Source organism: Pyrus communis, chromosome 17 (genome assembly GCF_041283825.1).
Source record: "Pyrus communis isolate YQ-2024b chromosome 17, ASM4128382v1, whole genome shotgun sequence".
Classification (NCBI taxonomy): Eukaryota; Viridiplantae; Streptophyta; class Magnoliopsida; order Rosales; family Rosaceae; genus Pyrus; species Pyrus communis.
In genome coordinates, this window is record NC_142581.1 from 6,529,381 (window position 1) to 6,584,005 (window position 54,625).

At 36.0% G+C, this 54,625-nt stretch overlaps 9 protein-coding genes and 2 pseudogenes across 19 annotated transcripts in view; 3 read left to right on the forward strand and 8 right to left on the reverse strand.

The window, feature by feature from the left end:
* Positions 1-2,699, forward strand: part of LOC137749512 (homeobox-leucine zipper protein HDG2) — a 5,919-nt gene extending 3,220 nt beyond the window's left edge. The window contains exons 7-13 of one of the 5 annotated variants that reach the window (XM_068489611.2): positions 1-57; positions 175-378; positions 491-665; positions 917-1,188; positions 1,687-1,782; positions 1,881-2,265; positions 2,375-2,699. The exon at positions 1-57 is cut by the window's left edge and continues 45 nt beyond it. In XM_068489611.2, coding sequence (XP_068345712.1) covers positions 1-57; positions 175-378; positions 491-665; positions 917-1,188; positions 1,687-1,782; positions 1,881-2,234 — 1,158 coding nt within the window. In that variant the 3' untranslated portion in view covers positions 2,235-2,265; positions 2,375-2,699. Of the gene's footprint in view, positions 58-174; positions 379-490; positions 666-916; positions 1,189-1,686; positions 1,783-1,880 lie in introns of all 5 variants that reach the window. The other 4 variants (XM_088689472.1, XM_088689473.1, XM_088689474.1 and 1 more) reach the window with 4 other exon arrangements.
* A 9,670-nt stretch (positions 2,700-12,369) lies between these two features.
* On the forward strand, positions 12,370-15,760 carry LOC137749510 (homeobox-leucine zipper protein PROTODERMAL FACTOR 2-like; annotated as a pseudogene). The gene is made up of 9 exons (XR_015958689.1): positions 12,370-12,420; positions 12,604-13,032; positions 13,167-13,268; positions 13,383-13,586; positions 13,707-13,884; positions 14,116-14,387; positions 14,894-14,989; positions 15,088-15,473; positions 15,556-15,760. The product of XR_015958689.1 is annotated as a homeobox-leucine zipper protein PROTODERMAL FACTOR 2-like (transcript).
* A 698-nt stretch (positions 15,761-16,458) lies between these two features.
* LOC137749509 (uncharacterized) lies at positions 16,459-17,947 on the reverse strand. Its single transcript, XM_068489608.2, has 2 exons — positions 17,484-17,947; positions 16,459-16,954 (listed from the first exon to the last, which is right to left on the reverse strand). The coding sequence occupies exons 1-2, from the start codon at positions 17,808-17,810 to the stop codon at positions 16,775-16,777; spliced, it is 507 nt and encodes a 168-aa protein (XP_068345709.2). The 5' UTR covers positions 17,811-17,947; the 3' UTR covers positions 16,459-16,774.
* Positions 17,948-18,513: 566 nt separating this feature from the next.
* LOC137708708 (uncharacterized) lies at positions 18,514-19,954 on the reverse strand. Its single transcript, XM_068447841.2, has 2 exons — positions 19,531-19,954; positions 18,514-18,846 (listed from the first exon to the last, which is right to left on the reverse strand). The coding sequence occupies exons 1-2, from the start codon at positions 19,852-19,854 to the stop codon at positions 18,667-18,669; spliced, it is 504 nt and encodes a 167-aa protein (XP_068303942.2). The 5' UTR covers positions 19,855-19,954; the 3' UTR covers positions 18,514-18,666.
* Positions 19,955-23,076: 3,122 nt separating this feature from the next.
* LOC137749332 (uncharacterized) lies at positions 23,077-24,839 on the reverse strand. The gene is made up of 2 exons (XM_068489429.2): positions 24,398-24,839; positions 23,077-23,369 (listed from the first exon to the last, which is right to left on the reverse strand). The coding sequence occupies exons 1-2, from the start codon at positions 24,719-24,721 to the stop codon at positions 23,190-23,192; spliced, it is 504 nt and encodes a 167-aa protein (XP_068345530.2). The 5' UTR covers positions 24,722-24,839; the 3' UTR covers positions 23,077-23,189.
* Positions 24,840-26,192: 1,353 nt separating this feature from the next.
* LOC137709176 (uncharacterized) lies at positions 26,193-27,694 on the reverse strand. Its single transcript, XM_068448287.2, has 2 exons — positions 27,281-27,694; positions 26,193-26,530 (listed from the first exon to the last, which is right to left on the reverse strand). Exons 1-2 carry the CDS (start codon positions 27,602-27,604, stop codon positions 26,336-26,338), a joined length of 519 nt encoding a protein of 172 aa, XP_068304388.2. The 5' UTR covers positions 27,605-27,694; the 3' UTR covers positions 26,193-26,335.
* An 884-nt stretch (positions 27,695-28,578) lies between these two features.
* LOC148689331 (uncharacterized) lies at positions 28,579-29,987 on the reverse strand (annotated as a pseudogene).
* A 114-nt stretch (positions 29,988-30,101) lies between these two features.
* LOC137749371 (uncharacterized) lies at positions 30,102-31,249 on the reverse strand. The gene is made up of 2 exons (XM_068489466.2): positions 30,824-31,249; positions 30,102-30,497 (listed from the first exon to the last, which is right to left on the reverse strand). The coding sequence occupies exons 1-2, from the start codon at positions 31,145-31,147 to the stop codon at positions 30,315-30,317; spliced, it is 507 nt and encodes a 168-aa protein (XP_068345567.2). The 5' UTR covers positions 31,148-31,249; the 3' UTR covers positions 30,102-30,314.
* Positions 31,250-33,693: 2,444 nt separating this feature from the next.
* LOC137707645 (uncharacterized) lies at positions 33,694-35,520 on the forward strand. Its single transcript, XM_068446559.2, has 3 exons — positions 33,694-33,901; positions 34,941-35,020; positions 35,226-35,520. Exons 1-3 carry the CDS (start codon positions 33,788-33,790, stop codon positions 35,293-35,295), a joined length of 264 nt encoding a protein of 87 aa, XP_068302660.1. The 5' UTR covers positions 33,694-33,787; the 3' UTR covers positions 35,296-35,520.
* Positions 35,521-35,686: 166 nt separating this feature from the next.
* On the reverse strand, positions 35,687-38,769 carry LOC137707644 (septum-promoting GTP-binding protein 1). The gene is made up of 6 exons (XM_068446558.2): positions 38,212-38,769; positions 37,713-37,839; positions 37,528-37,624; positions 37,389-37,428; positions 37,035-37,118; positions 35,687-36,142 (listed from the first exon to the last, which is right to left on the reverse strand). The coding sequence occupies exons 1-6, from the start codon at positions 38,524-38,526 to the stop codon at positions 35,978-35,980; spliced, it is 828 nt and encodes a 275-aa protein (XP_068302659.2). The 5' UTR covers positions 38,527-38,769; the 3' UTR covers positions 35,687-35,977.
* A 5,292-nt stretch (positions 38,770-44,061) lies between these two features.
* LOC137707523 (glutamate receptor 3.4) lies at positions 44,062-49,357 on the reverse strand. 6 transcript variants are annotated; one of them, XM_088689394.1, is made up of 8 exons: positions 49,053-49,193; positions 48,566-48,676; positions 48,085-48,486; positions 45,987-47,323; positions 45,594-45,871; positions 45,487-45,518; positions 44,985-45,394; positions 44,062-44,787 (listed from the first exon to the last, which is right to left on the reverse strand). In XM_088689394.1, the coding sequence occupies exons 3-8, from the start codon at positions 48,398-48,400 to the stop codon at positions 44,326-44,328; spliced, it is 2,835 nt and encodes a 944-aa protein (XP_088545520.1). In that variant the 5' UTR covers positions 48,401-48,486; positions 48,566-48,676; positions 49,053-49,193; the 3' UTR covers positions 44,062-44,325. The 6 variants fall into 6 exon arrangements, with proteins under 6 accessions (XP_088545520.1, XP_088545522.1, XP_068302507.1 ...); XM_088689396.1 differs by having other exon boundaries at positions 48,085-48,414; positions 49,053-49,167; XM_068446406.2 differs by lacking the exon at positions 48,566-48,676 and having other exon boundaries at positions 49,053-49,357.
* Between the last annotated feature and the right edge of the window lie 5,268 nt (positions 49,358-54,625).

The following is a 54,625-nucleotide window of genomic DNA, read 5'->3' on the forward strand; positions in this document are numbered from 1 at the left end:
ACCCTTGAAGTTCTATCATCTGGCGTGGCTGGAAATTACAATGGAGCCTTGCAAGTGGTATGTAAATTTTCCCCTCAAAATTCAATTTTAGCTCTCCTTGTTTTATCATGAATTGTTTAGATTTCGTGCCACATATATTCTTGCATTAAAATACTGTTTGTGATTAATTGGTAGATGACGGCAGAATTCCAAGTTCCTTCACCACTTGTTCCAACTCGTGAGAGTTATTATGTGAGGTACTGCAAACAGCATGCCGATGGCACCTGGGCTGTGGTTGATGTTTCATTGGACGACTTGCGCCCCAATCCTGCGCCTAGATCTTGTCAAAGAAGGCCCTCGGGATGCCTAATTCAAGAAATGCCAAATGGATATTCAAAGGTATACAATTAAACACTATATAATGCGTGTTTCACTTTCATGTGACATTTAATTATGGCCGAATTTTTAAAGTAAATATATTTCATCAATTGATAAAATTTTGGTGCATTAGGTTACATGGGTTGAGCATGCTGAAGTGGATGAAAGAGGTGTTCACAACCTCTATAAGCAGCTGGTTAGCTCCGGCCATGCATTTGGCGCGAAACGATGGGTTGCCACATTGGACCGCCAATGCGAACGTCTAGCTAGTGCAATGGCATCAAACATCCCTACTGGTGATATTGGAGGTAATAACAATTTAGTTTGCTATTTCATTTTTCTTTTGTAATATTTTCGGGGAATGGTATAAGGCACTAATTTTGCATGGGGCTATTCTGCTACGTTTTAGTATTCACTAACAAAATAGTCCGTTAAAAGATTACGCGTCTCGAAAATGGCATAATCTGTTAATGCCCACATGTTAATTTAAGCCTAATTATTTTCGATATAAATTCATTAACCCTAATTGTTTCTATTTGTTACGTTCATGGTTAATTAGTGATTACAAATCAAGAAGGGAGAAGAAGCATGCTAAAATTGGCTGAAAGAATGGTGATTAGCTTCTGTTCTGGAGTGAGTGCATCAACCACTCACACATGGACCACACTGTCTGGAACCGGTGCCGATGATGTCCGGGTGATGACCCGAAAAAGTGTGGATGATCCCGGAAGGCCTCCAGGTATTGTGCTCAGTGCCGCCACATCTTTTTGGCTTCCAGTTCCTCCCAAAAGAGTCTTTGAGTTTCTCCGCGATGAGAACTCTCGCAGCGAGGTACAGACACTTCAACTAGTCTTCAAACTTAATTAGTTGTGCTCTGATTCTTGGAATAAATTTACCAAATCTAATACAGGACCCAAATTAATGCGTACCTACATTTTGCAGAAGCCTGAGAATTATATTCCAAATTATAGATAAATATTACCATGCATGTGTCTCAGAAAAATGTAACAGAACTAGTACATGAACCATTACTAAAACATACCATATACGGACTAGCATACACAGACACCATTTGCACACTAAGTAATTTCAATGGAAGATCAAAAGCATATTTGTCACATCCCACCTAATATAGAAACAAATACCACAGAAAACCTAGGCTTATTTTGTGTCAACGTCAGCCGAAAATAAAGGAAAGGAAAAAAAAAAAAAAAAACCAAGATGGAAGTTTGGTTTTTACAAACAATCAGCTAATTAAACTGAAAGCACACATTTATCCGCCCTAAATTGTTCTAATTGAGTAATTGTGATGGTCACTTATGCTTGCAGTGGGATATTCTTTCCAATGGGGGAATTGTTCAAGAGATGGCACACATTGCGAATGGTCGCGACACTGGGAATTGCGTGTCTTTACTACGAGTAAATGTAGCTTTATGTTTTATAATAATTTTGTTTTCCCTAATTAAGTATATTTCTTGCTCTTCACATAACAATTGACATAGTAACATAAAATTAATTTGTAGAGTGCCAATTCAAGCCAGAGCAACATGCTGATACTGCAAGAGAGCTGCACTGACCCAACAGCTTCCTTTGTGATTTATGCACCAGTTGACATTGTTGCCATGAATGTGGTGCTGAATGGGAGTGACCCTGACTATGTTGCCCTTCTTCCTTCTGGGTTTGCTATACTCCCGGATGGAGCCGGCATTGGAGACTCTGGCTCTGGTGGTGGTTCCCTTCTCACTGTTGCTTTTCAGATCTTGGTTGATTCAGTCCCAACTGCTAAGCTGTCTCTCGGGTCGGTTGCAACAGTTAACAATCTTATTGCTTGCACTGTTGAGAGGATCAAAGCTGCTTTGTCATGCGACAATGCGTGAACTTCATGACTCAATTAGTTAATTTATATAGGTAATCTAATTATACATGGCACATGTTACAAGTTAATTGCATGTCACATATTTGGTGTGTAATATTAGTCAAATAATCGTTTGCCCTTATTTTGTTGCAATATTTTGAGGACGAGGAAGGGAGGTGAAATGAGAGACACAGCTGGTGGTAAGGAATTTCGGCAGCTTATACCCGGGAGGGGAGAAGTCAAGAGCGCACCCTACATGATCTTTTTGTATAATCTATAGAGATTAGGGGTTCGGGTATTGACTTCGTTGAACTACGTTAAAGGCAAATTAAGCGCTTGAGACCTTATTAATTTTTTGTTTTTGCTTGTATTGAACCTTCTCCTTTTCCACCTCTAACCCTGTACACAAGATTAGGGTTTTGGCCATATATTGCTTTTCTTTATGGTCAAACGTTCAGGGTTTCTTTTTTCAAAAAGGTTTTTAAAAGTATGGTTTTATTTTAAGAATTTTTTTTTTTTAAAAGTAATTTGTGTTGAATGATTGTGGATTGTTTGCCTTTGTTGGTATTCGCGGCTTTTGATTTAGGCTGTTTATTACAGAAAAAGTTATACAATGCATCAGTGTTCGAGATGTAACATTGCGTTCAAAAATTGGATTTTGATAGTTACAATCCGACTGCTCAAACGCTAATACATCTTATATGCTGGTGCATTTCAATGCAATGCACCAACGTAGAAAAAAAAAAAAGCAGTTTTATAATCCCAAATGTATAGAGTTATGTGATACCTTAAATACAAGTTGTTGATAAAAACGTAGCCCTTCATTAGCTCAATTGGTTGGGGGAGGTAGTCTAAGGATATAGACATTGGCTAGGATTGTGCCATTTGTCCCAAGATTGTAAGCCTTAGTTAGTTTGTTAGAGAGTGTGTTCTATATATAAATACATCATTGTAATAGCTTGAAGGTTAAGAAAACCAATATAACAATTCCGCAGTTTCTCTTTCTAAAACCTTTCTCTCTCTAGTTCTTGAAATTCTTATCTTTTCTCTCGATCTCTCCTTCTCTACATTAACATGGTATCAATCGCCATTCTTGCTCATGCTATTTTTTCCGATCCTTCGGCTGCTTCTGCTCAACTTCTCGATCTTTGATTCTTTCTGTTTCTTGACGACAGTACATTGTTGTGTTCTTGGACGAATTCTGGTATTTTCTTCCTCTGTGATTTCTAGGGTTTCTGAATTTCTTGATCTTCTTCTTTCTGCAATTACAAGATTGTGCACACTAGGTGTTTGTGAAATCTCTTCTATCAATTTTCCATCTCAATTCTGCAAATATAGTTATTTCATCTCAATTACAAATTCTACAATCGCCTATTACTGGTCTTATATCTACAATTTCTACGTCTATGAATGTTAAGCTTGATGATTCTAATTACTTGAATTGGCAATTCCAAATGCACTTGTTACTTGAGGGACAATGTATCATGGGATTTGTTGATGGCTCCACTCCTTGTCCATCTTGCTATATTACTTGTTCTGCTACTTCCAATGCTTCTGGTGCTGATGCTGAGAATTCTTCTACTCAATCTAAGAATGAAGATTACATTGTTTGGAAGATGCATGATCGTGCCTTTATGCAGTTGATTACTGCAACTTTGTCACCTGTTGCAATTTCATGTCCTATTAGAAGCACAAGTGTCTGTGATATTTGGACTCGGTTAAAGGAACAATTTTCTGTTGTCTCTTGGACTAGTATTTTTCAGCTCAAGTCGAATCTTCAAACTATTCAGAAATGGGCTAATTTTGTGTCTCAATATCTACAAAGAATTAAGGAAGCTCGTGATTACCTCTCTGCTGCTAGAGTTACTTTTGCAGATAAGGATATTGTTATCTTAGCACTAAATGTTCAACCTCCTAAGTTCAGTACTTTTCGCATTGTTATAAGGGGTTGTGAGAGTGTTATTTCTCTCAAAGAATTCAGGGTGCAACTTCTTGCTGAAGAATTGATTGTTGACAGTAATGTGAATTCTCAATTTATGTCTGCCATGATGGCTAATAACTCTGGTGGTTCTAAATTTTCAACATCAATTTGGTGGTGCTAATCCTGGTTTTTCAGGTCATAATTATGGGGTGGGTATCAATCTTTCAACAAGAACAATAAGGGTAAAGGAAAATATAATCAGGGATATAGGTATCCTAATCCTAATCCTAGACAACAGTTTCCCAATCATGGTTCACATTCAGCACCTATATTCTCTGGGGTTTTTGGACCTTCTCCATCACAGCAAGTTCCTTATCAATTATGTAATCAGCTTGGCCACACTGCTCCATTTTGTCATTCAAAATAGTTGGAAAGACAGGGATGCCAAATTTGTGGTAAGACAAATCATACTACCTGATATTGTTTTTTCAATGATAAATGTCCCAACTTTGGTTGTCCACATTATCCTCAAATGTCCAGCAATGCTTATGCTCATTCCGCACCAACTTTTTCTCCTCAATCCAATATCCAAGCTATGCATACAGTATCTTCTCAGTCATCTTCAGCTACCACACCTCATCGCCAACCACAAATTTGGCTCATTGACTCGGGGGCTACAAATCATATGATTACAGTTCTCAGTAACTTGCCTTTGGCATCTCTTTATCTTTCTAATGAGAGAGTGCAAACTGGCAATGGTAAAGGTTTGAAAATATCACATATTGGTAGCTCCATTATTCAAACACTTGTGCAACCATTAAAATTGAATTCAATTCTCTATGTGCCTAGACTATCTCACAACTTGTTATCAGTTCATCACATTTGCCTTGATAACAATTGTTGGTTAATGTTTAAAGCTTATTGTTTCTGGATTCAGGACAAAACCACATGCAGGATATTGTACAAAGGACAATGTAGTAATGGACTTTACCCTATTCCATCACTTGTCAATCATCATTCACTTTATTCTCAAGGCAATTCTACAGCTTCTGCATTGCTTGGACAACTTGTTACCTCTAATCTCTGGCACAGTAGGTTAGGGCACCCCTCAAATAATAATGCCTCTATAATGCTAAATAAGTCTCATATATCTTGTACAAAGTATACTGTTCATATGCTTTGTCATAGTTTTTTAGAGGGCAAGTTCACTAAATTGCCCTTTCAGTCTAGTGAACACAAATATATAATTCCATTTGAAATTGTACACGGTGACCTTTGGGGTCCTCCATATAATTCCATTGATGGTTACAAGTACTATGTGACTCTTATTGATGAGTGTACTAGGTATTGTTGGTTGTTTTCTCTTGTTAATAAATTAGATTTCTTTGAAACTTTTGTTGTCTTCCATTCGTTTGTGCAAACTCAATTCTCTGCTTGTATTAAGACTTTGCAAATTGATGGTGATGGGGAATATATTAACAATAAACTTCAAACCTTTCTTCACAGTAAAAGGATTATTCACCATAAGTCTTGTTCACATACCCTAGAACAAAATGGCTTGGTTGAGAGAAAACATAGACACATTGTTGAAACCACTGTCACACTGTTACAATCTACAAAATTACCTTCTTCTTTATGGACCTTTGCTTGCCAAGTTGCTGTCTATCTTATAAATAAAATGCCTACACCAGTTTTGAAAAATTGCTCACCATTTGAAATACTTTTTGGGACTCCTCTTGTTTTGACACATCTTAAGGTGTTTAGGTGTTCTTGTTTTCCTCTACTGAGACCTTACATTCAGACAAAGTTACAAGCTAAAACCATAGAGTGTGTTTTTCTTGGGTATGCATCCAAATACAAAGGATTTATTTGTTTTGATGTGTTAAAGGATAGGTTCTCAATTTTTAGGCATGTAGTGTTTGATGAGTCTAGATTTCCCTACACTCGTTTGTCTTTATTACCTAAGCACAAACCTATGACATCTTTTTTTTTCTCAATTATTGTCACCACTTCCAATTCCAAATATGGACAATGTCTTAGTTCAATCTCAGATAACACCACTATCACCACCACACCAAGGAGCATTCTCACCAATAGTTTTACCTCCACCAACAGACTATTTACCCACTGAGATAATATCCTCACTATCAATTTCTTCTGCATTACCTCACATTTCACCATCATCACCAGATAGTATCTCTTCTCAGTCTTTTATTGCTACTACAAGTCATACTCCTTAACTCCTTATGGACTTTGACTTTAGTCTTGGTCTACTTCAAGTGGTTTTACCAAATGCTCCACTCAATCTGCATCATATGCAAACTAGAAGTAAGAATGGCATCATCAAGAATAAGGTGTTTTTGAGCCAAGTAGCTGAATCTAGTGATGTTGCTTCAACTTTGGTGGAACCTGCAACCTATAATCTGCAATGAAGGTACCAGTTTGGTTTAAAGCTATACAGGAAGAGATTGATGCATTGAATAATCAACACACTTGGAGTCTTGTACATTTACCTCTTCACAAGAATCTTGTTGGCTACAAATGGGTTTTCAAACTAAAAAAGAACTCAGATGGGACAGTGGCTAGGTATAAAGCTAGACTTGTTGCAAAGTGGTTTAATCAAGAGCCTGGCTTGGATTATGATGAAACCTTTAGTCCTGTGGTTAAACCAACCACTATGAGATTAGTTCTAACTTTGGCAGCTCACTTCAATTAAACTCTCAGACAATTGGATGTCAAGAATGCTTTTTTTCATGAATTGTTAAATGAAGAAGTGTATATGGCTCAACCTCCTGGTTTTGGAGATGTTGCACATCATGAATTAGTTTACGAACTTCACAAGTCACTCTATGGGTTGAAACAGGCTCTTCGAGTCTATAATAACATATTTACAAGCTTTCTTCCCTCTCTTGGGTTTCAATCCACATATTTTGATTCTTCTCTATTTGTTAGGACTATTGGCAGGGATATTGTGGTGTTTTACTCTATATCGATGATATTATCATCACTGGTAATTCTACTTTAGTTATTCAACAGGTGATTCACTTTTTAACCTCTGAATTTGACATCAACGACTTGGGAGAGCTCTATTATTTTCTGGGAATTCAAGTTACCAAAACTGCCAAGGGGTTATTTTTGTCTCGGTCCAAATACATTTAGGATTTGTTGCAGAAAGTTAAGATGGTGGATTGTAAGACTTGTGACACTCCTTATTTACCTTACAATCAGTTAATTAAAGATGATGGTACTCCCTACAACAATCCAATAGTATATAGAAGTATAGTTGGAGCATTACAATATCTCACCTCCACTTGATCGGATATTGCATTCTCAGTTCATCAAGTCTACCAATTTATGCATTCTCCAATGGTGTCACATTTTCAAGTAGTTAAGAGGATTTTGAGGTATCTAAAGGGGACATTATTTGTTGGCATTTCTTATACTCAAAGAGATTTAACATTGAAGACATTTAGTGATGCAGATTGGGCTGGTAATCCCAATGATAGGCAATCAACTACTAGTTTGGTTGTATTCTTGGGAAACAATCTTATTTCTTGGTCTTCCAAGAAACAAAACACTATTTCTCGTCCATCAACAAAAGTATAATATAGAGATATGTCTACTACATCTGTTGAGATTGATTGGATTCTAGAATTGCTGGAATTTATGCATGTCAAGTCTGCTGCTACTCCTGTTCTCTTTTGTGACAATCTTTCTGCCATAGCATTGTCCTTTAATCCTGTTCAACACCAACGCACGAAGCATATTGAGATTAATGTGCACTTTGTGCATGAAAGGGTTACTAAGAAGAAATTTTTTGTTCAGTTTGTCTCCTCTCGAGAACAATTTGCAAATATCTTAACTAAGGGTTTCAGTGCTCCTCTTTTTTAGTCTCATTGTGTCAATCTCATACTTGGATCATCGAATCATGAGTTTAAAGGGGCATGTAAGGATATAAACAGTGCCTAGGATTGTGCCACTTGTCACAAGATTGTAAGCCTTAGTTAGTTTGTTTGTTAGAAAGTGTGTTCTCTATATAAATACATCATTGTAATAGCTTGAAGGTTAAGAAAACCAATATAACAGTTCTACAGTTTCTCTCTCTAAAACATTTCTCTCTCTCTCTAGTTCTTAAAAATCTAATCTTCTTTCTCGATCTCTCCCTCTCTACATTAACAGGTAGGGGGAGTTAGGATGAGGATGGGCCAAGGGGTTTGCTTCCTCCCATTTTTACTAGGAAAAAAACAAGCAATTAAAGCAAGTCTCCAAGATGAGCGAAGAAGCTTAATCTTAGTTGGGAGGAAATTATCTCAAGGGTGACAAATTTTAAGTTGAAAAACGCTTAAATGTAAATTATATGTGGATAAATTAGGTAATCCAATAATTTCATATGTGCCACCGGTTCTTTAGATTGCGAAGATATATACTCTATGTAACTTGCTATTTATTATCAAACAATCAATTAAGAACTATTTATCAAATGAGTACAGATCATGTTTAAATGTATGATTCTAGTTGAGTTTGATAATTGTCCGACAACATTTGATCACTTAACCATAATTCTTTTTGCTTTTTCCAGTCCATTTTAATGTAGGCATCACATCAGCAAATATAAAGATTATTCCATTAATTAGTTACACATTTTGAACATCTGCAACGTAATATTTAAATTGTACATACTTTTGTACAACAAGAAAACTCACTGATTGACACTTAATAACTAGAAATATGAACCTCTCTAAACCCTCATTAACTCTTAGTCCTCCATGGTGCAAGAGAAATTGCAGTTGTAGTACAAAATTACTAATTGGAATAAATGCGGCTTTTATAATTAGATAGGAAGGCTTGTTGCTGGGTTCTGGTTCAACATGCATATGTAATATTGTCAGCAGTGCATTGTATTCATTTCATGGTGTGAATTCTTGGAAGTAATGTTACAATTAATGTATCTTCAAACTCTGTATCATCTCATAAAAATGATGACCTTTCTGCACTATATCTAGCAAGAAAATGTAAAAACAAGAAGTCAAGTTGAAAAGTTTTCACGATATTGTTTGACATGAACCATTTGAGACAATGCGCGGGCACACGCACACATACATACGACAAAAATTATCCATACCCACAAATTGTGATACACTTTTCAATAGAAAAAATGGATGTCTATTAGACTAAGTCTTGATGACCATATGATTTGTAGAAAGAAAAACAACGGAAATATCTAAAACGAATGGAGGAACCCACAATGAACTGGCATGTTTAACTGACATCACACCAATAGTTTTCTAGGCATCACACTTACGGTTAGATTGCATTACACGAACCTGGAGAAACGAAGCTTCTTGAAAAGTTCTGTTAAATCTATCTTCATCCAAATGTGCTCTAATATAACGACCCGTCTCCAAATATTATGGTTTTTATAATTTTAAAGCGTGAATTTACAAAAATGCCCTTTGAGGTGAAATACGTTGACTTTTGTTGACCGTCTTGTCATGTCATGTAAGATTTGTTTCCTTGGCGTATTCTAGTAGTAATCATCATTACAAACGAATAGGATTAAACATAATGAAATTTAGAGTTATAACAAAAGAGTTATGAACGAGCAAAGATAGGGACGAAATGGTCATTTGACCATAATCTAGAAGGCTCTAGATTTGCTAGAGCAACAATTTGGAAGCCACGTATGTGGTTGTGATAGAAAGAAGAGAAGAGAAAGGAGGGGAAAAGAGGGAGAGAAGACCAATCAGGAGAAAGAAAGGTGGGATGTTGCCCAATCAGAAAAGAAAGAAAGAAGGGAAATGAGAGAAAAGAGAGCCCAGCCTTTCAGACCCCTATTCGACCCGTTTGCCCATTGCGACCCGGTTCCCTGAATCAGTTCTTGGCGCCATTTTCAGACAAGATTTCGTTGGTTTTTTCGGCAATTCGTAGCCACCCCCCCCCCACCTGGAAACAACTCTACATCAACTCCTCTTCCATTTCCACCTAAATCCCACTTTGTTTAACCCCATATTCATGAAAAACGAAACTTGTTGGGTTTATGGGTGCACGACGACAATTCGCCGTTCTTGCAAGCACCATTGTCGACCACCACCCTTGTTCAACTCCCCTTGAGGCATGGATCAAAGCCCAAACACGTTTGGGGGCGGCGGAACTGCAAATTCGACGAATTGAAGAACAACCATTTTAGGGTTTTCCGGTGGATCGAGGTGGTTTTTCAGGCGTTTCCCAGTCGAATTGGACTTCGTCCTAGGTATGAAAGTTCTTCCCCTTAATAAGCTATACATTCCTGTAAAATTTGGTAATTTTTGAAGTTGGTCGAAAAATTGGGTTTCCGGCCGTGGCTTTCTAGGTCGCCGCCTCATGGCGGCTCATGCGGCGGCGCGTGGGGGGAACCCAAAGTCTTTCTTTAGGTTTTTCAATGTGCCAAATCCGAATTCACTATCCATTTTCCCAAATTTGACTATTTTAGTAAAGTTTTACTAAATGGTCCTTATTTGTGTTTAGGTGCGTTGGTGGGAAGTGGCACCATCCTCGCGAGTTCGAGCAACTTCCAGGCAATGGAATACTTGTGAGTGGACCCCTTCTTAACTTGCATGGTTTTTATAAAACATTAGGTTGCATTCACGAAAAGCATGATTTCTTGATTTTACATTTATGCATTATTTACGATTTATTTAAATTGCTTTTACGAAATATTTATTATTTCTCGAATTTATGTTTTACGAAAGGTTATGAATATTTGGATGTTCGTATATGAAATTCTATGGTTTTCAAATGTGATCTATTTTACGGATTTATGAATATGAACTATTATGGATTTATGAGATGAGGCTTTGAGCTTTTTAGCTCCGGTAATTGGATATGAGATTTTGAGGTATATTTTTGGTATGTATCTAGTAGGTTATCATACAACACATCCACACAACACAGGTATGTAGATGTCTATGGCCATAGGACACAGTTGAGGATAATTATGTCATACCCCCCAGCTTCACTGGCGAAACTAGTGTCGGACAGCTTCACTAGCCACAGCTAGTGTTGGTGTTATGATGTTATATGTTTCTTCTCTAGCGTAATCCAGAGTTATATAGCTTCACCTTTGGGTGATGGGGTCTACCATGTTTCTTCACTGGCGTAACCCAGTGTCGTAAAGCTTTATCTTCGAGTGATGGACAGGTACTGCCTTCGGCCGACTATGATACCCCTAGAGAGTACAACATTGATGGGATTCAAGAAGGTTTTTCGAATTTGCCTTCGGGCGGCTATATTCATTTCTGACCATGGTTTCATACGTACCGATTTGATGAACGTTTTCATGGCACGTAGAGTTTTCAGAAAAGTACTATGTAGTATTAGATATATGTGTTTTCAAAATAGGGGGTTAGTATGTTAAAAAAGAAAACGGTTTTCTTATTATTATTAGTATTATTATTATAAACTTTGGTCCACTCACCTTTTTTGTTTTTGCGCCCCCCTTAGGAATTAGAATCGAGGCATACAGTCCCAGCGTCAGGGCAATTCAACGTAAGGATCTTCGAGTCTTCTCAGGCTAAGACCCATTCTTTTATTCATACCTTTTTATAATAATTCTTCCACATTATCTTTTAGTAGTTGTATGCTCTAAACATGGTTCTGCATTCGTATATTTCTTTCTGATCACATATTTTCATTCGTATGCATGTCTAAAATGGTTTCGTCACCCTCGAGTGTCAGCCAGCACGTGCCTATCATGATATTTGGGAATATCGGGATCGGGACGTGTCATCTAAGGATTGACAAAGATGTAACTTACAAAGTCTTTAACTTAATAGAAATATGAAGTAATATTTTTTTAGAAAAGTAGGAAAGTAATTTTTTTTTTTTTTTTTAAACAATATTATGTATCCTAAGATTGGGGAAGTAATAGAAAATTAATTCTTATTCGTATAGAAATAGGATTGGACCTGCTGTAAGGCCCATTCTTTTTCAAAACCCTAGACATGAAAAGACTAGAAAACCCTAGAATCATGACTTGCGTTCTTCATTTCGTCTCATAGGCTTAGATAATGACTTTGAAGAACAAAATAAATTATCAAAAAGAAGGGAATTATGGAGAATTTTATGAAACTCAGATTTTAAGCTTGTCACATTGCTTAGAATGAGCATCTATCTCAAATTAATTGACAATAAATGAAAAAAATATTAACCACTTAATGCGAGACTTTAATGCATGATTTCCATTAAAGTCATTTGAGAGATGTCATTCGACGAACACCATTTGAGACAAAAGATTCGATTATGAGAAGCGGTAAAGAAAATTTAAAGATCAAGATAATCTCAAACACATTTATTATTTGGTGGATATTTTACTTATTTTGTTATAACAAATTTAGATAACGTTTTATTGTCAGATACGTCGAATGTTACATATATGTTCTAGATTCGTGGCACGTGACAAGTCGCCAAATTAACTTATTCCTTTATTGTTCAGATCGATCGTATATCAGCGATAGCTGCGAAGTATGTAGGCAAACCATTGGGAAGCTAATTCTTCTCCTTTTCGCAGTCCACTTGATCTTGTGGTGGGAGCTTTGGGGTTCAGTCAAGCATGGCCGGTGAGATGTATGGTGCTGGAGACCCTCTCAGGTCAATCAGTGCATCAAGTGAAGCAGACAAGCCAATGATGATTGAGCTTGCCGTTGCAGCTATGGATGAACTCATCAGAATGGCCCAAATGGGTGAACCATTGTGGATGACTAGCCTTGATGGCAGCACCACCGTACTCAATGAAGATGAGTACATCAGAACATTCCCTCGTGAAGTCAGGCCAAAACAAAGCGGCTTCAAAACTGAAGCTTCGCGTGAGAGTGCAGTTGTTATTATGAACCACATGAAACTTGTTGAGATTCTCATGGATGTGGTAAGCCTGCCAACTCTATTAGACATTTACATACGCCTTCATTAGTGTATTTATATCGTTGTATTGATAACACTTTTGAAGGAAAGAATATCATGAACCCACAGTATTATTTGTGTGGATTTTGTAACGTGTAGAATCAGTGGTCGACTGTATTTTCTGGGATTGTCTCAAGAGCTCTGACCCTTGAAGTCCTATCAACTGGCGTGGCCGGAAATTACAATGGAGCGTTGCAAGTGGTATATATATTTTCCCCTCAAAGTTCAACTTCAGCTCTTCTTATTTTGTCGTTAATTGTTTAGTTTTTTTGTGATACATATTTTTGTATTAAAATACTGTTTGTGGTTTGGTAGATGACGGCAGAATTTCAAGTTCCTTCACCACTTGTTTCAACTCGTGAGAGTTATTATCTGAGGTACTGCAAACAGCATGCCGATGGCACCTGGGCTGTGGTTGATGTTTCCTTGGACAACTTGCGCCCTAATCCTGCACTCAAATCTTGTAAAAGAAGGCCCTCAGGATGCCTAATTCAAGAAATGCCAAATGGGAATTCAAAGGTTTACAAGACACTATTTTATTTATACATATCATACATGTTTCACTTTAATGGGATATTTTGAGGCCCAATTTTTACAGGATACATTAATTTCATCTAATGATAAATGTTGCTGCCTTAGGTTACATGGGTTGAGCATGCTGATGAAGTGGATGAAAGAGGTATTCACCACCTCTACAAGCAGCTGGTTAGCTCCGGCCATGCATTTGGCGCAAAACGATGGGTTGCTACCTTGGACCGTCAATGCGAACGTCTTGCTAGTGCAATGGCTTCTGACATCCCTACTGGTGATGTTGGAGGTAATAATAATTTGGCTTGCTATTTCATTATTCATTTCTTTAATATTTATATGGCGCAAAATTTTACATGAGACTATTATGTTGCGTCATCCTATTAACTAACAGGATAGCCCATTAAAATATTGGTCATATACCGTTAATGCATGTCCGTTAGTTAATTAAGCCTAATTCTTTTCGATAAAAATTATTTAACTGTTATTGGTTATATTTGTTAAATTCCTGGTTAATAAGTGATCACAAATCAAGAAAGGAGAAAAAGCGTCCTGAAATGGGCTGAAAGAATGGTGATTAGCTTCTGTGCTGGATTGAGTGCATCGACCACACACACATGGACCACAATGTCCGGAATAGGGGTTGATGACGTCCGGGTGATGACCCGAAAATGTGTGGATGATCTCGGAAGGCCTGCAGGTATTGTGCTCAGAGCCGCGGCATCTTTCTGTCTTCCTGTACCTCCCAAAAGAGTCTTTGAGTTTCTCCGCAATGAGAAGTCTCGCAGCGAGGTATACGCTTGAACTAATCTTAAAGCTGAATTAATAGTCATCTGATTCTTGGAATAAATTTACCAAATCTATTACATGAACCAAATTAATGCACATATATTTTGCAGAAGCGTGAGATCATATTTCTATTTATAAGCAAGTATTTTAATGCGTGTATCTCAGAAAAATGTAACAAACAAGTACATGAACCATTACAAAAACATACCATAAACGGACAACAGAAGCATGGATAGAAACAATTTCCACATTAAGTAACTTGGATGGAAAAGGAAAAGTACATACTTTCACATCCTACCTAATACAGAAACAAATACCAGAGAAAATCTAGGTTTCTTTTGTGTAAACCACAGAAAAAAAAAAGATCATCAAGATAGAAGGTTATGTATTTTACAAATAATCAGAAGCTAGATATAGAAAGCTGATCAGCATCTGCTAAACTGGAAACACAGTTATTCTCCTTAAATTGTCCCAGTTGTAATTGTTATGATCACTACTTGTGCTTGCAGTGGGATATTCTTTCTTATGCGGGAATTTTTCAAGAGATTGGGCACATTGCTAATGGTCGTGACAATGGAAATTGCGTGTCTCTACTATTAGTAAATGTAGTTTTATCTTTTATATTATGTTTTTTTTCTCTAATCAACTACATGTATCTCTCTTCACATCACTAATTACAAGGTAACATAAAATTTATTTGTAGAGTGCCAATTCAAGCAAGAGCAACATGCTGATACTGCAAGAGAGCTGCACTGACCCAACAGCTTCCTTTGTAATTTATGCACCAGTTGACATTATTCACATGAAAGCCGTGCTGAATGGGAGTGACCCTGATCATGTTCCCCTTCTTCCTTCTGGGTTTGCGATACTCCCCGATGGAGCCGGCATAGGAGACTCTTCCTCTGGTGGTAGTTCACTTCTCACTGTTGCTTTTGAGCTCTTGATTGATTCAGACCCAACTGCTAAGCTGTCTCTTGGGTCGTCGGTCACAGCGGCTAACGATCTTATTGATTGCACTGTTGAGAAGATAAAAGCTGCATTCTCATGCGACAGTGCATGAACTGCATAACTCAGTTAGTTACTTTCTAGGTAAACTAATCATACATGTCACATATTACAAATTAATTACGTGTCACATATTTGATGATCGTTTGCCTTGACTTTGTTGCAGTATTTTGAGGACGAGGAAGGAAGGTGAAAGGAGAGAAACATAGATGGTGTTAAGGGATTTCGGCAGCTTATACCCCTGAGGGGAGAAGTGAAGAGCGCTTAAGACCTTTCCTTTATTTTTATTTTTTTGGATTGAATAACTTTCTCATTATTCACCTTCTTTAGCCTTGTACACAGTAATTGATATTGCTATTATTTGGATTGAACTTTCTCATTTCTCATTTATAAAGAGATTAAGTGTTCTTGTTTTTTTAATGGATATTGCTTTTCTTTATTGTCAATCACTCTTGGTTTCTATTTTGCAAAAGATTTCTTTTTAGGTAATTTGTGTTGATTGAATGTGGATAGTTTGCCACTGTGTTGGTATTGCATGGCTTTTGATTTGAGCTATTTATTATGAGAAAATTTTGACATGAGATGATGAGAGGGGGAGGAGCGAGAGAGAGAGAGGAGAGGGATGGGGGTTGGGAGACGAAGCGAGAGAGAGGAGAGAATGAAGTATCGTGATGCCTTCATTAGTTGTTCCGCTTTCTTTCTTTGGGAAACGTTTAATTGTTCCGCCCTTGAACAAACATCTCAAAATGATGGAATTGACGTTTTTGGCCGGAAAGGCGTCACTGATGTGAGATTATGACATCATTCCAACAAATAGTAGGTCAATTTAGGTAAAGAAACGGAAGGAGAAATTGAACATATAGTGAGCTTCCATCTTTTGTTTAGGTAAGAAATGAAAGGAGAAATTTAGCAGAGTAGTCAAATACAAACCGAAACCAAATCATCTTGAACTGATAAGATCCAAATCTCTAAGCCCTTAATCAACCTGCAAGTAACACAGAGGCTAGAGAGGAAGAGGGAAGGGGGAGAGAGAGAGAGAGAGAGAGAGAGAGAGAGAGCAGAGCAGAGCTCCTGAAAACAAATTCTGATCTCATTACAAACCAAAGAGCAAGTGCTCTTATACACGAAGAGTGACTACTGCCAGCTGGCACTTCTAACAAATAACATGTAAAACCCTCAATTACAACTAACTTGACTCTTAAATTGTGATTAAGATAATCACAATCCTAAGTTCATAACATGAACGAAAGATTTCCATGTAACTCTCTGGTTTAATATACTGTAAATGACATCAATTGCCAAAATCTTCCGATCAATCATCATAAGAGTTTCAACGATATTGATCACTCTCACAATGACTACAAAATCTGGATCAGTTTTGTATCTCAAGCCTTCTTTTTCCTACCCAATGTCGGTCTCTTGCCAATGGTTGAAGTAGTCCTGCAGGATGGTGGCAGAAGCCCCCGCAGAATGGCCAAAACAGCTAACCCCAGAAAAGGGAAGTAAAAATATACCAGCATATCAGAAGCCTTGCCGGACTGAACCAGCTCCGATAATTCAGTAATCTGAAATTTTCACAAAACCAAAATCTGTCATAAGAAAGTAAGGTTGCAGAAAGGGGTTGACATGGACACTTGACAATCCGATATGAAATAGAAGTTCAATATTACGGACTTTCATTAGTGCAAAACCAGAAGAACTCCACCTCTCAATCTCATATAACCCAATTACGATGCAATTGCTTATCTGGTGACTGCAGTGGCGTTTCGTTTCACATCGAATGCATGCATAGATCGGGATGCCAAATGCATCATCACAGTAACACGTTATATTCGAGCTTGGTAGAATTTGATCGAAAGATAACAAACATATGTTCAAATATCATGCTTTAAGAATTCTGTAAGCGGATTGATTTCTGTCACGAACTTTGTAATTGTACAGTCTAATAGCAAGATCTAAGCAAGCCAAATGAAAACGTGAAAAAGAAAAGAGATGTAAAAGAGATGTAGCAAACACAAGTTGTAAAATCAAACAAAACAATCAAATTGGCTATAAATTATAACGTGAATAAAGACACAAGGAAGAAAACTTTACGATGGAGCCGAAGAAAGAAACTCCATAGATCAAGCAGGTGGTGTTGAACCAAGACTTGGCGGCCAAAATTCCGTACAAGTTGGCCAGCGCAAGAGGCCACTGAAGGAGTAGCTGCAGCCAAACGAGGCCAACAAAGAAATGAGGTTTCTCGGTCACAAGATAATGGCCTAAGATGCGCACGTATAACCAGCTCTGGAGTTCAACCAGCCAGTCTGGGAAGAGGCACCGAGGCAGAATTATCTGCGAGTCGAGCAAGGGCGCTGCCACCGCAATTACGATGAAGAAGACGATGAGTGTGGCATCTACAAGCTTCAACAAAGCACCCATTTTGGTTTCTGAGGGTAGATAGCTTTTTCTTTGAAACTCTTCAACCTTTTTTATGGTGAACTCTTCAACCTTTGGTTGGTGTAGTTTAGAAGGAAATAAGCAAAGAGATGAGAAGCAATCAATGTCAACTTTATCTTATTCGAAAGAAATCTGAGATAAGATTTATATGATATGTATATAGATAGGGTACAAGTTACAACAACAATCAACTAATTTTTTAATGGCACTGTACATCTGCTACAGAAACCAGATTTCTCCCAAAGTACACAGCAACTTACAACTCGTAGAAATAAATGTGCGACGGGTAGAGAAGCTCAATCGTCATTGTCGAAACTACCCACTTGAGCGGAGCAAAAGATGTCAATCGAGCCAAGCTTTACAAGGATATTTTGAAACTGAATCAACGATAAGGACTTGGCTACGGTACATGCATTTACTTAATGCATTCACCATCTAACGGTTAGATTGGTCAGAAACTATACTCTTTTTTTGAAGATATAGGAAGAGAAGAAATTCAGGACCAAATAAAAAGCTAAAACACAGCAATTTGTGAGGAACTTCCATCTTTTTTTCGAAGTAATTAACAAGAGATGAAGGGAGAAATTCAGCAAAATATTGAAATACAAAGTATACAAAACTGGAGAATAGCTACAACGTTAAAAGACGATATGCAATTAACCGAACCAAGTAATAGTGAATCCAATTGCTAAAATCTTCCAATCTTGCATAAGAAGGATTTCATTTGTTACATTGCTAAAATCTTCCAATTTGTTGCATAACCAGCAACTGAAAGGGGACAAACATGAAACTCTCACAATAACAATAACTCGCAAAATCTAAGTCAGGCAGTTGTCTTTCAGGCCTTCTTTTTCCTACCCAATGTAGGTCTCTTGCCAATCCTTGAAGTAATCGTGCTGGATTGCGGCAGCAGCCCCCGCAACATGGCCAAAACACCTAATCCCAAAAAAGGGGAGTACACATATAACAGCTTATCAGAAGCCTTGCCGGACTGAACAAGCTCTGATAGTATTGTAACCTGAAATTTTGACAAAACCAAAATCTGTTTAGAAAGAAAAAAGTTGAAGACGGGTGGTTGACGATCCAATATGGAATAGTTCAACATGACAGACTATGTATGTGCTGCCGAATCCAGAAAAACTCCACCTCCAATAACCCAATTAGAATTCTCACCACCATTACGTAATAATTATGAGAGTGTTTATGGGTAATGATAAACAGTTTAACACTAACCACGTGACCTTAAGACATTGCTTCGCCTACAATGGTGTTTCGTTTCCAATCCAATTTATGCTTAAAATGAGGAAGCGAAATCCATCAGTAGAGTAAATATGTTAGAATTTGATCGATGCTAATAGTTTTCGGAACTCTCTTATCTGGCTAATTCTTCATGCAATTTGTAATCTTTAAGTTACATAACATCATTCAAACAAGTTTCGCTTCATTTTCTATCTTGTACATTTTAACATCTTTGACTTATTAAACCACCCTCGGATTGGATACTACAATTAACCCATGTTAAATCCTATAAAAGTTACAAACTTGGAAGATAATTAACAAGAAAATATATAATTAAACAATTGAAAACTATAAAAAAAAATAAAATAAGAGATACAGCAAAACCCAAGATCTAAAACCAAACAAATCACCAATTTTCTATAATTTATAATGTTATTAAAAGAAAAGAAAGACGAAACGTTACCATGGAGGTAAATACCGAAGCGCCATAGATCAAACAGGTGGTGTTCAACCAAGACTTGGCGGCCAGAATTCCGTACAAGTTGGCAACCGCCAGAGGCCATTGGAAGAGCAGCTCAACCCAAACGATCCCAACAAAGAAATGAGGCTTCTGGCTCACCAGATAATCTCCATAGGTGCGCGCGTACCAGCTCTTGAGCTCCACCAACACCTCCGGGAAGAAGCTCTGCGGCAGACATGTCTGCCCGTCGATAAACGGCGCAGCCACCGCAATCACGACGAAGAATACGAAGAGAGTGGCGTCTACGAGTTTCAACAGAGCACCCATTTGGAATTTTCAGGGTGGACAGCTTTGCTTTCCTTCAATGGATCTCTCTGGTTTGCTCCGTGAAACTTTGGCTTTGTTTGTGTAGTCAAATTTCCTGATCTGAACGATGTGTCGTTTCCTAATATTTTTGGAACATATTCAGACGCCAAGTCGTTTTATTTGTTTTTTTTCTTACCGACAAGGCAACAAGACCATATTCCTATTCTTTGCATCCCCAACTTGGATGTAGATTCTGCCCTCCCAGTTCTCATATACTCTCATCTTCTCATATTTTGTGCGATCACGGTTAAGTTACGTTAACATTTTATATTGCTTTTTTTTTTATAAAGATAATAAGACAAAAAACAATAGTGATATAAAATATTGACGTGGTTTAACCGTGACCGCACAAATAGGATGAGATGGAAGTGTATAGGAACTAGAAGGTCAGGTCCGGTAATTTCGAACTCAGAAAAGTAAATACTCACGTCAAATTTCCTTATTTTAACGAAAAATTAAAAGTTATTGTAAATAAAAAGTTCGTTTTCTTAGCTATTTCAAAAGAAAGCACCCAAAGTTATGCAGGAATAGAATTTCTTTATATACCTAGGAATAAATTACATTCCAGAAAGCACCCAAAGTTAGGCAGGAATAGGATTTCTTTTTTTTATTTTTTTTATTTTTTTGAGTACATCGATATTTTACACTAAGGGAATGGGAAATTCGGCCAAATCACACAATGAAAAGTCTAATTTGGTATCGAATTCGCCATCCACGAGATTCGAACCTAAAATCTTTCACTTCCAAGTGAAGAGAAATACCACCATCGTAGTACTAAGTGGCAGGAATACGATTTCTTTTTATACCTAGGAATAAATTACATTCCAAACTAGCTGGGGAAACTTGTTAAACTACAAATTACGAGAAAAAAAAAAAACAAATAAAGAGTTCGTCTTTTCTCACCCCCTAACTCTTAGGTGGTAACCCCTAACTCTTAGGTTTACCACCCTCACTGTTAGGTTTACCCTCTAAATCAAGATAACTATTACTTTCTTCCATATTTGTGCCACGTGTATAAAGAACTAACCATGATTAGTCTATATTCTTAATATTTTTTTATGGAAAAGAAAAAACTAGATTAATGAAGAAAAAAATTTACCATCTATTCTCTCTATAATATCTCGTCATAAATAGTTGATCGACATTAATACCCTCCTTTCACCTCCCACTTTTCAGGCGTGGAAGTAGCAACAACTCCTAAAAGAAAAGCCTTTAATTATCATACGCCTCCAATAAAGGGTGTGTATGAATTCTTTTAAGTGAATCAGGTTCCCCATATTACTCATACGATCCGGAAGTTGCCTGCAAGAAAGACTGTATATCAACCAAATTAAAATTTCTTTGGTTAATTCTTCTTTCGATTTTCCTGTACTACAGTTTTTACTTTTTATTTTGATATGTCGTAGCCGAATTGGTAGGACGGGAAAGGGTGTATTAATGCTAATCAATTGTTTGATGAGGATTAGAGAGAATAAATGGTGGTAAGGTTTTTTGCTTAATTAGTTTAATTGTTTTTCTTTTACATAATAAATAATTAAATAGTATAGACTAACTATACTTACATTTTTTAACATGTGACGCAAATCTGGATCGAAAATAATGATTATCTTGAGTGAGGGAGTGAGCAAATTAAAACGAACTCAAAATTTAAAATGAAAAAAAAAAAGAATAAAACTAATTAAAAGAAATATAAAGCAATTGGGAATCCTTATTTAATAAGAACTCCGCTTTCGATTTTCATAATACAAAAAGGAAAAAGAGAGGGATTATAAAACCACCCGCTTCTCAACCTTGTTTATGTCCGCGAAGTAGAAGTTGAAACTTCCTGTCAAATCCCACAGCAGAACTGGTGATGCCGATACGCGACGTCAAGACCCTCAACCCTATGAAATCCCACTCCGCCACGAAGCTCTCTGCCGATGCGAAAGCATTCTTTCCAGGAAAAACAAGCAGCCGTGATAAACAAAACCCTAATCGTTCACCTCTTTTTCCTCCACCCTTGCCCTACCACCAACAACACTATATTCCTCCTCCTATGTTTTATCACCGTACATCATGTCCTACACCGGTCAATCCGCAACTGCAGTGTGTTCAGTTTCCTCCGTTTTACTATGTTCCTCCTAATCCCGTGATCATGATTGACCAAGGCCTTACGGTTAATCCATGGGCTCCATTACCGCCACAAGATTTACTGGTTTTGAGAAGTAATATCGTTAGGCAAATAGAGTATTATTTCAGTGATAAAAATCTAAAGAAGGATCATTACCTGATTTCGATTATGGATGACCAGGGATGGGTTTCGATATCCACTATCGCTGAATTTAAGAGACTCAAGAATATGTGCACCGACATACCGTTTATCCTTGATTCGTTGTTGTTGGGCTCAACCAGTGTGGAAGTGCAAGGTTACAAGATACGGCTACGGGACAATTGGTTGAAGTGGATTCCGGCTCATGCAGACTCTACCGTAACATCAAAACAGCATATTCAGCCGGAGCAACTTAGGTCTGCCAATAATCGTGATAAAATTGTTGACGGTTCTTCTGATGGAAAATATTCAACGGATCTCTTGCTATCTAGCACTGGACATGGCACTGCAGATAGTGTTCTTGATGGTGGATCTATTGTGTTTACTGCTGATAATTGAGTTGGCTCATAGATTGACAATGGGGTTACTCATAGAATATTGGTTCGGTTTTCTCTGTCTACGTCTCATGATTTGGTTTGCTTGGAAGAACCTGCTGACGCAATTTTCAATGTTTTGTTAGGACGATAGATGATAATGTTTCATATTTTAGTGTGTGGTACATATTTTCCTTCGATTGGGTGAAATTCCCGACAAGGTTTTTTTTGAGGCCCACACTTCTATCCTCTTGTAAGGTTCCTTTAAAATATTTACATGAATGAATAATTGAATAACGTACTCTTTTAGATAAAAGTATTCTTCTGTTGATTTTCAGATTGTGGCCTTTTTGAAAGAAAATCCTCCGTGACAATTGATATACGGAGGATCAATTCAATCTGGATGTGATTAGGAACTTAGCATGAGATGAGAGATACGTAAATCGACATCCGTGGAAAATAAATACTGTAGTAACTTATGATTATCTTTCCTTTCCTTAATTCAAATTCTGATATGTTACTAAGAGTTTATTGATAAATCCAATTAGCAACAACTTTCAATCATTCATAACAAGAGTTTATTGATAAATTGAGAACATGGACACATAATTGACATATATGAACTATCAAAATAATGATAAATTGCAAAATGTGTCTGCAAGTTCAGTTGTACGTCAAGCCTTCTTTTTCCTACCCAATGTAGGTCTCTTGCCAATCCTCGAAGTAGTTGTGTTGGATGGCAGCAGCAGCCCTCGTACTGTGGCCAAAATGCCTAAGCCTAGAAAAGGGAAATACATATATAGGAGGTCATCTGAAGCCTTGCCGGACTGAAGCAGTTCTGATAATATAGTAACCTGAAGTTTTCAGAAGAGGAAGACATCTTAAGAAAAAAAAAAAAGTTGAAGAAAACGAAAGATATACAATCCAACATGAAATAGAATTCAATGTGATCACTAGACTTTGTAAATTGTAATTAAATGGTGCAGAAACAGGAAGAAGAAACACCCTCCCCATCATCCAGTTATAATTCTCATCACCAATCACCATTAGATATAATTAGGTGAGTTTTTACCGAATTAACTGGAATGACTAAAATTCAACATGTGAGCCTACGACACTACTTTCACCTTCAATGGTGTGTATCGTTTCTAATTCAATGCATGCCTAAAACGAGGGTTACAAAATAAAATGTGGTAATATGCATGTATGCTGCAGATTTATGAGGAATTCCCAACTTTACAACCAAATTCGATAATCTACTAGTTGAATCAACAGAGTGCGATGTCAGGATTTTATACCACTTTGGTTTAGAGTTATAGGTTTAACCGATGCTAAGAATAGATAACATAAGTAAAATAGTTTTCAGAAGTCTATTTAGCTAGCTAGCTTAAGCACCCACTTCCTCAACATCTTTCACTTGATTACTTTCTCCTTTCTTCATTTTAGTGGGCCTGCCATGAAATTTGATCGACCACTTTAAACTTCCCAAAGAAAATCAACATGACTCATGCATCCAACCTTATTTGATATCACAATCATTCTATCTTAAATCCTTAACTAAAACTAAAGGTTACTCATGTGAAACCTTTTTTTTCTTTTCTAAAAGATCATTTAAAAAACAAACTATAATGTTAGGGACTTGTAGAGCAACAGGTTAAGAGCAGACCATGTCCTCGATTCTCCCCTCATATCGCTTGTATAAAAACCGAAAGTACTATAACATTACCAATGGAAAACAAGAGAAGGGAATCTAAAAAAACCCAAATTGTGTTTTTTTTTTTACAAGAAAAAAAAAACCCTAGTTCTAGCTAGAATCAATAACAACAACAAATTGGCAATCAAGTTATGATGTTATTAAAGAACAATAAAACGAAAACTTTACCATGGAAGTGAAGACCGAAACGCCATAGATCAAGCAGGTGGTGTGGAACCAAGACTTGGCGGCCAATATTCCGTACAAGTTGGCAAGCGCGAGAGGCCATTGAAAGAGCAGCTCGAACCAAATGATCCCAACGACGAAATAAGGCTTCTGGGTCATCAGATAATCGCCATAGCTGCGCGCGTACCAGTTCTTGAGATCAATCAATGCGTCCGGGAAGAGGCTCTCGGGCAGACATATCTGCGCGTCGATTAACGGTGCTGCCACCGCGATCACGACGAAGAAGACGAACAGTGTGGCGTCCACAAGCTTCGCCAAAGCACCCATTTTACTTTTGGAGTAACAGAATTACAGATTCATTCGTTTCTTCCTGATCCTAACGACGTGTAATTTTTAATATATATGTTTGTTGCACTGACACGCGCTCAATCGTATTTTTCGTAGTGATTTGTTTTATTGTGAGGAAAATCTAAAGACTGAGGGGGATATAGCTCAGACGGTAGAGCAAGCCGATCGATGCCCCGTATCTGCATATTTTCATTTTTTTTCTTCCTCTAAATAAAAGATTTCATGACTGACTAACCTATGTGTAATAATTATTCATAACCCTTCTAACTTTATAATTCCCTTTCTTTTTTTTATACAAGTGATGATGAAAAAAAGGAAAATCGAACCTTAAGTAATCGAGTGCATGCATGCATAAATATTTTTAACCGCTTGAGTTATACAAATTCTTGCTCTTTTTTTAGTACATGTCAAACATGATAATCTTTTTTTTGTTTTGTGTTTTAAAAGAAAAAAAAGTACAGAAAGATGCTTTAATGGCTTATTTTGGAATTTTCAGATTATGCCTATTTGACATGTACTTTTTTTTTAATAGAACTTAGGTATACTCTTTGTATAAAAATGTATTCGAAATACGGTACTTTATTGGAGAAAATCAGATAAAAAATTCAGAATTTTCTAAATTTCTAAATACATTCCAATTTACATCCAAACTTTTCAGAATATTAAAATTTTGGAATTTCAAATTCGAAATAGAAATTCTTGTACCGAAACTGGAATCTCTATTTCTTATCCAAGTGGACCTTTCCAATAGTACAGTGAGGAGTCCAAAACATTGCAGCCCATAACATTGTCTTCTTTTATCAACTCTTGCACATAAAGGACTTCATATAAAAAATTGAAAATCAGGTTCTCACTTCGTGTAAAAGAACAGCAAAAAGAAATGATGAAATAAAAGATTTGAGTTCCAGTTAATTTTCATATCCTTTGTTTACTATGGCTGAAATAGTGGTGGCAGCAGCCCACGCAGAATGGTCAGGACACTTAAAACAATTATCACAATTTAGCTGACTAATTAGGGCATTCTAGGCAACTTGTGATGAGCATGTGAGTGCATGCTGTTAAAATTCTGCATCGTTAATCATACCAACTCATTGTTGGAGGACAAAATCTCATAATGGTCATATGACAAAATAATATACGATTACTATTTGGAGTTTTCACTTCTAACATCACTAAAACCTTTTGTGATAAAATTCAACACTTAGCAATAAGTAGTTTAGTTAAGACAATATCGGATATATTAATGGTTGACTATGTTGGGCCTATAAAGTTTATCACTCATATGCATCAGATCGATCAAATCAAACTCTAAAGTTAAATGAGTTTTGGCGAGACTAGTCCTAGGACGGGGGATTATTTCCTAAGAAGCCCTCATTTGCATGCTTTTCGTGACTTCGTTTGTTTCTTCTTCCCTGAGGGGTATGCATTTTAACTTACGGCCACCAAAAAATTCCCGAATAAACACCAACAGCATGATTGACATGCCATTAGTTCATAACAATTCTTTCTCATCAATACATTAGAATTTAAGGTACATAGATGTAACAGAAGTGAACAACTAAAAGACGTAAATTTTGATAAAGAATCTGAGTTCTAAGTTACTTTCCGATACTTTGGTTGGCCGGTGCTTTTTGTTGTTCTTTTGTCACTGGTCGAAGTATTGGCGTTAGACGGAGGGAGCAACCCGCGCAGAATGGCCAGGACGGCAAAGCCCACAGCAGGGTAGTACAACATTAACATTGTATTAGATGCCTTGCCGGACCATAACAGCTCTGGTAAAATAGCGCCCTGCAATTTTAACCAAGGCAGAGAATATGCAACAAGTTGAAAGAAACGAAGGAATCTTTTATAAACATCGCTCCATACATGTGCAAAAGAAGAAAAAAAAAACTAATTTTCAGAATTGCCTTAGTTCTAATTCTAGGAGAAGTTCCAAAAACAGTGTCTTTGTGACTCTCACACGGTCACACTTAATTAACCAACGCCTCATACTCATGAGAAACTTTTTGAGTGTGTGAACTACACCGAAAAATCACTTTGTACTTAACACCTCCATCAAAACCAGTCTAACTAAATCTTAACAAGAAATTGAACGGTGTAGAAACAGGCAATTAAAACACATTAATCATAGTGACAAATCCATTTAAATTGTGAGGTTGCCATGTAAATATGATATACTTAATCGACTTTAAATTATCAAAATCTTGGAGGTTTCAACATGGTTTGTTTATATGTATTATTTGGACTAGTTTGAAGAAGCAAATAATCAGCACCCAGGTGAAGAATCAGTATGTTTAAAAAAATTAAATTAAATAAGGAAAAAAATAAGATTGTTTTTGAAGAAGGTGATTTTATTTTTATCGAAATTTAATTGATGTTAGAATAGATTTTAATTTTGATCAGTAGCCAGGTACATCATTCTATATACAGAATACGTAACTGCATGTATAATCATAATAAAGTAGCTAACTGAATTCTCAAAAATTAAATTTTAATCTAACATTGGAGCTTGTTAGAAATGACAGAGAAGGATTATACCATGGTGTTGAAGAAAGAGGCGCCATAGAGCAAGCAAGTGGTTCTGTACCAAGGCTTAGCTGCCAAAATTCCATACAAGTTGGCAACGAGAAGGGGCCAGTGCAGTAGGAGCTCAACCCAAACGAGACCAACGAAGAAATGAGGCTTCTCTTCACCAAGATAATCGTCGAACTCCCTGACATACCAGTTCTTGAGGTCCACCAGCGAGCTTGGGAAGAGGCTCTGAGGTAGACACAACTGCACGTCTATTAGCACCGCGTTCACCGCCACTATGGCGAACATTACGAAGAGTATGGCGTCGATTATCTTCACAAAAACACCCATTTTAGGTTTTGATTTGCTCGATTTGCTCTCTTTCTCAGCTTGTTTAGTGTGGTGGTATTGAACCAATGCTTAGCAGGCAAAAATGGATCTTGAAGATATTTGTATGGGCCTACTGGCACACCATCTTTGAAGTCTACTCTCATTAATATTATATAATTTTAGAGAGTGCCATTTTTTTTTTAAATAATCCTTCAGTAACATGCATGTTAACTACTTCAGCAATTTCTTATTGTTAGACAATTTGATACATAGTATGATCCAGAATTTTTCTTTATTTGGTGAAAAAAAGTTAGGGAGAGGAAGGCTACTCCATTTCAGGATTAGGGCTTACTATATAAGTATTTTTGAAGATTTATAGAGAGGGTTTTAGCCATTTTTTTTGTTTTTACGTATCGCCCACATCAAAAGAGATTGTCAACAACAGGACACGAATTTAAACCTTAGTCTAGCAAATATAACAAAAATTTGATTATAAGGAAATAATATTCAAGGGTAATATCTTGATTAGTACATATAGTAAGACAACCTCAAGAACCAATTAGCGTTTGGTTTAGCGGTTGTTATCTTCATTTGGAGGAAGTCTCAATTTAACTTTAGTTGACTTATTACTAACATATATGATATATGTATATTAGGACTATATATTTGCGATGAACCTTAAACATACCTGGTTGTCACTAATGATTGCATAACTTATATATTTCCATTGTGTGGAAAAATAATATTTAAGTAGAAAAATAAATCATACCAGAATATTTTCCTTTGATTTTACCCTTAGACTGGATAACAAATAAATTTGTGTTATGATTCATAAGGCAGATATTATATAGTTAGACAAGATTCTTCATTGGAAGACAGAACAGTTCCAGGTCCCAAACTATAACAGCCTATAACATCAACATAGCAGAATTGCAAAAAAATTATAAAGTTTACAGGAGAAAAAAAAGAAGAAGAAAGGATAAAAGATTTGAGTTCTAAATTATTTTCTTTGCTGGGGTGGTTCTTTTGGTTGTTCCTTCGCCGCTGGCGGAAGTAGTGGTGGCGGGCTGTGGGAGCAGCCCGCGCAGTATGGTGAGCACAGCAAACCCCACAGCAGGGTAGTACAAAATCAACATTTTATTAGATGCCTTGCCGGACCATAATAAGTAACAACTCCGGTAATAAATTGCCCTGCAATTTTCAGCATGCCAGAAAATATTTAACAAGTTGAAGAAACTAAGGAATATTTTGCAATTATCAGCTCATACAAGTTAAAAAAATTAACTTTTAAAGTTCCTTTGTTAGTCAGCTCTAATTCTAGGAGGAGTTCAAGAAAAAAAAAGGCCAGATAAGCCCCATTTGCTCTCCTCCATCTTTCTCATCTATGTCAACCACATTTACTGATCACATTGTTAATTATTTCTCTAATACAAGTGTGTTTTAGGGTTCGTAAATGTGGTCATAGAACTACAAATAGCATTATTCAAATGTAAAAAAATAAAAAAAACTCTTTTTACCATATGTGTATTCTTTGTCACTTGTTTCATAACTTACGAACAAAAAATGTCAATACACGCTCGACAAACTTTTTTCATCCAGAATTTGGAGGGGGTGGGCCATGGATGGTGATGTGAGACAGTGTAGGGTTATTACATGGAGTAGTGGTAGGCCTCAGGTATGTGAACTTTATTGTGTCTCGGTCGCACGGACACGTGTCCAAATACCGGACCCATAATTTTTCCTCACACTCGCACCCTTAATGATCAAAACCAATCTAACTCTCAACAAAGAAAGTAGAGAAGCAGGTGGCTAAACTAGCTAGAATAATGTACTTTCACTCGAATTTCCTTCCGTATAATTTAGATTAATTTAGTTTAGACTGGCTTGCTAAGAAAACAAAATCTCAACCAACCAAGAAATGAGAGAGGAATGTTACCATGGTTGTGAGGAAAGAGGCGCCAAGCAGGAGGTTTTGTACCAAGGCTTAGCAAAGCAAATCCCATACAAGTTGGCAACCATAAGAGGCCACTGGAATGTAAGCTCAACCCAGATGATGCCAATCAAGAAATGAGACTTCTCCGCGACGAGATAATCATCAAACTCGTGGATATACCAGCTCTTGAGCTCCACCAGCGAATTTGAGTAGAGGCTCTGAGGCAGACACAACTGTGTATCTATCAACGTAGCTAACACCGCCGCGATTTTCACAAAAGTACCCTTTGTTTTTCTCGATCTGTTTCTCAGTTTTGATATTGCTAACTAGATTCAAAAATATACTTTCATAGGCACTAAGGCACAAGGCACCATCTTTGAACCTTGAAGCTAATTAGGCAAAGTCTACTGCCACTAATTAAATATTAATCTTCATTTGGTCATTGTTTAATATCCACTAACCAACGTCCATGCTTCAGAATCAGAAATGAATTCTTATTAAACAATTTGATAGGCAAAGAACAACCATGATTGATACAATAATGTAGCAAACTGTTTGACAAAAGAACATTACTCCACAGAGTCGTACCAAGAATAATTGGGCAAATTACCATTCTACAAAAAACCAGTACATTTTGTTCTTGAAATATATTAATTTCCTCCATACAATATAAAGTCTTAACTAGGCACAATGCAAATGGCAATCACAATGATGAATTAATACAAATTACTCTGAGGATGAGATCGATTTGCGTTTACAAAATTTGGGTTGAAGTTGAAGCGCGAGTCTTTTTCTCGATTAAACTTTCTTCTTCCTACCTGAAGCAGGTCTTTTGCCAATGGTTGCAGTATGATTGGTTGATGAGTTGGGTAGCAGCCCACGCAGTATGGCTAAAACACCCAAACTCAAGAAACAGTAGTACACCGTCAGTAGCTTATCAGGTGCCCTTCCTGACCATGTCAATTCTGCAAATATTGGCACCTGCATGAAAAATTAAGGGCGTAAAAACATTTTAGAAGAAGATAAACGATAAACGATAATGACTAATGAAAAATTAATGGACGTGATTGTGATTTATATCTATTACATGAAAAATGAACTGTTATAAGTTGCATCCTCTCAACTGATCATTTTATGCAGATTTCTCTAATGAATGTGGCTCGCATACGCTAATCCCACACGAATGGGTGACGTGGGTCTTGTTTTTTTTATTAAAAAATATATATATATTAGGCAAACCGTCAATTGAGATGCTACAAATAATTTTATTTGAACAGTTATGGAACGCTAGCAATATGAATAATTACCATGGAAGTGAAAAGAGATATTCCGTAGCTTAGGCACGAAATGTTGAACCAAGGCATGCTAGCCAAGATGCCATAAAGGTTAACAAACACGAGAGGCCATTGAAAAACAAGCTCAATCCACATGATCCCGATGTAGAAATCAGGCATTTCGGTCATGAGATAGTCGCCAGACTCGCGAGTGTACCAGTTCCTGAGGTCCACGAGAATGTCTGGGTAGAGGTTGCGAGGGAGGCATGCTTGCGCTTCAATCAACGGTGTTTTGAAAGCGATCACCAGGAGCAAGAGGAAGAGTAACGCATCAATGAGCTTGACAAGAACACCCATTTTCTTTTTTCTTGCTTAGTTTTGGAGGTTTGGCCTAGCTATGTTTGCGAGGAAAGGAGAATAGCTAGCCAGGAAGAAATGAGAATGGTAGCAAAAAGAGGATCTTGGAAATTTGAAAACTCAACATGGGGTGCAATTTATATTGGGTGTTTTGATTGGAATTAGATGCTCTCCGAATCACCTCACTAAGGATTCTGATAATCAATTAATAACAACCGCTCATGAAAAATCGTGTGGTTATAGTTTTTTTCCTTTTTAATTTTTTTCATATAAAACAAGATTGCTTTACTTTTAAAAACATAAAAAGTATTCTGACCATACGATCTTTGATGAATGATTGATATTAATTGATCCAAAGGAGATCCTTCCGTTTTGACTCACTCACACCGGTCCCTCACATGTTTGGGGCATTCAAAATTGCTTGGTTATCAATTGGGCTTGGCAAATGAACATATCCTTATTTTCCATCTTAATTAAAATAACATTTTCATTTTTCAAAAGTAACGAAATCAAAGGGTGAAAATAAAGATGATGGCTTCATGGGGTAAATTCAATAACACTTTTAGTGAAAAAGATTAGGCGGTGCTATTCATACATCTCTTTTTACTTTTCAAACATTATTCTTAATTTTCGGTTATTGATCGAATAAATTGAAGAAGATAAAATGATAGAAATTAATAAGGATATGTGAGGAATAAAAAATAGTGTGTAGATAGTGCCATTTTTCATTCTTTTATTGAAGATTTAATTACAACAAGTTTTATTTATGTATATCTCTCAAAAAGTTTTAGAGAAAGTGTTTTGTTTAAGATAAACAAAAATATTTCTCTAAAATTGTTTGGACGATACTTTAGTTTTTACTTTTTAGAGTTGATATCACGTCTTGAAGTTTATAGTTATGTATACTTTATCAACATAGACACCTTCAATGTTGAAGCCAAAATGTTTTTAACTTCTCAAATATGTTTACAACTTATTGACCTGAAACTTTAGGTAATTCCATATTGCCATCCCCAAGAATCTTATTTAGGAAAAACAACATTTACTAATGATAAATAAGTTAAAAAATAATACTTTTTAACTACACCTCTATTAAATAATAACCTCTTTAAAATTAAAAAATTGATTTGGTCCCAACTTTTTACTTTATAGAAATTTTATTGTATATCGGTGATTTTGAAATGTCACAAGTTTTTTTTTGGACAAGAAACGAGAACAATTGCAGAGTGCCATTGGGTACATATGGAATGAATTTGCACAAAGCAAACAAATAACAGTAAACCCCTAGTAGACACCCACAAGCACAACCACACAATCGCCAAGTGCAAGAACTACCCGTACATATCTGTCACAATAAACGATAGCCGCAACAGAGAGATACTGGCAGACACAAAGGTCATTGCTAAGTAGCGAGATTACAAAAAGTCATCGCGAAAGTGCGAGAACACATCAAAATTATCATAAGCAAACGAGACTCACAATACACAACACACAAAGACGAAGACCAAATTAACCAAAACACCAGCACCACCGCAGTGCATAAGGGCGAGAGGAACTAAACCACACTGATAAAGGATACGATGTACAACTCATAATAGGGGAACGAGGCACTCAGGCATAGGTCACCTACAAATTCCGGACAGTGGGACGCCGATGTCCACACACAAACCGAGCCGAGCCGCAACGAGGCGTACACGCCAATGTCACCAGTTATGTATCATCGATATTGCCCTTCTTTCATAAACTTTGTTTGCGAGTTTTTTCTTTAAAAGTAAGGGCACTATTCTACTTTAAACAATAATATAAATTAGAATGAGGGGCTCAACTCAATTGCAATTGGGTGCACATTTACTCTAACTAATGCGACTACAACATCATCTCCAAGACTTTGTTCATGGTCGAATTGTCGATTTTTGTTCTAAAAAGAGTAAACTGCTGTTTTACTCTTTGAATTATTATCTTAGTTGAAATTCACCATCGTATTATTTTTTTAGTAAATTAACCCCCTTAATTATTTGAAATCAATCAATTAACCCCTCACTGTTAGATTTGATAAAATTTCATCCACTTTGTCGTCAAATACTAGTACAACTTTATCCTCAAAAGTGAATCACATGCTAGTATTTGACAGCAAAGTAGGTGAAATTTCATCGAATTTGACCATAAGAGGTTAATGAAAATTTTAAAATAATTTAGGTGATTAATTTATCAAAAAAATAATTTAGAAAGTCAATATCAACTAAGTGACAGTTCAGATGATCAAACAGTAGTTTACTCATAAAAATGGTAGAAAAAATTTAAAATAAAATCACCTTATGAAAAACACTTTTTTGCCACTTAGTACGATATAGTGTTATTCCTCTTTACTTGTAAATAAGAAGTTTTAAGTTCGATTCTAGCCAAAAGCGAACTTTAATCATATTATTGCTAATCTATTATGAGACTTAGCCGACTATTCAATCTTTTAATATGTAAAATATCGTTTGTTAAAAATAAAAAAAAATAAAAAAAATAAAAAAAGAAGAATGGGGGCACTCTCCTGTTACATCGTCGGCCCAATGTATTACAGTATTCTTATAGAATTGGGACCGAAAGAGCTGAAGACTGAAGCTTGAGCTGCGTACTTTTACGGTCTGAACGATGAGCGAGACTCGACCGGTGCCAAGGAGAGAGAGCCCATGGGGGAGGCCGGAGGGTGATCATCGCGAACCGAAGGCCCACCGATGCAATGACCGGGCGGAGGACGTCATCCAGGTAACCCAAAACCCTGCCCTTTTTTCCTTTTAATTTTAGGATCTCTTATGCTTATGTGAGAATTGAGATATGCAGCTAAATTTATGCAAGAATATCAGTTTTCTAATTAAATTATTGAACTTTCTTATCAGAGGAAATTTATTCAACATTGAGTTGGAATTTAATTGTTGTTCTGGTCGCTCTGTGTTTATGGGTGAGCTTGTTTGAAATGTTTTGATGGGCTTTTGGGTACGAAGAAGTGAATGCAAGTGATTTCCAGCTAAGTATTTTTTTTTACTGCTCGCGGTTGATGGATCTAATTGTATGGTTTTTAGTTTAATTGTCGGTTGATGGATCTAATTGTATGGTTTTTAGTTTAATTGTGTGTTTGTGCTTGGTATAAGTTGAATTTTCAATTGAAATGATGGGAATTTCGCTTTTGAAAGAATTTAGTCATGCATCAAAATTGCATTTGAACCTTCTATAGTTTAGGATCTCCCTATATGTTTGCACTGAATCACATTTGTTTTTATTAGTTATCGTAACTAGTAAAACCGAGCACAATGTTTGCCTTTTTCCCCGGTTAATCACAATGTTTGTTGTTTGGGATTAGTGTAAAGATGCTGAATGTAGAGCAAGAAAAAGTTAAGTAAATCAATACTAGCGTAGCTCATCGAGGATAAGGAGGAGGGCGTTTGCAGATGTCTGTTTGTGGAAGTGAGGAAAGAAGAAGCTCCCAAGTAAGAGGATTCATCTTCAATGTGAAGGTGTCATCATCAGTCTTTATATATGAGCTAGATTTTGGTGATACTGAGTGATGATTGTGTTGGGAAAGGACTTGGAGAGTGTGTGCTGATTTCTTTCTAGTAGTAACTTTGAAAGTTTTCAACTTCCCTTGCTTTTTGTAGCTGCTTCCAGAAAGATCATGTTAAAACGGCCTAAATACTTTCTTACTTTTGTTCTCTACGAGAGAGGACTAGTGTGAATTTTTTTTAGAAATCAACATTAGCAGTGTTTCGTTCCAATTTTGTCAGTTGATCTTTGCCTGTTTCTTGTGTAGGCTTGTTTTGAGGGAAACCCATTTAAGACAGTTCCAGGGCCATTTAAGCTCTTCTGGCAGTGCATGCGATCTAAACCCGGGTATGATTGACCTTTAAAATGTTGTCCCAGTGTATACTTATGTATCATGTTTCTACCTTAATGACGCCATGATATATACATATATATATATATATATATATATATATATATTTATTATTATACATGTAATGCTGCATCAGTTACATAATTCAATACGTGTTACGCTGCCTTCTGTGATTTCTGAAGCATTTGTGTTGTTCTGCAGGGAGGAACCAACAGAGCCATTTACATATTTGCAGTTGGATCCCCCGACAAGAGAGGTGAAACTTGAGTGAAGCCACCTTTGTTATTGGAATCAATATCGCTCTTAGGTTGGCGCATTGTCTAAAAATTTCCAGTTTTTGTTATCTTTTCTCTTAATAATATAATGTTGGACCGCAACTAAGATTACGGCTCCCAATGCAGTTGAGTTCAGCAGCTTATTTGAGTTTTATTTGAACCATCAACTTTGTGTCATCTTTTCTTATAATATAAGCATTTGTGGTTGTTCGTTTCTGCAATGCAAGTGTAACTGCGATTCAATAGTTTTGTCTGCCACACTTTGTCAAGTGCCGGCTTTTCTTTATCTCCAAGGCTAAAGAAAACTAGGTGCATTACTGCTGTTCTTGCTATGAGATATCAGATTTTGAGTTATTTGCATGATCAAATATGTATAGACTGCAATCGTATCAAAAATTCATGATTGTTTTTTCTTTTTCAAACTTTGTCTACAACTGCTGAACAAAACTTTATTCATATGTGGAGATGTGGGCTGTCCGCCTCTGCCTTTCTCCAAGTCATGAAATGGAAGACAAAAAACAAGGTCATGAAATGGGGGAAAAAAAGGAATCGTTATCAGACTGATGACTACGGCAACTCCAGCCTCCAGGGACCGACCAGTTGACTCCATATATCTCTGGGGAGCAAAGAGATCAGAGAGATCCTGCTATATTCTGCTATATTGACAAAAATCCAACACTAGAAGTCAATGATGGGCTCTCCGATGGTCAGATTGCGCTCCACTGTCCAAGGTAAGTCGAAGAGCTTGGCCGTTATGAATTTGAAGATCTTGTTCACGTTTATGTTGTATGTTGCACTCGAAAAGAACAACGTTGCGTTTAGTGCCTTTGCATATGCTCTTGCCTGCATTCACATTTGACATGAAAAGTCAACCAATGAACATCCTCAAACGGGAGCACAAATTGCTCAAAGGGAGTTATGAACTTAGTTTATTTTGGCCATCGAAAAGCGTTTTTTGATACTCAAAAGTGTTTATGGTAGCATTTAGCAAATTAAGAAAAGAAGTAGGAATTCTTTTGGGTTCTAGGGTCATCTAAAAGCGTCTTCTGATAACCAAAAGTGTTTTTGGTAGCGTTTAGTAGATTAAGAAAAGTAGTAGGAATTCCTTTTGGGTTATAGATGCATCTTGTTAGTGTTTTATAGAGAAGCCTTTTGGGTTATAGATGCATCTTGTTAGTGTTTTATAGAGAAGCCTTTTGGGTTATAGATGCATCTTTTTAGTGCTTTATAAAGAAGCGCGTACCAATTGCTTCTTGATGAATCGATTTCTAGTGTTTTTTCAAGAAGGATTTAGATTTTTAATAAAAGCTTATAGTACTTTTGACATAATTGCTTAGTACTTTTGAAAGTCCAAACAAACCCTATCGGTAACCAATGTAGATTTTAAAAGGCCATGACAAGTAGTTGGACACATTACTATTTCATAGTGGTTGGGTGGTGTTTGTAGCCAAATTTAATTTGTATTAGCTTCCGTTTTCAGTTTTTCTATTGAGCATTGACTTGGATGTCTCCAACTTCTCGTCATCTTTAGCTCATCCTAGGTAATTAGAGGTGACTAGGCCCCTAATCATAGATTTTTTTGACTTTACACTTTTTTATAATATTTATGGTGTCAGATGTATCGTATGTAAATCATGAATTATATTTTTGCGGCATAAAATTAAATATTAATTAAGATAGTTAAGAATATCGCTTTCGAAATTAAGAATTTATGCTAGTTAGTAAGCATCTTTACCTGACTTGCAATTGTCCATTGCAAATCTATGGGGAGTTGGATGAACTCATCGAACTTTGTTCCAATTAATATTGGGATTGCCGTCTGCATACCAACATGAAAAAAGCATTTTACAATTGGGGAAAAAAACTTGATTAATTTTGTGAAGAATCATGCTTCGCTGCTGAAAGTATAATAAGTGTTGCTGAAATCCAATCACAAATTGACAAATGTCTAATTATAGTTTCCAATTTTCAATTATTCAGACACGTAACCATTTGTGATTGGTTTTTCAACAGCGTTTACTGCTTTTCTTTCAACTGCGAAGCATGATTCTTTTGTGAATTAAAGAGAATGGAATGGATTTGCAGTTACCTGATTCCATTTCCTTGCTCGGTGATACCATGTTATGACACTGCGGTCACATAAATTAAATTCCATGGTTTAGCATGCTAATTAAAAATTTAAACAGGATTAAAATACCAAAAGCTAGAGATTGAACTTAGAAATTCACCTATTTAACGTACACCGACTTGTTAAATCAAACATGAACAAAATAGCTACGGAATCCTTGCAAGCAACAGGAATATTATCCTGGGATTTTACATCACCTGCACCAAAATTAAAATAAAATTATTACAAACTTAATGAAATATTAGATTGTAAATCGAAGATTAATTCATTGGATTATATTAATACCTCCAACTTCCCAAATACTATAGGAAATCCGTGCACCACCGACCAACAAAGTCTTATCCATCGAATTTAATCCGGTGGTGTCCGTCTCTCCTCCCTCTTCCTTCTCATCATCTCCTACATACTTTACCTAAGCCAACCAAATAAATTCAATAAATAAATATAAAAATAAATAAATGAATAAGAAGAAGAAGAAGAATGAGAGTGTGAAGTGATGATTAAAACATAATTCATGGTACAAATCATATAATATATGAACAAATTTTTAATCCTTAAAACAGACGAATTCATTTTTCTGCATGTGTTCGTAAGTCATACAAATTTGTATATTTTAGACGACTTTATTGTTGTTGGAAAAGACGTTAAACCACAAAATTACCGTAAGATGATACGTATGATTGTGTGAAATTTCTATCTATATTCCATAACCTAAACGTGAAAATCAGAAAGAAAAAAATATGTCATTTAACTAACTTCGAGAATTAATGAAGAGATTAATTACCACAAAGCTAGTTTTTCCAATCTGGCTATCTCCCAGGAGGCTGATCTTCAACGGCACTAAATCGGAGCTGCTAACACGGTGGCTACTCTTGTTCCGATGAAGGTGATGACAGGTGAGGTCCCTTGATTTCGAGGACGGCGACGAAGAAGCAAAAGTGGAAGGGGTGTCGTTCGCCGACGACATGGCGGCCGAAATGGGCAGCATACTGTACTGGACCGGCTTTCCTAAACAACACATGAGCAGCCGGTCCATGACGCGGCGGAGGACCAAGACGCGGCGTTTAACTCTTCTCCTGAGGCTGAAGTGGCGTTTCATTTCTTCAACAAAAAGTAACTAGCTAGTCGATCAATCTTCAAACTTAGAAAAAAAAATGGACGGTTGTGATTGTGGCGATCAAAGGTGGTGGTGGTGGTGGTGGTGTGGTGGGGATGGCCTCAACAGCAACTGAGCGACTCTTGTTCTGTTTAGGCCATGGAAACTGAAAAGCTAGCTTCCATTGCTCTCATATTTTCATGACTTGTGGTATTTTTAGAATATTTGCTTTGTATTAATGTAATATTTTCTAAATATCCTTGTTTTATTTTTTCCAATTTTCTTTTGCTTTTTGGATTTTTTTTTCGGTTACAACGATGTTTTGCTATCAATGTGACTACTTTAACGGGACAGTTGACCGGTAATAACATGGACATAATCCCAATCGAAATAAGTCCTAATTGCCTTCTTCCAATGCTACACGGATCTTGGTCCTATCTACATGTGTATGACGGTGACACCACCATAATATATTCATAAATATATTATTATAAGAGATTTTTTAAGTATCAGGGTATTCAAAAGGTGCTCTACATGTCAAATACAAGTGAGAAATAATAAATTTTTTCTTATCCATCCACTTATTTTATATCACCGCTTGAGTATCGGACACTTTGAAAATTTCTTGTCTTATACCATTACACAAAAAATGTTTCTTGTAAGTTTACGGTTGCAGAATTTTTGTAATGGGTTTTATGAGGTTTATGAGGAGTTGTATGCATTCCAAGTTTATCTTAAAACTTTATTGTATCTGAATCAGTAATGAGTTGTAGGACTTTTTTTCTGGTTACTTAAAACACAAGGATCTACACTTTCTGGATTAGCTCAAGTGGCAAAGAAGGATGAGATAAGTTGAGCTTATAATAGGTCCGGTGTTCCATTTTTTTCCAATCCAATAAGAAACAAGATTTAGAATAGGAGGTATGCATAACAAAAGCCATCAATTTCTTCATGTTTCCATTTGGTTTCTCAAGTGATGTCTGATTGACACCAAACAATCTGTGAGTCTTTCCGGCCTTCAGAATGGTAGACTGCCGTAGTGAAGCCGCAAGCCGGTCGTTTTGTTAAAAGAACAAAAATGTATAGTCACTTGATTTAAGTTTGGTTTCTTGTAAATTAAAGAGCATCAATATGACACACCTAGTCGACTTCAATAATTATTATGTAGTAATTAATAACCGAACTTTTCCAGAATAAGGCAATACCATACAGAGTACATCAACAACTTTAAGCATAGTTTTAATCATATAAAATAAAATGGCCAATTTGAATTCAAGTTAAAGTGAGGTCTTCAATTTTTTAACCTAACAAAGGTGTGTTGTTAAAAAAGACGTACCAAAGGGTCTGTATAGTTAATTATATATACTAGCAACGGCTAGAATTTAGTGATCAATAATTAAGTGGTTCGTCGGATGAGGAAATCATGAATTGGAGTTATCAGTTTAATTCTTGGCTTGTTTGAGTATTTGGTTACGGAATATAATGTATGAGCCAAATATAACTCTTAACAAGCTTTTAATTTACTGGTAGTTGCCTCTATTTGGTTAAAAGATGTCTTTTACCACATACACATTTGACGTGTAAATCTATAGTGTTCATATAATTATAACGAACAATTATACTAACCTGGATTTTGATGATTGTTTGATATCTTCTTAACGCTTCTTAGGTTCTTCAAGCGCGCTTAGTATAAACTCTTTTAATCTTCTATTGATTTCTACTCACTATGCTATAATACTAAATAGAGAATATCACATACGTGTAACGAGCAGAGTACCAATAACAACCCTTATGTAGATGTTATAACCTAATTAATGAGAACACTCATCACAATCCCACTAATCTTATGATTCTATACTTTATTAATTAAGCTAAAAGAATATCGGGAAACGCCTTTAACCTAACTTATATAAATATCCTGTTTTCACCAAACCTTAGAGACGCAGGCGTTTAATTAATGTTCTTATTTTTACCCTTTCGAGCTCTATCTGTAACTTACTATAGGCTCGAGAGATAAAGAGAAAATGTGTACAACAAGACATCCAGCGACAAGAAGAAGGGAAAGGAAAATGATTGAATAGAGGAACTCCTGAACATTACTATAGGCTCGAGAAACAAAGAGAAAATGTGCATGACAAGATATCCAGCAACAAGAAGAAGGAAAAAGAAAAGGATTGAATAGAGGAACTCCCAAACATTACTATAGGCTTGAGAAACAAAGAGAAAATGTGTACGACTAGATATCCAGTAACAAGAAGAAGGAAAAGGAAAACGATTGAATAGAGGAATTTCCGAACATTTGACGATCTCATTATTTTGATGAATCATTTTTTTGGATAGAAGAAGATTATGTAAATACTTACTCAAAATATCACTTATCAGATTCTTGTGCAAAACTCTCTAATTAATTAATTAATTACTAAGCATTCTCAAAGTCACCACGACAGTGAACACAAGTCCAAATTTAAATTAGTATGATCCATGCATACGTGGCTAATTAAGTAATAAAATGGGTTCCCTCCCCCAACTTCTAGTAACTCTCCTCCCAAGTCTTGACGTGGGGGCGACACATACACGTTGACCGTCGTATACATATATGCATTTTGCAGAATCCCACGTCCATTCGATCGAGCTGTATAAAATATTTAGGGGACGATGTATGTTCTTGGTTATTCATCACGTTTGATGTCTTCACACGGCTTATATTTGGATTACACAATATTTGGCATACCTAACGTATCTCATTTTAAAGTCATTTTGTTGAAATCAAGTACCTACCGCTTTTGATTAAGTACTTTAAACTGACCCTAACAATCGTAATGACTTAATTTTTGTAGAAAATATATTTATATGACGATCAAAAAAATTAATCATTCCCGTTATGATATGTGAACAGTGAAAATTTGTTAATTGCAACTAAGAAAACATTGAGGTGTCCTATTTGAGTGAACGCAAGTATTGTCCTAAAGAGTATAAACACCTCCTAACGATATGGAAAATGATTGAAGTACCAAAACAAAAGTTGAAAAAAAAAAAAAAAGAAAGAAAAAAAAGCTAATGGTTGGTTTTGCTTTAAATTTTGAAATATCTCATCAATATATTGCGTACTATTTGAAGAAAACTTTCACTGTAGTATTTGGAATTATGCACGTCAAATAATTATAGGAAAATGATAAATACTTTTTCTCACACTCATGTTTAATCATGTTCGTAGTTTTCATTAGATTTATATAATATGATGGACAGAAATAAAGAGAAATGTGTGAGAGGCTACAAAAGGTTTGTGCAAATCATCTTCCTTATTATAATGATATATTTACTGGTTTTTATCTATATATAGGGATAAAAGGATGAAACATTCAAAATGCTATAAAATGCGCTTTTCTTATCAGAGCCCTTGAAGAAAACAATTCAAAATGCTTAAAAAAAATCAACTAATAGGGGACAACATAGTAATACAAGACAGTAATTTAAATTTTGAATGAAAATTATATATTAAAAAATAAAAATAAAGTCCACGTAGTGGATGGTTTATGGTGGACTTCAAATTTTTAAATATTTTTTAATAACAAAATGTCATTCAATTATTAAACTAAAATCTAAAAAATAATTTAACATAAAAAAATCAATTGGCACACGTGTATACATGTGGTAAGAGGCTAATCTATATATAAAGTGAGAGGAATAAAAAAATGAAGCATTTAAAATGCCACAAAATGCCATTTTCTTGTTAGAGCCTGTGAAGAAAACAACTCAATTAATAAGGGACAAAATAGTAATATGGTGGACTTCAATTTTTGAAAATATTTTTTAATAACAAAATATAAGTCAAATTAAAGTATTTAAAAATCTCAATTGCTGCCACTCAGTACTACGGTCTGGTGGTATTCCTCTTTACTTGTGAGTGAGAGGTCTTAAGTTCGAATATTGTGGGTGACGAATTCGATACCAAATTAGATTGCATATTGTGTAGCTTAGCCAAACTTCCTCTCCTCTTAGTGGCTACTATATATAAAAAGAGAAGATAAAAAGAAGAAGCTTTTATAATACTTAAATTGCCCTTCTCTCATTAGGCAAGGGGGTAGGGGAAGTGGGAGGTTATTTGTAATGAAGGGGACTTTAAATCGGGACTAATTAGTACTGGTTTGGTACGTATTAAAAAAAAAAAAAAAGATGAGCTAAAAAATGTGTTTGGTAAACACTTAAAAACAACTTATTTTCACAATTTCGGGTGAAAAAAAGCTGAAAACGTGAAGTAGCAAAAATGAGCTTATTCTCACAGCACAACAGAAGCAGTTTTTTTTTTTTCAAAGTACAGCAATACCAAACCAACCCTAAATCTGCTTTTTGGTTTTTCAAATTTTGAAATGCAGGTAGGTTATTGGCAGCCTAATGTGGAGCAAAAAATAATACAAAAAATCTTGGAACTAACATGTGGATTTCTACCCACAAGTGACGAGAATACCCTCATTAAATTAACGAGACCTACATCCATTTCACGCGCAATTCAACCCTTAAGACCCGAGCTACTGACTGTGACGTCTCCAAGCTCTCATGCTCATGGCAAGGAGAAAAGTTAAAGGTATTAAATATAGGATTAATACTCAAACCCTATCTTTAATGCTTTTCTTATTGAAAGACCAACTCAATCAAGCAAGGAATCACAGTCAAATTCAATCAAGATTTCAATGAGATAATTCCAAGTTATTAGTAATTTAATTAATATTTTGTGATTATTTTTCAAGTATCTTTAAGATATCCCAACATCTTAAGGATACTTTCCTACTGCATCTAACGGATGACACACTTTGGCCAACTAGATGTCAAGACATGACATGTCAATCCCTACACATGTGGCTGGCTATATATATATATATATATATATATATATATATATATATATATATCTCATTCTTCACCAAATTTTGGTAAGCTTTTGTTACACAATTAAGCCCTAAACTCTCTATTAGGTATCAGAAATCCATTGGTCAAAAAATTCATACTCCATGGGAACGTAGCTTTGGTCTTTGATCAAAAGTGTAATTATTTTGTAGTTACTTAAATTTTTGCTACCACATCTATCACTTCAGATATATTATTCTATACATCTTAGATTAGTACACTCCAAACTAATATGATCTTGTAGATTCCAAACTAATATAATCTTGTAGGTTGTAGCAATCAATCTCAGATGATTGAGGTACTTTCAACTCGTTTTCATTTGGAATTAATAGTATAATTAACTGCATGTTCGCATGTTCCATATTCAATTCAAGTGTCACTATCATGACTGATGGGAGACAATAAAACAAAATACAATTGATTGAAAACGAAAGTAAACTTGGATGTTATATGGAACTGATTGCGGCAAGATTGAAGAACTAATTATAACACAATTGTTCATTCAAGTTTGAGGGAGATGCGAAACGCGAGTTAGACCAATTAGTCAACTTAGCATTCCCTCTTGCATTCGAGTTTGAATCCCCTCCCCGTACACTAGAATCAGCAAAAGGTTTCAAGCCAAACATTCTATTCAGATATTCAAGGGAAAATTCATTTCACTTGGAAAAATGGAAAAATATTAGTCTACAATTTCTGGAACTCTGTCCTTCAGATAAAATAAGGAGTACGAGCATTATTGTTTTACGATGCAAAATGGTCTAAAGCTAGCAAACATTTTCTCACAATTTTTCTTTTCTTTCTACATACCGTGTAAAGTTATTCTATATACCTAGCTTGTGGCACAAGCATTGAATATAATTAGTATAAATTTTGTTTACCATCAGCCGCAAACAATCTTCCTCACGAGCGCGAACGGGGCTGCCGATCAGTGCTGGGGCTAGCTTCGTCCTTCCCATCATTACTCTTTCGCTTAAGCATGTGCTTGATCTCAGTTTCTTTCTTATCTACAAAATCAATAAGATCCTTGAAACTAGTTGACCGGAGTGAGCGTCTAGATCTTGGGTTTGGAGGTCCAATCTCCTCAACGTCAACTTCCACAGGCTCTGGGGTAAATCTGCGGTATTGAAAAAGGATTCTGCAGAAGAAAACCGCAAGAGCAAGGAAGCATGCAATGCCGCAGATAAGAAACAGGCCCCAAAAGCTTGTTAGAGATAGCCGGTCGTCTTCATCGTCATTGATTTGAATAGAGCACTCGTTCTGCGTAAGCCACTTATTATGTATCTTTTGGAGATCACCATTCTCTGATAGTTGAAGAATCGCTGTCGACAAGTCGACAGCAAGAGGAGAATCCCTTTGGAAGGCCTGAGACAAGGAATCTAAATATGAGAATAAAACAATATAGTGGCTGTCTTGTGAATTCCTAACTGAATTTGTAACGATAACGTTATTTGTTCAAAGCATCCATAAGAAAGATAATCAAGGCAGTGTAGTTTACGATCAGCATTTCATGGTCAGGATTTTTATTTCTCAAGTTAAATGTATTAATATTTAATACTTACGAATCCCCATCCGCTTTTGGTAAACTCCTGCCCCACAGTCCTGAATGCGCATTTGGTGCTGGACATAAACAACTCAATGTAAGGAAGCTCATCAACGATGGCAGCTACCCCACCACGTCTTGGTCCATCCGTAAGGGCTTTAATATAGGCTTCCATGTCTTTCAACTTAACGAGTCTAGATTCTGCTATGTTTAGCTCATCAACCAAATACTTCCAAATGAAGGACCCGTCTTGAACTCCGATTGGATCATTACTTGATACCAAGCTATTAATCCCTTCAATCCGTGATGTCAGCTGCTGCACCGTGAGAATTGAAGTCAAACTAGCGGTGTAGCTGGAATTGATAATTAACACTACAAACAACCATATAACCAGCACCAGCCGTCCCAGGGTGCTCACAGTGTTCTCTCCTGCACCAAGTGCAAGTCACAAAGGATGTTAGAAGTTAATCTTACAAGTTGAATTCACGAGATAAAAGGAAGATTAAGCATGAAGTACATACTGTGTGAGAAAAACATTGTGGAGAAACTAAACCTGCAAAGCAAAAGTGGTATCAGTAAAAGTACTTGTATAGGCACTCACCAACGGCCATAATGATGTAAGACATACCAACAAATCGTTATGAGCTGTTGCCTCGGTGGACCACGGAACTCGTGATTCATCCGGTGCTCAAGAATCCAAACAACAACTCCCACAAAAAGGAAGAAGGCGCCGGTGACCAACCACATTTGATATGTAAATGGCTTGAGGAAAGCCCAAGGTTTTGATTTTGCCTGTTTGACAGGAACAACTACGACAAGTCCCGATTCCATGTAAGGCTGTGTAAAATCAACTATTCTTGTCCTATTAGTAGTAATTGTAACATCTCCAACAGCTGCATCAAAGTTCTGAAGAAAAAAAAAAAAGAAAGGAGCAAATCAAAGTTCTGATTAGACAACCATATATAAAGGTGATTATGTTCACCTCTGATCAAAATGCTAAAATTTAAACCTAGATACTCACATTTTGCGCAACCTGGAATACAAGATCGCTGTACTCAGGATTCCTCTTACCATTTCCATACAACACATACGTCCTTGGCACAGCATATGGCAACAAGTTTACAGCAGCTTCAAACACATCAATACAGTATCCTCTGACACCTGGAGGGCTCTTGTCTTTAGCCACAAAATCTTGGTAACTTACCCGATAAGGTACTCCAATTCGAAGTGGCCTGCCATTGTTGGGAAACACCCATCCACGAGGTGTAGCTGTAACTTCACCAGGCCATATAACGCTATAAAGTTGAGCAGTGGTATTCTTATTGAATGGCTTCTTATATAATATCTCAGGAGCAATGACTGAGAGACCAGTAGAATTTGACCAATAGCCAATTCTACGGGAACCAGTTCCTCCAATATTCAGAATGTCATATGCTGGACGAACAAGATATTTATCCTGATCAAACTCAATCTGACCACTTACACCTGTGAAGTTCGTCTTAAGAATCGTCTGTAGATATTTTTGGCCCCCATCAAAAATACGGAGTGATGTTAAGTGCAGTGTGCTTCTATTTGTGTCTTTCAACCTTGGGTCATCAGAGAAAGATACTTTCCCACCTTCATTGAAAAAATCATCAAGCGCACGGGCAGCTAACCAAACAGAGTCATACGCATAGAGCGCATAAGAATTGAAGCTTGGACTACCTTCATGTTTCAGTTTGCTCCATCTAGACATAAAGCGCTTTTTGAGATCGGTATCTGGGGTATGATGACGAAGAGCAACAACCCCTTGCAAGAGATTCATTGTGTCGGGGCCAGGGGGATTTAGAGAATCTAAATGAGAAGGAAGCCAATCCGTTGCAATCCAAACATAGCCACTGGTCATCATTCCAAGTGCCTTGGCAATGGAAAAAATTGTTAAACCGGAGTCAGGATTAACATGAACAATATAAACGCGTGATTCCATGAGGTTCACTCCCACCAACAATTCACTGATATCACTTTTGGAGGCTCCAGGAGAAAAGGCAGCCTTGTATGAGATCTTGGAACGCTTCTTCGCCAAGGCATCACCTAGTATAGCAATCCCATTCCTGCCATAATCATCATCTACGAAGATTGCAATTACTTCTCTCCATCCAAAATACTCAACTAAATCAGCAACTGCATACACTTGGAAATGGTCACTCTGTGTGGTTCGGACAAAATATGGGTACTGGAGAGCAGCAAGGGAGGGGTCTGTTGCTCCAAATGATAGAAGTGGTACATGGAGCTCATTAACAACATGGGATATGACATGAGCTATTCCGGAGGATTGCGGGCCAATTGCAGCAACCACATCGTTTTCAATCAGCTGCAGAGCTGCAAAAAAGACGTCACTCTAGTTTTTAGTTTTAAGACAGAGAGCAAGGCATGGATAATAATTATCCTTATAAATTTTAGTTCTCCATTGTCTCATCCAAGACTCGATTCCACACCATGAACCCGCTGATTATCAAAGTCGTACTCGATATATTTAGTTTCAGTCTGACACAAGGACATAGTAATGCCAATAAAATTCAAACTATAGCGCTCAAGCAGGAAGAATCATACAAAACGAACCATTTACAGATCATAATGCAAATGTATAAAACCAAAGACTAGTATTTCAAGACCGTGATCATCTAGCATTCTAAGCAAATGCATAAAACCAAGGACTAGTATTTCAAGATCCTGATCATCTAGCATTCTAAGCAATAGAACAAGAGCTTTGAGCGGGAAAAAAAATCAGAACACCACTAAGGAACAAAATGTGCAAAACAAGAACTAAGAGGCTCGAGATATCCTATCAACATTACAAGCTACAGCAGCTAGGATGAAACTTATGGAAGTAGGCTTTTCGATTTTTAAAAGACACCAATACCAGAATTCTGCACTTTGAAAAGGCAACAAAACAGAAATACTCAACATTATGATAGCAACTAATTTGATAAATGAAATCAGTAGCAGCTTGCTCTGAAAGCTGGTTTGTTATTTAGTAGCAGCTTGTCTCCCCAATATTGAAGGAAACTGCAACTTAGTAGACTATAAAAGAAGCAGGTTGTAGTTCCATACATGCTCTAGAATTCAGTTTCAGGAAATACCTTCAACAGTTCCAAGAAATCCGCTGCAATTCGTATCATGGAAAATAACGTTCAATTTAGTCCCGCGAAGAACGCTCTGATCAGAATTCACATCCTCAATTGCAGCTAAAATCGCTGGCTTGGCCGCCCTTCCAATAACCGAATGGAAAGTAAACAGCGCCCCAATATTCAGAGTACTCGGCCTTGCAGACGAGTGGGTGGCATTTTCAGTCCCAGCCATCACTTCCATGGAGACCCACATGCAAAAGACCAATCCCAGCAGTGTTCTTGTCTTGCATACATGGCTAGGCCTCCAGTTCATCAGCAAGATCTCCATGCCTACCGAAATCTCTGCAACAAGCCGGTCGAAAACTTGTCAAGTCTTCAGGTTGGACTAGGCATTTAATCAAACATAACAAAGACCTGTAAAGAATGGCAGATTGCAGATTAACATCATGGGTTCCAAAATTCTCAGAAGATAATCCAGATTAAAAAAATTTACCTTGAACATCAAGATTCTGCAGCAAAAACCCAATTAAAATTCCACTTCAATAGTCTTAGAACACCTTGGATTCTTGAAATTGATACCCAAATGGGTACCAGATGAACAAGCCTGAACATGGGCTTTACTCAAAAACTTCTACTAAAAAAATAGTAATAAAAAACCCCTTAAAATCCTTTTGAATAATGGCTTAGACCACCTGGATTTTGAAAATTAATACCCAAATGGGAACCAGAAGAACAATTTTTAACATGGGTTTTACCAAAAACTCCAGTTTTGTACGGCTAATCGGTGTACTAAACTACCATCATAACCAAATCAAGCCAGGAATCTCAATTCCACCAAATATTTTATATGAACAAGTTGGTGAAGCAAACCACATGCAGCACATAAAAGTACAAATAAACATAAAATAAAACAAAAGGAGCATTAAACAATAAGATTTTCCAGAAGAAGTTGAGTGGAAGAAGATAGCATTTTTAGTTACCTGAGTGAAGAGCCAAAGTTGGAAAAAGCTTTTAGCTTTCAACAGTTTATATAGCGTAGATATGCAGCTGCATATGCTGTTTCTCTCAAGTCCCAAACTTCTGTCTTCCTACAACAGTCTTCCAAGCCCAAGTAAAGAATCAGCTTCTGCTTATCATTTTTGGGATATTTGCTTTCTTTTACATCAATATTATTATTATTTTTAATTATAACAGGTGGGTTCTGTTGTTTGATAATCAAAGTGTAACATAATTATGTTGCCAAAAAGCTCTATCATTCATTAAGATGATACACAATGTAAATTGTGTTTTCAATACTCATAATGCTTCTGTATTTATAATAAAAATTAGAAGAAAAGAAGAAAATAAATAAAGAAAACATGTTTTTATAATCCAAGTGTTAGTAATACATTTTTTTACACCGAATGGCAGAAAGAGAGAGATTTAAATATTCGACTCGATTAGTTAAAGAAAAATGTATTAACTACCAGTATAATCCAATACATATAAAAACATATTACATTGTATAAAATGTGTCATACATATGTGATACATGCGTGAATTATGTATGCTTGTGTAAGTTTGAGAGTTTAAGCATAAATAATATTTGAACAAATTAAAAAAATTGGATTTGTTGTAGACAAGTATGTCTTATCACTTTCAAAACCCACTATAAGTCTAATTATTCCAACAAGGAAGCAAAGTCCCACTCTAATATATTTATTTCAGTTTCACATTTGGATGGAATCTTGGAGAAGAGATTAGAGCCTACCATGGAATATGGCATTTCACTATTTTGCCACAACTTGATCCTAATCAATGAGATTTTGCATCGAATTTCAAATTTTCAATAGGATGATGAGAAAGAAGAATAGGTGCTAATGGTAACATTTCAAGACCAGTTCCAAGTCCTGATGTTGACTAAAAAAAGCACGGGAAAAGAAAAGCTAGAGTCGAACTTTAATTATTGACGAGAAAAGAATATGCGAGATGTATTAAGATAATTTTTAAGTGAAAAAATAAATATGTGATGTATTAAGTATATGAGGTTTATTCAATAAGATATTAATATAATAAGCGTTTTTATTTTAGCTTTATTGGTGATAATTAACACCATAAATATCTATGTGATGGGGGGCCATTAATAATTTAATACTGCCAATTTAATGTTGTATGGCCGCCCAGCAAAAGCTCAGATTCTTGGATGGAAAATGAAAAGAGATAGGAATGAAGCTTGTCAAATTCCGTTACCACAGTTCACACAGCCATCTTCATACTCATTTTTCATGATGGTTAAGTTTCGTACTTAATTTTCATGATGGTTAAGTACCTCTTTCAAAATTGTGGAGGATCATGTGCAGTTTTTTTGGGTATAAGCGTTCAGTTCTAACACATTTGACTGTTAAATTTGATTTAACTGCTTAAACTGAATGATTGATGACCATTAAATCAAATCAAACGATCAAAATTTGTATACCGGATGTCTAAAATTTAAACCTTGTACTCTTATAGGCTATTTGATCACAACCTCAGCCATGTCCCATAATTTATGCTTCAAATTAAAGAAGTGTATTGTCCCAAAATGTAATGCCTCTCATCCTCAATTTTTAACATGTGGTTGGATCTGCCTTGATGAATACTCAAATTGTTGGTTGTTGGGAAAGAGGAAAATAGAAATAGCAATTCAAGGCATGCCATTTTGTGCTTTCAATTCTTGGGGGAGGCCCTTGTCCATACCAATTGTCATTAAAATAAGAATCTTGTCGTTTCCATGGAATTTGGTAAACCTAATTATTGTCCTTCGTTCGCATGGGAAGTAGGGACCTCTAATTTGGCATGACATGAATATTAACGTACTTATTTTTAATTAGTGATATATCATTTAGTTTGTAAATTTTGTTTACAAAATTAATTTACCCAGCATTATTCATATAAAACATATTAAAGGGCTGCTAGATGAAGGTATTAACAATGGAGGGGATTCAAAATTTGGTGTAAGGGAGTGGGCATATTACTTTATCTAAATGACGTAGTTACATGGGATTAGGATTTAAAACTTGATGCAAGAGGGTGGACGCACTATATGTCATTGGTCTAGTTTTGTATTGAGAATGAATTGCATGTTAGTGGGACGCTTATAAATAAGTTGAGCTATTCTCTATATGACTAATTGGTTTTATGATGAAACTTTAAATTTCTTCATGATATCCAAACAGGTTGTCCCGCGTGTGAAGCCTAACGACCACACATGTTTTACGCCTTTTTTTTATTTTATATGTCCACATGTTAAACTTGAAAATTTACGATTTGATGTTGTCACCTCTGCTAAATAGTAAATTAGAATCTTTTATATGATGACAGCAAATAGAATATTGAATAGAAACCAAAAACATCTCAGTTACACCTTAATAAAATTATAAAAAAAATATTTGTACCATGAGTTTATATAATATAATATATATACACACACAGTGAACAAAAGAATCTCATAATATGTAACTAGATTAAAATCGAACGATAAATTATTACAATTTTTTTGAACCATGAACTTGAGGAGAACTATGTATACACACAGAGAGTTGTCAATTTTTAAGAGCCTGGTCAAAAATGAATTATGACAAAACCTTAATACTAATCAGTCTCGTTTCCAGACAATCTTCCAACAAAAAGAAGCCAACGTGTAGCACGAGTTCCTTTAACAAAATACTTATCTTAATTTTTGGGTTTTTGTTCACACAACGCTTTGGTCTTATTTTCTGTGGATTTGAATGCACATTTGTCATTTCAACTGGAACAAAAATACAAAATATCTCACACTGATCCAAGCAATTCCTGTTCTTTTGTCCACAAGGGAGAATAACATCACCTCAAATTACCCACCTCTTTCATTGCTTTAATAATTCACGCGTGTTTTATCATTTCAGAATGTCGAACAACTTTTTAAAGGTGTAAGTAAGTTGCTGTCCGTTTGTAAATATTTTCTGAGGATCCGGCTTCTCTGCCCTTTCAGTTCTAATACATTCTCGTTTTCTTTTATTTTGTACAGTCACGAATGGAGAGACGAGAAGGACCCTCTGATTAGTGTACAAATTCATATAAATTATGCATTGCCACTCATGTCTCTTCATTGTAGACACACCAAACAATGATTGATTACCTTTTTTTTTATTCAGGAAACCACTTCTGCATACCTAAATTATTGCTGAGTAACTTGCCAAAATCATTAAAAATAAAAAGTAAAAAAAAATAAAAAAAATCTGCCAATAGGTTGAGAAATTGTGTTAACCCTTTTATTTTATATTTTTCATGTAAAAAATATATTAACACTTCTCTACATGTGTAGGCCTCTTTACTCTTTACTCTTTACTCTTTACCAGTTCAAGGCTACTTTAGTGTTCTTTTATGGCTGGATACCGAAAGAAATGAACAATATATTTGTACTAGGACACCTGAAACCCGACAAAAGCATCCAACTCCGGTAAAATGGAAAGGTGATTGGTAACTTCTCAACCATGCAAAGTGATACAATGTGTGTATATATGCAAAGCATATTTACCTTATCTGCACCAACCAAAGCTATTCTTAGGTTGATATTTAATTATAGGACGGCTTATTTTTAGCTATATTCCCCTACTACTTGATTTTATTCTCATTTTGCTTTATGTAACTCAAAAATCATTATTTTATTTCCTAAAACTCAAAGTTCGCTACATTTTGCCCTCTGGAACTCGATTTTGATTTCATTTTACCCCCTAAAACTTGAAAGCCATGTCTATAAAACTCAAAATTCTCACTACATTACTTTAAATCTGTTAATTTCCTTGTTGGTTTGATTTAAGCTAGGCTAATCAATTTTTATATTTTTCATCTCTTCAATTTCTTGTCAACTTAATATTCACTGATTGTTGAATATTAACGCATAATGGAGATTTATAATCAAATTTACTGCACATGTGGCATAGTTTTATTGGGTGTTGGGTCCCACATATGTTTCCGAAGCGACCTATAAGTTTTAGGTAGAAGAGAAACAAATTTTGAGTTTCAAGGAATAAAGTGGTAACTTTTGAGTTACAAGAGGCAAAGTGAGATCAAAATGGAGTTCCAGGGGCATAGCTAGAACCGAATTGTCAATTTCAAACGCGACATATTACACTATTTGAATTCATATGAACACATGACCTGATGTGTAAAAACACGATTCACACTATTCAACTAATCTATACTATTATTAAGAGAACCCTCCTTGTCAACTTTTTGCCATTTTTTTCCAATTTTGCCCTCACTTTTGATACGCAATACTTATATAAGAAGAGCAAAATAGTAATTTTGTATCTTTTGATAAAATGACAATCATATCCCTATTTTTTCTTATTTTACCCTCACTTTTGATACACAATATTTACATAAGGAGGACAAAATAGTAATTATGTAATATTTAGATCAAATATGCACTTATTAAGAGAAATTGTCCCAGAATCAAAATTTTCACTCTTTTTAAAATTTTAAAAACTAATCACGTTTGTCATAAATAGTATCGTTTGTATTATTTTTATATAAAAAGCCAACAATCCTTTTTGAGGTCACGGCTTCACCAAAAAAATTGGGAAAAAAATGCCCCCAAACAAAAAAGTTCAAAAAGCAGTCCAAAATAATACATTAAATAATGTAGGGGTATTTCCATCATATAAACAGTATTTTTTAATAATTATTTTTTTGTACACTATTTTTTTTTTTTTTTTTAATAATTAGTACCCCACAATAGGCTAGCAATAATGTGATTCAATCAATTGTTTATTAAATATTATTTTCTCAGTTTTTAATGTAAATTCAATAGAATATAGATGAAAATTGAAAGATCGATTTTATAACGTGTCAGTTGCTTTGATTAGTTTATGAGGGGTTTCTTCTAGCATGGTCTAATATTATTCATTTAGTCTAAATATTTGACTTTCTTTTTGTTATAAAAAAAAATATTGAAGCAATTCACGCATATAAATACATTTAAAATATGTAAATCGTGCATAGTACGCCCTGATCAAAAAATTAAATGCGTGCATGAATGCTAGTTATTTGTATATCATGTACATTAATCAATTTGTGGGTCAACAGAAACACAATACACATATAAATAATCCGAACAAAACCTATAGCCACCTATTAAAAAAATATGATGGTGAATTCTTAATACAATCACCCATTAACGGTCAGATTCGGTCGTTGAACGTCATTACAACATATCTAACCGTTATCGGTGAATGTATAGTAGCCAAATCCCATGAAAGGGGAAGGCTTTATACTTTTCACTTGTTATTGGCTGGGAATATGTAGGCATGTGCAAGGCAGAAATCACTGCCAATAACAGATGCAATAAAAGCATCACACCACAGCATCATCAACAAGGGAGATATCAGAATTCAGGATAATGCAAGTTTCCATTATTCCTCCTTGGACAATGAATCTTGTTACAATGGAAACCCATCTCTCTTAACAATTTTTCTGACAAAACCTAATGGAAAAACTCAAAATTGCTCCTGAGGTTTTGCGATTGTGAACAAAAATGCCTTGAATTATTAAC

What these genes read in the sequence shown, in the direction of transcription:
- LOC137708708 (XM_068447841.2), bottom strand. Translation starts at nt 19,854, where the DNA reads ATGGGTGCTCTGTTGAAACTCGTAGACGCCACTCTCTTCGTATTCTTC. An exon ending in CTTCGGTATTTACCTCCATG is followed by an intron (nt 18,847 to 19,530) that starts GTAACGTTTCGT and finishes TCAAAATTTCAG; the next exon opens with GTTACAATACTATCAGAGCT.
- LOC137707645 (XM_068446559.2), top strand. Translation starts at nt 33,788, where the DNA reads ATGAGCGAGACTCGACCGGTGCCAAGGAGAGAGAGCCCATGGGGGAGG. An exon ending in GGGCGGAGGACGTCATCCAG is followed by an intron (nt 33,902 to 34,940) that starts GTAACCCAAAAC and finishes TTTCTTGTGTAG; the next exon opens with GCTTGTTTTGAGGGAAACCC. An exon ending in TGCATGCGATCTAAACCCGG is followed by an intron (nt 35,021 to 35,225) that starts GTATGATTGACC and finishes GTTGTTCTGCAG; the next exon opens with GGAGGAACCAACAGAGCCAT.
- LOC137749371 (XM_068489466.2), bottom strand. Translation starts at nt 31,147, where the DNA reads ATGGGTGTTCTTGTCAAGCTCATTGATGCGTTACTCTTCCTCTTGCTC. An exon ending in TATCTCTTTTCACTTCCATG is followed by an intron (nt 30,498 to 30,823) that starts GTAATTATTCAT and finishes TTTTTCATGCAG; the next exon opens with GTGCCAATATTTGCAGAATT.
- LOC137749509 (XM_068489608.2), bottom strand. Translation starts at nt 17,810, where the DNA reads ATGGGTGCTTTGTTGAAGCTTGTAGATGCCACACTCATCGTCTTCTTC. An exon ending in TTTCTTTCTTCGGCTCCATC is followed by an intron (nt 16,955 to 17,483) that starts GTAAAGTTTTCT and finishes TGAAAATTTCAG; the next exon opens with ATTACTGAATTATCGGAGCT.
- LOC137707644 (XM_068446558.2), bottom strand. Translation starts at nt 38,526, where the DNA reads ATGAAACGCCACTTCAGCCTCAGGAGAAGAGTTAAACGCCGCGTCTTG. An exon ending in TAGTATTTGGGAAGTTGGAG is followed by an intron (nt 37,625 to 37,712) that starts GTATTAATATAA and finishes ATTTTGGTGCAG; the next exon opens with GTGATGTAAAATCCCAGGAT. An exon ending in GAGCAAGGAAATGGAATCAG is followed by an intron (nt 37,119 to 37,388) that starts GTAACTGCAAAT and finishes GTTGGTATGCAG; the next exon opens with ACGGCAATCCCAATATTAAT.
- LOC137707523 (XM_068446406.2), bottom strand. Translation starts at nt 48,400, where the DNA reads ATGGAGATCTTGCTGATGAACTGGAGGCCTAGCCATGTATGCAAGACA. An exon ending in CAGCTCATAACGATTTGTTG is followed by an intron (nt 45,519 to 45,593) that starts GTATGTCTTACA and finishes TTTGCTTTGCAG; the next exon opens with GTTTAGTTTCTCCACAATGT. An exon ending in CCAAAAGCGGATGGGGATTC is followed by an intron (nt 44,788 to 44,984) that starts GTAAGTATTAAA and finishes TCCTTGTCTCAG; the next exon opens with GCCTTCCAAAGGGATTCTCC.
- LOC137709176 (XM_068448287.2), bottom strand. Translation starts at nt 27,604, where the DNA reads ATGGGTGTTTTTGTGAAGATAATCGACGCCATACTCTTCGTAATGTTC. An exon ending in CCTCTTTCTTCAACACCATG is followed by an intron (nt 26,531 to 27,280) that starts GTATAATCCTTC and finishes TTAAAATTGCAG; the next exon opens with GGCGCTATTTTACCAGAGCT.
- LOC137749332 (XM_068489429.2), bottom strand. Translation starts at nt 24,721, where the DNA reads ATGGGTGCTTTGGCGAAGCTTGTGGACGCCACACTGTTCGTCTTCTTC. An exon ending in TTTCGGTCTTCACTTCCATG is followed by an intron (nt 23,370 to 24,397) that starts GTAAAGTTTTCG and finishes TGAAAACTTCAG; the next exon opens with GTTACTATATTATCAGAACT.